Here is a 72,089-nt window from a genome sequence, read left to right as displayed (position 1 = left end):
TCGAGTGTGGCTGTTGTATTGCCAGTGTAACAGTATAGCTTCCGTCTCTCCCCCCCCCCCCCCCCGTCCTTGTCCCTACCTGGTTCGAGCCCAGGTAGGGACAAGGACGGGGGGGGGGGACGGAAGCTATACTGTTACACTGGCAATACTATAGTGCCTATAAGAACATCCAATAGTCAAAGGTATATGAAATACAAATGGTATAGAGAGAAATAGTCCTATAAATACTATATTAACTACAACCTAAAACCTCTTACCTTGGAATATTGAAGTCTCATGTTAAAAGGAACCACCAACTTTCATATGTTCTCATGTTCTGAGCAAGGAACTTAAACGTTAGCTTTTTTACATGGCACATATTTTACATGGCACACATTTTTACATGGCACATATTACTTTCTTCTCCAACACTTTGTTTTTGCATTATTTAAACCAAATTGAACGTTTCATTATTTATTTGAGGCTAAATTGATTTTATTGATGTTTTATATTAAGTTAAAATAAGTGTTAATTCAGTATTGTTGTAATTGTCATTATTACAAATAAAAAATAAATACAAAAATCGTTTGGCCCTCCAATAATCGGTATCGGCATTGAAAAATCATAATCAGTCGACCTCTAATACAAACATTCCATTCCAGCAAACAATTGATATATAGTGTTTTGCAAGAGAAAAAGCTAACATTTGATCATTTTTTTTCTGCCTCTAAAATCAAAAAAACATCTGAGAACACTAATATCTAACACGCACATGAAAGTACTCATAATCATTCTGATGAAAAAACACAAATGTGAAAATTTTGTGGATGTACAGTAGTGTTTTAGAAAAAAAAACCTCTTCAGATACACTCCTTTGGAACCTTTTTGGTTCTAGGTAAAAACCATTTTGGGTTCCATGAAGAACCTCTGTGGAAAGGGTTCTATATAGAACCCTCTGTGGAAAGGCTTTAGAGTCACTTCCCTCTATAATCATTCGGACCAAAAGTTAAACCCAGTTTGAGGCTAGCGTCTCATTTTGGGAGTCTGAAATGGGTGTAGGAGAATTGGTCATAATCTCATCATACACACACGGTCATTTAACATACACACAACCACACACAAAGATTCACTCACGCGTGCTCACGCGCATGCACGCACACCAAAAACACAGAGACATAAAAGCTTCTATAACAGAGCCTTCTTATCTCAGTGCAGCACACCTCTTTACCGGTGATACGGGCAGTAATTGAATTGTGCATGAGGCCATTTGCATGAATAGGGGAAGAATTCAAAAAGCATCACGGACAGTTAAACAGACTGTCTCCTGGCTCCTTGGCTTGCTTTGACTCTGACTCTATGCTCACCAGCCTCTCTGCTGTTCAGTGTCTGGTGTGTTAGTCATATGCAGATTATACAATATAATCCTCCTGGATTCACCTTGGTTCATACAGAGAAAAGAGCATAATGTAACATTACGCACAGGGATCTGTTAGGATCCCAGGACGACACCACTTCATCACACTCTACCCTGCCGGGATGGATCCACCGAGGAAAGTCGTTTTTTTTTGTGGTGTAAATGTAAAGTTCCATACGGGACCGTTGTGAATGATTCTAGATGGGAACATTTTCCCCCAGTACATCAAATTGTCACATTAAAAGAGCTTTTTATGTAATCATGCATTTCGTAATGCTGGCTTTCAGCCCTTTTAACGGTCCATTCCGGAGACCCATGGATAGATCAGTGATTTGAAATAATGCTTAGATACAGCATGACTCAAGACATCTTGTGAACCAATCAGATACATTCATTTTTTCCCTCCCACGTGACTAGCCCCAGGGTAATCTCTATGAACCCAAACAAAGCTGTCCGTCTAATACTAAACCATCCAGCCTGGCTTGCACACTTTATATACACATCGTATTCTCTCATACTATCCTGGCGTGTGTGTGTGTCATGATATATTGACAGGGCAGAGACCTTTCCTGCCAAGCTCACTCCTCCGGTGGCGATCGAAGTGAATGTTTTTACTACACCCAACTGTATAATATGTCACCCAATAAATGTTCAATCAGAACCAATCGTGCTGGCATGTAAAGGTTAAGGGACTCTGGCTGTGGCCACAACAGACAGTCTGCATGGCTTTGCTGGCTTCACCTCAGTATGATTCCATTGTTACAAGGACATTACATGACCACATAGCCAGAGTTGGATCTGTGATGTGGTGTATAGACCATGGACCCATTCCCCTTCCCTTCGCACAAACACATCCACCGTCTCTCCCTCCCTTGGAAACAGCTGTTGTTGGAGTTGAACCAGAACACCAGCTTACTGGGTCTTCTTAGTTTGAGCACAATGAGAGTGAGGAGGGGAGGGAAGGGGGAAGGAGGGAAGGGGGAGGGAGCCCATACCAGCAGCAGTTCACCCTGCACCGAGGATGCTGGCTATTACAATACATGACCCTGGCCTTTCTTATACCTACCTTGAGAAGGCCAGAACAAGCTGGTCGTCAATATACCCCAGAGCGTACTGCTGGGGGGAATACGGAGGGAGGTTAGAATAGTAGGGATGATAGAAAGAGAAGAACAAGAAGATAGCACTACAAGGAGGATTAGATTAGGAACACTTTATTATCCCACCAGGGGGAAATTGGTTTAGTCATGTGCTTAAAAAGACCAAAGACATTTCATATGGAAAGTGCAATAGGCATCGTATTTACAGTGAAAGTTCAACACATATGTGCACTCCTATTAACCAATCAAGAGTCTTTTGGTAAATGTATCCATTAAACAGCTGTATTATAGAGTCCCTGTATCTATACTTCCTGGGCGTCTTTTAAAGAAGGGTTTTCCCTCTAAGTCAGGCTGCGGATGCTTTTGACAGAATTGTGGATGAAGTGGGTGGATATGTGATGGAAGACAGGGGGCTGTCATCAACCTTTCCCTGCCTGTTGTCAGAGCGACAACTCCTCATGGGCCGAGGCTGCTGGTGGAAATGAAGAGGGAGAATAAGGTTAGAGAGGATAGAGAAAGAAGAAAAGGGAAGATATGAGGGGGAGGATATTTGATGGAAGAGCGAGTGCCGGTGTCAACCTTTCACTGTCGGTTGTCATAGCGACACTCACTAGGCCTACTCATGGACCAACGCTGCTGCTTGGAAAACAGTGTGAGAATAGGGTTAGCGAGGATCGAAAGAGAAGACGAAGGGGCTATTAGGAGGAGGGGGATATGTGATGGAGAGAGAATGCTGGTGTCAATCTTTCAGTGTTGCCACATCGACACATGGCCAGGGCCAGCTGTCCCTGGTGGCCTGATGTGGTAAAAGGGGAAGTCTTCCATAATTACCTCAAGATTAGAGAGCACATGACCACAGTAAAATCCCCAAATAACCTCTACAAATCCTAAAATTCTGCAAGCTTTCGGAAACACCACCAAAATACTAAGAGGGGAGGGAGTCAAAACAATTTGATCTACATACCTCCACAGTTATGTACAGAATCTAGAGCTATGTCCATAATGGCACGCTTTTTCCTATATAGTGCACTGTGAGCCCTGTGGTCCCTGGTGAAAAGTAGTGCACTATATATGGAATAGGGTACCATTTCAGACGCAGCCTAGGAATTTCCCCTCAGGCCTTATACACAGGCGTCAACTGAGTCAGGAAGAGTACAGCCCTTTTAAAGAAGAAGTCTGAACCACCCAACGCCTGAAAAGAGGAAATCTTTCTGATTCATCTGTGTGGGTTGGGGGTGCATTCAGTTCACCATCCAATTCACTCTCAGGCAGTCACTGTGTCTGCAATGCAACACACCACTTGTGAAAGCAAATCCCAATACCTTCACCGTCCTCCTCCTCCTCATCATCTGTCTCACTGATACTGACTAACACAGTGGGCTGGGGGGTCTGCAGTCCACACCTCCTCCATCTGGGCTTTTTTAAATACTTCCGTATTGTCTCGTATGCTTTCGGTAAAGCTACTGTTTCCTTCTCCGTACCAATGAGTGAAAATGACGAGCCAGATGTGCAGCAAATACCTGCAGTTGTTGCTCATATGTAGTCACAATTAGGGACCTGGGTTTTTCCTAGTCAGGTCACATGCTCAGGAAAAACTCTGGGCCCACAGTAATAACATGTAATAATCTGAACTCTGTTCTCTCTGAGTGCAATGTGAGACTGTGGCTGTGTCCCAAATGGCACCCCATTCCCTACATAGTGCACTATGTAGGGCACGGCATAGGCATTACGGTGCCATTTGGGATGCACATTTTGAGACCAAGGCCATTTCTAAGCTGCAATATGTATACAGTGTGACGGGGACAGGGACCTGACAAAAATCCTGCTAGGATAAGAGCTACCATGACGCCATCATGACACTTCCCCTCCCACGTGATGCGTATCAATTTGCCACAGATCAGATACATACCAGGCTAGAGTCTGGAGGCTGGCACAGCAGTACCTCTGCTCACCTTAGGCAGCCTGCCAGCCACCATAAAACTCATTGTCATCATTCACTGTTAGCCTTTTATACAGATACAGTTCACTTCATTACACTCTTAGGAAAAAAGGGTTCCAAATTGATCTTTGGCTGTCCACCACAGGAAAAGCCTTTTTGGTTCCAGTTAGAACCTTTTTTGGTTCCAGGTAGAACTCTTGTGTTCCATGTAGAACCCTCTGTGTAAAGGGTTCTATATGGAACAAAAAGGATTTATCCTATGCGGACAGGTGAATAACCCTTTTAGGTTCTAGATATTTAAAAAAAAAAGTGTTATCTAGAACCTAAGAGACACAAACACACACCCTTTCCCAAGAAATGTGATCATCTGATTATAATCTGAATAGAATTGCATTCAGTTATCAGTTTCTCTATCAGTCAGATTGGTGTCTGCTAGACTGAAGTGCAAGTACAAAGTGATTGCTGCAAGGAATGTAGGGGTCGTGGGTGTAAGGTTATTAATATGTTATAACATGACTAATACTGTGTATTACCAAGTCTGCAAAGTGCATAGTTCATTGTGTAGCCAACTATTGCATAAGCAGCATACACCGAAAATATCCTAATTTCAAGGTTTTCTGTCAGATCACCTTATTTTCACAACTTTGTGTCTGTAACTTATCAAGCCTCTCCTTCCTAGAGTCAACAAGAGCTTGGCATGCCCTGTGGGTGGACGGCCACTGGCCAGGCTGGTGTCACTGAGGGCGTGTGTGAATAGGTAGGGTGGGTGGGTGGGTCTGTCTGTCTGTCTGTGTCTGTCTGTCTGTCAGAGAGAGAGAGAGAGATTCTAATAAAACAATACACGGTCCAGCTGGTGCTCTGTCCCTGTGGTACATGATTTGTATCCATATAATCTATTTTATATCATATTTATAAAATAGTATGGAATTGAAGGCTAATGAGCTCCATTTAACTGATGTAGTATACCAATCCGGAGACCTTTAAATGATCTGATATGCCCTAAATAAGGAACACTGTTTTAATAAGCTTTTTAAAGTGCAATGTGTAGCATGCAGAGTTTCCTTAATCCAAGCTTGGTAGAGATGGACAGAGTAATCCTCCAAGGCTATAGGAGGTCAGGGGTCAGCTACAGGTTCCTATAGCCGAGAAAAGCATATGTCAGCAGCCTAGCCCCAGTGTGTGTGTGTGTGTGTGTGTGTGTGTGTGTGTATATATATATATATATATATAAAATCTCTCTCTCCCCCCACTGGAGAAAGGTTAGTTCCAAATGAGCAGCTAGTTCCAACATTCCAGGGGTGTCGCTTCACATCTAGGAGTCAGCTGCCTGGTAGAGGAGGGTGAAGGGTGACCTCCAGGCACCATTGACATTTTAACACGGCAGCATGGAGGGAGCATTCTGCATGGCTCTACTACACTGTAGCTTACAGGCAGCTCGGTGGCAGCGACTACAGGGAAAAAAACGATCAAGATGACATGGCTAAATGCTCAACTATTTAAGGTTTAAGACTTGCTGCCACTCCAAACTGTCCAAAACTATGAAATAACATACAGTTGAAGTCGGAAGTTTACACACACCTTAGCCAAATACATTTAAACTCAGTTTTTCACAATTCCTTACATTTAATCCTAGTAACAATTTCCTGTCTTAGGTCAGTTAGGATCACCACTTTATTTTAAGAATGTGAAATGTCAGAATAATAGTACAGATCCTGACAGAGCAGGTGTACCTGAGTCAGGTTTGTAGGCCTCCTTGCTCGCACGCACTTTTTGAGATCTGCCCACAATTTTCTATAGGATTGAGGTCAGGGCTTTGTGATGGCCACTCCAATACCTTAAGCCATTTTGCCACAACTTTGGAAGTATGCTTGGGGTCAATGTCCATTTGGAAGACCCATTTGCAACCAAGCATTAACTTCCTGACTGATGTCTTGAGATGTCGCTTCAATATAACCACAATTTTCCTATCCCTTGATGCCATCTATTTCGTGAAGTGCCCCAGTCCCTCCCTCACAACATGATGCTGCCACCTTCGTGCTTCACGGTTGGGATGGTGTTCTTCAGATTGCAAGCATCCCCCTTTTTCCTCCAAACATAATGATGGTCATTATGACCAAACAGTTCTATTTTTGTTTCATCAGACCAGATGACATTTCTCCAAAAAGTATGATCTTCGTCCCCATGTGCAGTTGCAAATCGTAGTCTGGCTTTTTTCATGCCGGTTTTGGAGCAGTGGCTTCTTCCTTGCTGAGCCTCCTTTCAGGTTATGTCAATATAGGACTTGTTTTACTGTGGATATAGATACTTTTGTACCTGTTTCCTCCAGCATATTCACAAGGTCCTTTGCTGTTGTTCTGAGATTGATTTGCACTTTTCGCACCAAGGTATGTTCATCTCTAGGAGACAGAACGCTTCTCCTTCCTGAGCTGTATGACTGCTGCGTGGTCCCATGGTGTTCATACTTGCATACTATTGTTTTTACAGATGAATGTGGTACCTTCAGGCATTTGGAAATTGCTCCCAAGGATGAACCAGACTTGTGGAGGTCTCCAATTATTTTTCGGAGGTCTTGGCTGATTTCTTTTGACTTTCCCATGATGTAAAGCAAAGAGGCACTGAGTTTGAAGGTAGGCCTTGAAATACATCCACAGGTACACCTCCAATTGACTCAAATGATGTCAATTAGCTTATCAGAAGCTTCTAAAGCCATGACATAATTTTCTGTAATTTTCCAAGCTGTTTAAAGGCACAGTCAACTTAGTGTATGTAAACTGACTCACTGGAATTGTGATACAGTGAATTATAAGTGAAATAATCTGTCTGTAAATAATTGTTAGAAAAATGACTTATGTCATGCAAAGTAGATGTCCTAGCCAACTTGCCAAAACTATAGTTGGTTGACAAGAAATTTGTGGAGTGGTTGAAAAACTAGTTTTATTAATGACTACAATTTAAGTGTATGTAAACTTCCGACTAACTGTGTATGGAATCACGTAGTAACCTAATAAATATATTTTATATTGGAGATTCTTCAAAGTAGCCACCCTTTGCACACTTATGGCATTTTCTCAACTAGCTTCATGAGGTAGTCACCTGGAACGCATTTCAAGTGTACCTGTCTTTGTTCCACCTGTCACCAGAGGGCATTAGAGACCATCCTTGAGACATTAATGACACTCAGATGTGTCCATTTTACTCATTATGATTTCCCTGTTAAAATATGTGTGTTTTCTGTTGTCCTTTGCAGAAGATTGAATTGTTTACCGTGTGGGTTCGTTTCCTGAGAGAGTTTTCGAGAGTTAGTGTTTGTTGTTTTCTCAAGTGTACTGTGATCCTGTGGCTATTGAATCTCAGTAAAGTATTATGTTTATACTGAACCACTGATTCCCCAACTGCTCTCTTCTCTGCACCTGGGTCCCAACCTCACCACGTCACAGCAAGCTTCTGCCAAAACATGGAACCAGCAGAGATCACCCAGATCAAGAAGGTTGTAACCCACCAAGAAGCACTGCTGGGGCGGAGCCAATGAGGAGCCAATGTTCACGTCTCATCGCCAAGTGCTACAGGCGTCGTCGTAGTTCCTCCAGGGAACCTGCACTGGGAAACCAAGATCCCAGCCCCCGAGCGGTATGACGGCCACCCAGGAGGATGTAAGGGGTTCCTCAATCCAGCTACAGTCCTCCATCTTCCACACCGATTGAGCCATGATCGCTTACATTCTCTCTACTCTCGGGCAAGGCCCTGGCATGGGCAACGGAGGTGTGGGAACAGCAGCCACCATCCTGCAGCTCCATATTAGCCTTCATTGCCGAGCTGAGACGAGTCTTCGACCACCCAGTCAGTGGACGAGAAGTAGCCAGCCGACTGTTCAACATCCGCCAAAGCGGCCAGACCAGTGGCTGACTTCGCCATTGAGTTCCGCACATTCGTGGGTGGAATATGGAGGCCCTGGTCACGCTTTCCACCAGGGTTTGTCTAACTCCATCAAGGATGAACTGGCCTCTTAGAAACTGGAAGAGGACATCGAGTCCCTGATAACGCTAGCAATCAGGATCGACAACAACCTCTGAGAACTCGTGAGAAGGTGCCTTTTTGACACTACCCCAGTATCCCGGTTTCCTGAGCAACCCCAATCCCCTCGAACACAGCATTGAGGACTCATGCAGCTGGGACACACACGTCTGAGCCCACAGGTGTGTGACAGGTGCATGATCGAAGGGTGCTACCTCTACTGCGTATGTCTCTGCCATCTCCGTGCTACATGCCCAGAGCTGACGAGAAATGTTATGACTCGCCAGGACAAGGGGAGACCCTGATGAGCTGTGAAGTTACTTCCCAGCTACCCAGTCACCATCTGTCACTACCTGCAACCCTCCACTGGGACAACCGTCAGCACCAGATTAAAGCCTTCGTGGACTCCGGGACAGCAGATAATTTAGTTGATCAGGACTTCGCCAGAGAATTACAAATCTCCTGTGTGAAGTGTCCCATCCCTCTGCAGATTCAAGCCCTCAATGGATGGACCATTGGCTCCGGTCAGGTGGAATATCAGACCAAGCCCATTTTACTGCAGGTTGGGGTGAACCACTCAAAGACTCTTATTTTTCTTTTGATCACTGCTCCCGAGAACCCCCATATCCTAGGGTACCCCTGGCTAGCGCTACATAACCCACTATTCTCCTGGTCCATGGGACACCTACTAGACTAGGGTAAGGACTGCCAGACTAAATGTCTAAGACCCCCACCAAGAGCCTTGCCGTGTTCTCCTGCATCCATTGAGACCAAGACTTCTCCACTCTCCCTCCCGAATACTTCAACTTCCGGGAGGCCTTCAGTAAGAGGCAAGCCGCCTCTGTCTTGATCTCCCTGCTGTGCTCTCTAACCTTCCTCAAAACAGATCCATGATTTCTACTACCTCCCATGTGGGCTGGTGGCGATAAGCTCCCATTTAATGACATGGCAAGGCCCTTTCAAGGACACTTCCCCAGTTCTACATGAAACCTCCCCACTGAGATCAATATATATTCCCAAGGAGCAACCCTGTGGTTAGAATAAGGAAACATTGTGGAAATGGAGAACTGGTAGAAAAACATGGGCAGAAAAATATTAATGGTATATTGTGCAATGAGAATGGAGCTGGGGAACGCGTCACTGGTCACACTGATACATGTAGTCCTCCTGAGAATGTGAATTTGACACATTTAGCACTATTGAATTTGTCAGGGGTTGTGAAACGTCAGTTCAATTTCAGTCAATACTGTTCCACTGCTCCAAACAGAGCCTTATCCAACTCCTCCTCGCTGGCAGTGGTTTTCCTATCAAACACCCCTCTGTCTAGGACTCTAGGCCTTACTTCCTGGTATATTTTGACAGTTGGATCAGAGGAATTCAAAACAAGACAATTGCCTTCTCACTGAGTGAACAGTCAGCCACGCCTCCCCAAGCACCACTCCCCATCAGCCTCCCCGCCGCCACCAGGCTCTTGTTTTCATAATGCAGTGTGAAGGTTAAGTCCAGCTTTGCTTGTTTAACGTACACACAAGGATGGTACAGAGAAAAACAAAAGGCTTTTAACCCTTTCTAGGTGTGGAGGGCTGGGGCCCTGGTCTGAGGGGGCTGCAAGGGAACCAGGAGGCCCGTTGGGGCCAGCCAGCTGTGCTTGTGTTGGGTCAGTGTGCTGACCCTCTCTGCAGGCTGGACTCTAGGAGGACAGTGACTTCTGTGAGGGCCCGGGGCCCTGGGACATGACCCTGGCAGTGTGGACGGACCTTTATCTAGCAGGAACTCAGCACGCCTGGCATGTGCTAGGACTCTCCACTATTTACCTTTGCCATCCTCTCTGCTCCCAGCCCTCATCTATTGTATACAGAACTCAATGATCTGACCCCCCACAAACACCCACACACTCACTCACACACACACATACACTCTACCACCGCCCCGCACACACACACACAGCAGGTGTCTGTGACAGCTAAAGCATGCTCTTCGGTAACATGAGGAGCACAACACAACATTGGAACAATGTATAAGCCCTACTTAAGTAAAAGTGAGGGTCCGTAGGGGGTCCGTAGTTTAATCGTTAACACACGGAAAGTGGGCAGCATAAGACACGCAGTACACTGAGTGTACAAAACATTAGGAACACCTTTCTAATATCGAGTTGCACGGCACCCCCTTTTACCCTCAGAATAGCCTCAGTTCGTCGGGGCGTGGACTACAAGGTGCCAAAAGCTTTCCACAGGGATGCTGGCCCATGTCAAGTTGACTGGATGTCCTTCGGGTGGTGGACCATTCTTGGCACATAGGAAACTGCAGTTCTCGACACACTTCTGGTAGTAGGTGCGAATGGCACACAAACTCAATCCATGTCTCAATTGTCTCAAGACTTAAAAACCCTTCTTTAACATACACTGATTGAAGTGGATTTAACAAGTGACATCAATAAAGGGATCATAGCTTTCACCTGGATTCACCTGGTCAGTCTGTCATGGAAAGAGCAGGTGTTCCCTTATGTTTTGTACACTCAGTGCATATAGTATATTAAACTCCACAGAAATAGTCTGCACACAGGCAGGCAGCAGTTAAACACACCGACATGCTGACAGACAGACCTGCAGCAACCAAACAGGGGGAACACCATGGCACATTGTCGTCATGTGATCCATCCCAACCTGATATAGCTGTGTGTGTGACTCACAAAGGGGAATGTGTACCAGTGCACTCTGTGGTATGGTGGAAATATAACACTTAAAGGTGAACCTCAACCCCCTTTTAATCAGCATCATTCCTGGCTCTAGAATATATCGCCCTGACCATCTCCCTTTACTCAGAGAGAGAGAGAGAGAGAGAGAGAGAGAGAGAGAATGAGAGTGCGAAAGAGAGAGAGTGAGTGAGCGAGCGAGCGAGTGGGGGAGAGAGATAGATCAGAAGAGAAAGAGTGAGACAAAGAGAGAGAGGGAGAGGGACAGTCAGACACAGACACAGAGAAAGAAAGAGAAAGAGAAAGAGAAAGAGAGAGAGAGAGAGAGAGAGAGAGAGAGAGAGAGAGAGAGAGAGAGAGAGAGAGAGAGAGAGAGAGAGAGAGAGAGAGAGAGAGAGAGAGAGAGAGAGAGAGAGAGAAGGGGGTCCAGCTATAGAGTCTAGCGGTTGGTGCAAGGTTATAGATAAGAATAGACTTGGGCTCTGAATGATTTATTAGCCCTGTGCGCTCCAGCATATTAGTCCAGAAGAAGACACGCACACACACACACACACAACTCCTGCTCAGCACGCATGTCACATTTTTACAACACACACATGAAACACATACGTAAAAAAAAGAGAGAGAGAGCGATTCACACCACAGACAGCTGAACTAACTTGAGCTCTGCCAGAGTCCCTGAGACCTGAGAACAGCATGTGATGTTGTTACACATAACAGCAGTTAGAAGTTCCACAGTTACACTAGCAGCATCTGTTCATACCGAATGATAGAGTAGGGGGCTAAAAATGATGTTCAGAAGCATAACCATCAAGGTGGAACAGTGCAGGTGACACAACCCTTACCCCTCCCTTCTCTCCCTCCTTCCCTCCATTGTTTTGACAGCACAGACAAACAGTTCTAGGAATCCTGGGTAGAACACAGTGGCCTTTTCTCAATTTGATTTGCTCAACTTCTGTGCTAGTATAACATGAGACTCAGGTGAAAGACGATTACATGGATGGATCCCGAGATAGTGCTAAGAACTAATTCAGTTAGTTGTGCAATGCATTTTATAGACAAAAAGATAAGTTGCATATTGTTTTTAAAAGGTGTGGATGCTTTTCTCCTCTGAAAAAACAAAGGCTGATTCCAAGGGGGTGTGGCAGATTTCATAACCCTTCAGCGAATGACTCAGGTACGATATACATGACTCTCCTTGATGAAAGTTGGCTATCAAGGATGGGAGGACAATATTCTGTTTGCCTACTAATGAATTGACATCTACCAAATGAGAAAAGGCCAATGTCACCGCATCAGCTTACAATAATGAAGTCGCAGCCAGCCAGGCAGAAAATGTTGTGACCCCACCCAAATCTGGTACCTCTGGCATTTGATCTTGAGTCTTATTGGGTACAGGGTGTGCACCTGTCAGTCCGAGTGGCCACTGTGCAGCAATGTCCAATCCTAGCAGCAATGTCCAATCCAGATCCATAATCCTGACACACATGTGCTCAGCTCAGATCAAACAGCATTAGCAACCTTCTTGCCACCTTATTATTGACAGTACATATACTGGCAGTTCAAAGCTTCAAAGCTAGCTACAGTAATAACTTAGCAGGGGAAAGTAGGGTACAGAGACTGTACATTCACTTTCAGTCCTAACAACAAGCACGTGCACATATTTATACAGAACAAAAATATAAACGCAACATGTAAAGTGTTGGTCCCATGTTTCATGAGCTGAAATAAAAGATCACAGAAATGTTCCATATGCACAAAAAGCTTATTTCTCTCAAATGTTGTGCACAAATGTGTTTACATCCCTGTTAGTGAGCATTTCTCCTTTGCCAAGATAATCCATCCACCTGACAGGTGTGGCATATCAAAAAGCTGATTAAACAGCATGATCATTACACAGGTGCACCTTGTGCTGGGGACAATAAAAGGCCACTCTAAAATGTGCAGTTTTGTTACACAACATAAATCCACAGATGTATCAGGTTGAGGGAGAGTGCAATTGGCATGCTGACGGCAGGAAACTCCACCAGAGCTGTTGCCAAAGAATTGAATGTTCATTTCTCTACCATAAGCCGCATCCAACATTATTTTTGAGAATTTGGCAGTACGTCCAACTGTCCTCACAACCGCAGAACATGTGTAACCAAGCCAGCCCAGGACCTTTACTTCCGGCTTCCTCACCTGCGGGATTGTCTGAGACCAGCCAACCGGAGTATTTCTGTCTGTAATGAAGCCCTAATGTGGGGAATAAACTCATTCTGATTGGCTGGGCCTAGCTCCCCAGTGGGTGGGCCTATGTCCTCCCAGGCCCACCCATGGCTGTGCCCCTTCCCACTCATGTGAAATCCATAGATTAGTGCTTAATTCATTAATTTCAATTGACTGATTTCCTTATATGAACTGCAATTGTAAAAATCATTCAAATCATTGTTATGTTAAGTTTCTGTTTGTGTTCAGTAATAGTTGCATTGCCTGGAACTGACAGACAATCATCCACATGTACATAGTAAGAGAAGTATCCAGTACATACTGTACCTACAGTGCACACAGGCTCAGGCACATACTCAAACACCCCCTCTGCCTCTCTCTCCTCTCCTCCTATTTCAGTCATGGCCTGCAGACACAAGCACGCACGCGGACACACAAGTCAAATTACTTTACTTTGTCCCTCCATGATTTCCAGGCTGGCTTAAACTGCGTGTGTGTGTGTGTTACTAATAACTCAGACATGGCAGACATCTGAAGCATTTAGTTGCCCTGAAGAGTGCTCACACATCTATCCCTAGGCTGCTCACCTTTTTTCGCTCCCTGCTCTCTCTTCCTCTACTCTCTCTTTATCTAGCTATCTGCCCCCCCCCCCCCCCCCCTCCCACCCCACACACACACCTCTTTCCCTCCCTCTTTCTTTATATCTCTGTTTTCTAAAACAAGTTCTTGGAGTGTTTAGAGTGGGCGGCAGGCAGGGCTGAGCTGTACAGACTGAGTCACAGAACCGCTCCAGCCCCAAATCTGTATGACTAATGGGGCTGCTGAGGAGCATTCCTCCTTTTTAAAAGGACCGCTTTGAAAAATGCATCCAGCACCAACTTTCCACCTACCTCCCATAGCCCAAAATCTACTGTAGCGCTCCTCATAAGAGCAAACGGATGTATTATTGAACAGATGGGCTCCCAGCTCGGGGGACTGGGGTCGTCACATCAATAGCTCTGCTAGAAAACAGCCCTTTGGTCAAAATACAGGAGCACTAAGAATTCTCCAAGCTTTGAGAGACAAGGCTCCCCAAATTCAGTTTGTATGCTAACTTGAGCTTTAGCTAGAGGACTAAACTCCAGTGCTTAAGCATGGGATAGAGTTAGTAAAGCACCATTGAGTGGCTAAAAGTCAATTGCTCTCCTTGTCTGACCTTGATCCATAGGCGTCAGTCTTACCTCAAGGATATAATTTTGGACAAATTCTGTCGTAAGGATTACATACGCCTCCGAACATGTTAAGAGTTTGCCTTTCACTAGAGCGCAGCCATAAGCAAATAAAAAGCTTACAGTGACAACCGTTGGCAGGAAGGGCGTGCAAGAGTCAAAACAGGTCACAGCGAGCGTGAGAGTCAACGCAAAGCAGTACCGGGCTTAAAAATTAACTTTCATCTTTCCGGGGTACTCATTTCCAAGGAAACGGTCTCCTCTCTGAAATCCTACAGCGGTGATAACGTCAGGCCTGCTGTGTGCAGTTGGGGCTTACGGCAATTTAAATCGCACTGGCCCTCTGGAACGGGCCAAATGTTTTATAGCATGAGACATGAGAGGCTGTCTGGTTTCATGACAGAATTATGCAGGTCATCAACTGGACAGGACAAGCATACAGGCATACGAGCCAGCCGGGCAGGCAGGAAGGATGAACATCTGCATGCTTGCTTATCAGATTAGTGTTCACCACTGGTTGAAACACATAATAACGGTGGTGGGTATGAGAGGTTAGTTGATCATTGTTTTGTAGCATGCAGTATGTTTTGGTTTAGTAAATGCCATGGTGTGACCTTTCAACCCCTACCAAGTCATTCATCGGTGTAGGTGTGATGAGTAAGCAAGACAAGTCTTTGTGTCCCTTGCTTATGTGAAACTGGTTCCTTTTCCCTTCCATTGTGAGGAGGGAGGTGGCCACGGTGCGTAACATTAGGTTGTAGGGGAGCCGTGTGTCTCTGTGGAATAGGTTGTGGCTCATTTCTCTGTGGAGGGGACCTGTGATCGGCCTAGCAGGCAGTGAGTGGGGGCGTAGTGCGGCCAGCCATCCATCCATCTACCGGGATTAAGAGCTCAGAGCCAGTTTCTGCTCTCACACAGAACAGAGTAAGGGCACAGAGTAGGGACCCTAGAGAGGAGATGTCACCTCAATCAGAAGTGCTCAGAAGATTCACTCGCCACCACTGTACCCGGAGCCAGCAACACTGCAGCAAAAACACAACCGCAGTTGAATTAGACATTATTACTTTAGGTCAGCGTTAGCTCAAGTCATTAGTCCCTGATCACGTCCCGTAGCATTGAAGCACACATGGGAATATCCTTTATACCGGTGTGTGTAATTCAAGATTGATCCAATAGAAATCTGGGACAGCCACTAGGCTAGGCATAGTTTGAGCTGGGAGGACACCATCTACTATTTGTTTACATTTGTGGCCAATCCTGCTTTGGGCTGGGTTATATAGACAATACAATACAATGTAATACAGTACAGTACAATGTAACACAGTACAATGTACAATGTAATACAGTGCAGTTTAGTAGTACAATATAATAGGGTACAGTTTAGTAGTACAATGTAATACAGTACAGTTTAGTAGTACAATGTAATACAGTACAGTTTAGAAGTACAGTGTAATACAGTACAGTTTAGTAGTACAATATAATACAGTACAGTTTAGTAGTACAATGTAATACAGTACAGTTTAGTAGTACAATATAATACAGTACAGTTTAGTAGTACAATATAATACAGTACAGTTTGCTGTGCTAAAGGAGGGTTTCGCCTTCTTTAGATAACTGGTTTGTTTTTATTCATTCCCAGACTAATATGAGCCCTTGACCAGTGCCATATACTATGTTGCCCAGCCCAGACAGAGAGAGACGGAGAGAGAGAGAGAACAAGCCTTACTACAGTGGGCTCATGTTTATGAAGGAGACAAGCAGCCTAAATTTAGTTTGAAAGCCCGACACCCCACCCCTCCTTCCTGCCTCCCAACAGCACAGACGGAGCCTGTGGCTCTCCCTACAAGATGAATGACGTCCACAGAGTTCATCAAGGACCAACTTCATGATATAACGTCATGAATAAACACTGCATTTGGATTTTTGGCGGGGTTATCACCCAAAAAAAGTTGAGCCCTTAACGTACATTCGGAGTGATTGGACAAACTTATCAAAGCATTTCTACAGCGTCTCAGAAAGTGCTACTTTTACATTGTTCTGTCCATGAGAGTATAGGAGGACAGGGTGGATGGTAGAGAACGGAGGGGGGACAAAGTCCCTGCAGCTAGTCGGCCTTGATTGCTGGCGATCATGATGTAATCAAATCAGGCTTAATGGAGGATTTGTTGTGTGTGTGTGTGGGACTCTCCTCCCTTCCCTTCACTCTCATTGACTGACAGGACAGCCTACCTGACTGACTGTATAGACTAGAGCCTGATCTGTGTGTACAGGGGGGGTAATCAAGCAGTAATCTGCACAAACCCCCAGTCCAGAGTGGTCGGTCGGTCCACAGGGAAGACAGCCAGGTCAACTTTAAACTGTCATTGAGATTACTTACACACAGCTCTCAGTCCATCAGAATTGGGTTGTGATTGTTGCTGCTGCGTCACTATCTTGACTTGGACATCTGGTTGATAGCTTGCAATCTTCATTTTTTGTTTCTCTCCATCCTTTGGAAAATGACAGCAATAAAAGAGGGCGGGATATGAGTGTCGTTTGATGTTTCAATCAGTTACAGAGCAATCGTGAATGGCACTCTCTGATACACACACAATGAATTTGCAGTGGACGAGGATAGGGACATGAAATCCTGTTCGTTTTTGTAATTTCATAACTGTTCATAACTTTAATGTTATGAGACAGTAGGCTATCTAAAATGAACCAGCCAGAGGTTACATCGTAGGCTGTGTGTACTGTTGCCATTATAGTAAGACATCTATTGATGCAATCCTGAGAAAATCGGTAAAGTCTGGTCAAGATGTGGGGGCTATATCATATGGAGACTGATGGGCTGCATGACACAAAATTGTTTATTGATAATCTCTCCAGGAAGAGAGGGCGAGGGGGGGGGGACAAGCTGACACTCCCCCTAGTGGCCGCAGATGGCAGAGATCTGTTTGGAATCCAGTCGGAAGATTGTGACAGTAACACTAACCTTAATTCACAGCAGGCCATCAGGCCAGGGAGTGAAACAGAAGATGATGCACTGTACAGCATCAGTGTTGTCTCCTCAGATTCAACTCTGCACCTCCTCCTTGGTTGGTCTGCAGTGAGGAAGGGAGGGAGGGAGGGAGGGACACCAGAAAATGTTTGGGTTCCACCAAATCATGGAAAGGCATGGAAAGAGTGTCAGAAAGACAGTCAGGATTTCCAGATATTTATTGAATACGGTATGCTGAGCAGTAGTGCTCTTGTTAACCGCCTAAAGTCGATTGATGCACCTGTGCGTCAATATAAGAAACATAATAAAAAAATCCCCATCAAAACCCATCAGTTTAAGCTAGAGATATGTCGCAGTTCTGCATCTGCGGTGAAAGGTGGCAGAGAGGTGTTTGTCAGACCATTGAGACGCCCCGAAAAATCGGATCTTCTCACAAAAATGTCTGTAGAGTCTGAACCTGAACCTACCAACTACCAACTAATGTGAACCCACTGTGGAAATTCTCACGAACTCGATGGTTCTCTATTTTGCTCGATGACCCCCATAAGTGTCACGGGACTCATTTGAAGGTCATAAAAAATAAATATAAGTATGAAGATAGTTTTGTGCCTACCCAATTTTTTGTGTTATTCAATATGTTTCTGTGGGCTATGGTAGTAAAGGCCAAATTCTATATTTTATCAAATCATTTTTGTGTATATTTTTATATAACTAAAGGGGTCCTTCCATTTTAAATCAAACAGCTAAATGATCCATAGTATTACCATTTTAAAACAATTCCATCTTAAAACAATTGTTTTCATGCTCTTTCACAACTGTAAATTGTTAACATCATTATTGTAGGGTTTACGTCATACTTGCTGCAAACTGCAGTCATGGACATTATAAAAACCATTGCATCATAGCAAAGACTTACAAAGGCATTCATTGTTATCAGGATTGACTATCAAACCATGTTGTTTTGGGTGCCAATGATCCACCATGTTGACTGTTTAGTGACAACATTGTTTACTCCAATCAGCCAGCATGATTCACTGAGGGCAGTGTTTACATGTAAAGCATATTACAGAGGACTCATAACATAACCCTCTGTGATCTCTCTCTCTGTTCGGTGTGCGTGTACACGCGCGTGTGTGTGAGTACAGATAGGAGAGAGAACAGGCCGGCAGCATCCAGAGAACCTGTCCCACCAAATGCCTCTAAATACCAGGATTAGGGCCTGAAATCCCTTCATCTGCACAGGGATTACGGTGCAAGTGAAACAGGTGTTTATGACATATCATTCAGCAAGTCAATAAACAAGCATCACAACTCACCAGAGTATCACTTGTAGTGATAGCTGGGCTAGAGCTAGGGTGAATGGGGACACAAATGGGCAGTGCTGGCTGGGACATGTGTGGCTGTAAGAAAGGAAATCCTAAAAAGTCAAAGTCAGTGCCTTGTGCGTGCCTGACGATTCCTGACCTCTGGTGTGACCCCCTCCCTTGGCCCCTGAGTGCTCTGCGTCCTGCCCTAGCTCCTCTGACTTATGTTGTTTTTATCACAGTAGCATTTCTTGCATGTCAGTGCTATTATAGACATGACCTTGAGCTTCAAGGCAACCTTGATTGAGTGGTTGGCTGGGGCTGGAAGGCAGAGAGAGGGGCAGCTGCCTCGGCAGTCACACTGGATATAGGGGGATAAAAAAGGAGGGAGAGAGGGGGGGGCGAGAAGGTGGGAGCAAAAGGAGGAGACAGATGGAGAAATAGCGCGAAAGATGGGGTGGGGGTAGAGAGAGAGAGAGAGAGGGAGAGAGAGAGAGGTACATGAACAGGGAAAGGCACAGGGCTTTTAAGATACAGGCAGTTACTAATGTAGCAGAGGAATGCATGACATGATCACATGGATACACCATGACATGTTCTACGCTAAAGAGCATTAATTCACCATATTGCATTTGTGCACTCTACTATTGGTGAACTAAGTGCATTTAAAAATCTGTTTTACCTGCTACAGCCCTCAAAACATAATCTACGGCATTTTGCGTGTCGTCTGTTTTCCTAATTGGCGTCGGCATAGCAGGCTTTGGGCTGTGGCAGTCAGTCACCTCGGTCTCTTTCGTCTGCTTTGCTCTCTGTTAATCTCAACCCACCGTCTTCAAACCACTCCAGTCTCTGCTCTGGACTTCCTCACATGCGGATTCACAAGCCTAAATTTGCCAACATTTCAATCTGTGCTGGTCAAGCTGGTCTAGATCAGGTATTCCCAAACTGGGGTGCTCGCAATGACGTCTGGGGGTACGACCAAATAAAATTGTGATTCACATTTTAAAACAGTTTACATTTTCCAACGGGGCTATACATTTCGGTGAGGTTTTTTTCCTCGCCTGAGTAGCCTTGTTTCACTGCCAAAAATAAAATTAAACCATCTAGTGTTCAGCGAAATAACAACACAATGTCAAATACAGGTAGCCTAGTCAAATAATTACCAGCAGTACTACACCTACACCTGTCGACGACACAAGTTGTTCTGCTTCCACAAGCACATCAGATGCTAGCATCAGTAATTATACATTTGTTGTTAGCACAGCTAGCATGGACACTGACAGTTGTGAATCTGATGCAGCCTAAGAGCTACTGCCCCCTTACCCAGGAAAGCACCGAACAACAGACGTTGGACCATCGAATAGGTGCAAATATGATGAGAACTACATTGATTTGAAGTTCACTTATACCTGGAGTAGTGCATTTCCTCAGCCACAGTGCAAAAGTACTATCTCACAACTCACAAATCTTCCCTCTTGCGCAGACATTTAGAAACAAAGCATGCCAAATTGAAAAATAAGCCACAGGAGTTTGAGCGAGAATTAAGACGACTTTCGAGTAGTAAGACATGTATAAAAGCAACAGATACCATTAATAAGAAGGGGTTAGAAGCGTCTTATATGGTGAGCTACCGAGTGGCTAGGACAGGCAAGCCCCATACTATTGTGGAGGACTTAATTCTTCCTGCTGCCGCGGATATGGCTGGGACAATGCTGGGGGAAAAGGCCCAAAAAACTATACAGACAATGCTTTTATCAAACAACTGTTTCACGATGCGTCAATGACATAGCAGGAGATGTTTTGAAACAATGACTGTTTCCCATATCTGGGTGATGTCTTTTCTCCCCTGAATGATCTGAATCTAGGATTACAGGGACTCTACGCAACTATTTTCAATGTGCGGGACAAAATTGAGGCTATGATTAAGAAGTTGTACCTCTTCTCTGTCTGCATTAACAAGGACAACAGACAGGTCTTTCCATCATTGTAGGATTTTTTTGTGGGCAAATTAACTCGAGTTACGGACAATGTCAAATGTGATATAGTGAAGCACCTGAGTGAGTTGTGTGCGCAATTACGCATTTACTTTCCCGAAACAGATGACACAAACAACTGGATTCCTTATCCCTTTCATGCCCTGCCTCCAGTCCACTCACAGATATCTAAACAAGAGAGCCTCATCGAAATTGCAACAAGCGGTTCTGTGAAAATTGAATTTAATCAGAAGCCACTGCCAGACTTCTGAATTGGGCTGCACTCAGAGTATCCTGCCTTGGCAAATCACACTGTTAAGACACTGATGCCCTTTGCAACCACTTACCTATGTGAGAGTGGATTAGCGACCCTCACTAGCATGAAAACTAAATACAGGCACAGCCTGTGTGTGGAAAATGATTTAAGACTGAGACTCTCTCCAATACAACCCAACATTGCAGAGTTATGTGCATCCTTTCAAGCACACCCTTCTTGAGTTATTCACAATTTTCAATGAACAAATAATGTTTTATATGTAAGATGGTTAAATTATTAATTATTACTTGTGCCCTGGTCAAGAGCTCTTTGAGCTCTTTGTCACTTTCCATGGGCCGGGTTGTAACAAAAACTCACACTCATTCTTGTGGTAGGCTTGATTACCAACAACGAAGAGACAGCCTACAGGGAGGAGGTGAGGGCCCTCGGAGTGTGGTGTCAGGAAAATAACCTCTCAATCAATGTCAGCAAAACAAAAGAGATGATTGTGGACTTCAGGAAACAGCAAAGGGAGCACCCCCCTATCCACATCGACGGGAGAGCAGTGGAGAAGGTGGAAAGTTTTAAGTTCCTCTGTAAGAAACAGAAATGGTCCATGCACACAGACAGTGTGGTGAAGAAGGCGCAACAGCGCCTCTTCAACCTCAGGAGGCTGAAAAAATGTGGCTGTCACTGTGGCTGTCCATATATATTATAGTTATATATTCTCATCCAGTTCCTTTACTAGATTGTGTGTATTAGGTTTTGTTGTGGAATTTTAAGATATGACCTGTTAGATACTGCTGCACTGTCGGATCTAGAAGCAGAAGCATTTTGCTACACTCACAATAACATCTGCTAACCATGTGTATGTGACCAATACAATTGTATTTTATTTGTTTAAAAAATGTATCATAGTGTGTGTCTGGCAGGCTTACAATGATGGAGGTTGAATGGTCTTGATACCACTGGTCTAGATGTTGGATACCACTGGTCTAGATACCACTGGTCTAGGGGTACCACTGGTCTAGATGTTGATGCTGGTGACTGGTATGTTGGTGATGCATGTGACCATCACATGCTGGCATACTGGTGATGCTGGTATGCTGGTGACCAGCTCATGCTGGTATGCTGGTGATGAGCTTATGCTGGTGATGCTGTTATGCTGGTGACCAAGCTGGTCTATGCTGGTCCAGCATGGTCTAGCAGTCAAACTGGACTGCAAAACCTCGCCGATCATTATCATATTTCCCAGTATGCTCTATTGCAGTTATATTTTCTCATTGTTTGTTTCAATATCCGTGTTTTGCATTTACAATGATTGATTAATTAATTACTCAATGAATGTATCTTATGTGCACACAGATAAATAAAATAAATGTTTCTAAACTAATTCAATCTGTTAGTTGGACTTAACTGAAATGGTTGTTCCAGTTTATACGATTTAGGTAGTCTCGTTTATCATCTTTCTCTGGCAGTCATTCTGGACGCAGATCGTGGGTGAATAAAACTCCCAGTTGTTGGATATCCCCACACTGGCTGGATTCCAATAGGAATTAAACATAACTTTACAAGCCAGCATAATATGACTTAATGCTGGTTTTGCTGGTGACCAGCATACAGATGTAGGATCTTAATTGGATCCCCATGTTGCAGACCTTTCCTAGCCTGATGTCTCATGCTACATTCTTCTGCTGCTCTGTCGTTCGCTACATAAATTAGTCAGACTGCCATCATTGAAATCGTTGGTGGTGATGAGGGGCGTTGTACAAAACAAAGTCATCAGTGATTGGATCGTCTCCAACCAACCAGAGTATCAAAGCTCTGGCCTAACCCATCGGTTTCTAGACCAATCAGATGGCCCCGGTTGTGTTCACGTTCGGTGAAGGGTCGGGGAGGTACTCAGATTCGAACTCATCGCGGATGAGAAACTAACGTCCTTGGGCGTGGCGCAGCATTTGGCCGGAGCAAGGAGTCTGGGTAGCCAGGCAAGAACTTTCCTGCAATGCAGGACATTTAAAACTTTTAGTGTATTTGAGGTTTGAAAAAGGCTTCTGAAATTTGTAATTTCCACTTTGAACTTTTCCTTTACGAAAAATGTAACAAGCCCTACAAAAATGTCAGTTAATTATAATCCACATAATAATTCACATTTCCTGTTGATGCAGGGTTATTTTCCTGCAGTAGCAAACTGGCTCAAATTAAGATCCTACATCTTTATGCTGGTACGCTGGTGACCAGTGGCCAAAACACAACGAAGGCTGGTCACGAGCAAAAAATACAGCGAAGGCAGGCCACCAGCAAAAACCCAGCGAAGGCAGGCCACCAGCAAAAACCCAGCGAAGGCAGGCCACCAGCAAAAACCCAGCGAAGGCAGGCCACCAGCAAAAACCCAGCGAAGGCAGGTCACCAGCAAAAACTCAGCGAAGGCAGGGCCCTGTGGGACTGGATTTCCAGTGTGTGTGTTGTTGTTAATGTGTTTCAGATGCCGCTCAGTCTAGATCTCCTCATCACTCCTCACCTCCAGCTCATGTCTCCAGCCAATTAGACTGTCCCCATGCACCCCACCCTCTTCACATGCACTGATCATGATTGGTCAGATGCTCCTAGCTAGCCCAGCACTGGCCAGTCGGGTCCGTTGCATCCTCTCTCAAGCATATAAGAGCACGAGCTGGGCCTAAACTGTGCTTTTCCAGTCCGAGATCACGGGTGGGCATGGGATACCTAAACAGTATTGCATGTAGTTTCTCAATCCTGTTATTATGTTACTACTGATATTGTCTGCAAGGATTCAATGTCACTGTTTACTAATTCCTATTTTATTTACATTTAGTCTTTGCCATTATTCTTAATGCGCTATTGCCATCCTAGTCATCAATATGGTGTTACTATGTAATACATGGTTATTAGGTCGTTATTAGATACCGTCCTAGTATTGCGGTGTAATAGCCGACTGTTTATTGCAGCAGTGAATTATCATACAGTCCTTCCTATTGTGCTGCTGAAGTTCTATGCCATTACATGGTTATAACTCATTTATATCATCCATTCCATACTTTGTTCTTTTCAGTGCACTCTGCATTACAGAACCATCCCCATGTTCATCTTCCTCAGTGTGTTTAAATAACAGTTCCTGTGTGTGTTAACTCTTGGGCTGCTTCATTCCCCTCTAACCGGGGTGGGTGTCAGTGGGTCACAAACCAGTCAAATACGTAGAGCCGGGTCGCCCTCTGTCAACCAGTGAAGGCACCAGCAAAACACAGTGGAGGCTGGTGACCACTGACCAAGGTGACCAGCCTTTGCTGGTTTATGATGGGTTTTTTTTCAGCAGGGAAACACAAGGCAGGAAGTTCATTAACACCAAGCAGCCAAATCATTCCGCTCTGTAGTCTTTACTCTAGCTAAACACACACACACACACACACACACACAATTACTCCTCAATGATTAAGCCATGCTTATTAATCTAAACCAGCAGTCTTCCAGAGGGCTCTGTGGAAGCGGGGTGGTGTGTGAAGGTGGCTGAGCTGTTAATTGAATCGCAGGGAGGGATCCATGCAGGGGCTGGAGCTGGGTGGATACATGAGAAAAGGGTCTCCACACAACCTATGTGTATGTAGGATTATGTTGCGATGTGAAGACATGAGGTCTTATCAGCTTCTCATTGGCCAGGCCGGTGGGACGAGCAGGTGAGGACAAGGGCTATTTTCTTCACACTCAGATGCAAAGATTGGAATGGAATTGCCACAGCAGACAGATAGTGATGGTTTCTGAAACCCCGGACTGCAGCGTAGCAATAACAACCTTCAGCTGGCTGGGAGAGATGGGAAAATCAAGCTCGTAAAGATGACACCGTATACAGCGGCTTGCGAATGGATTCACCCCCTTGGCATTTTTCCTATTTTGTTGTCTTACAACCTGGAATTAAAATAGGTTTTTGGGGGGCTTATATCATTTGATTTACATAACATGCCTACCACTTTGAAGATAAATATTTTTTATTGTGAAACAAACAAAAAACTGAAAACTTGAGCGCGCATAACTATTCTCGACCCCCAAAGTCAAAACTGTGTAGAGCCACCTTTTGTAGCAATTACAGCTGCAAGTCTCTTGGGGTATGTCTCTAAGCTTGGCACATCTAGCCACTGGGATTTTTTCCCATTCTTCAAGGCAAAAATGCTCCAGGTCCTTCAAGTTGGATGGGTTCCGCTGGAGTACAGCAATCTTTAATTCATTCCACAGATTCTCAATTGGATTGAGGGCTGGGCTTTGACTAGGCCATTCCAATACATTTACATGTTTCCCCTTAAACCATTCGAGTGTTGCTTTAGCAGTATGCTTAGGGTCATTGTCCTGCTGGTTAACCTCTGTCCCAGTCTCAAATCTCTGGAAGACAAACAGGTTTCCCTCAAGAATTTCCCTGTATTTAGCGTCATCCATCATTCCTTCAATTCTGACCAGTTTCCCAGTCCCTGCCGATGAATAACATCCCCACAGCATGATGCTGCCACCACCATGCTTCACTGTGAGGATGGTGTTCTCGGGGAGATGAGGTGTTGGGTTTGTGCCAGACATAGCATTTCCCTTGATGGACAAAAAGCTACATTTTAGTCTCATCTGACCAGAGTACCTTCTTCCATATGTTTGGGGAGTCTCCCACATGCATTTTGGCGAACACCAAATGTGTTTGTTTATTTTTTTCTTTAAGCTATGGCTTTTTTCTGACCACTCTTCCGTAAAGCCCAGCTCTGTGGAGTGTACGGCTTAAAGTGGTCCTATGAACAGATACTCCAATCTCTACTGTGGAGCTTTGCAGCTCCTTCAGGGTTATCTTTGTGGTCTCTTTGTTGCCTCTCTGATTAATGACCTCCTTGCCTGGTCTGTGAGTTTTGGTGGGCGGCCCTATCTTGGCAGGTTTGTTGTGGTGCGATATTCTTTCCATTTTTTAATAATGGATTTAATGGTGCTCCGTGGGATGTTCAAAGTTTCAGATATTTTTTTTTTACCCAACCCTGAACTGTACTTCTCCACAACTTTGTCCCTGATCTGTATGGAGAGCTTCTTGGTCTTCATAGTGTCACTTGCTTGGTCGTGCCTCTTGCTTAGTGGTGTTGCAGACTCTGGGGCCTTTCATAACAGGCGTATATATACTGAGGTCATGGGGCAGATCACGTGACACTTAAATAAAGTCCACCTGTGTGCAATCTAACTAATTATGTGACTTCTGAAGGTAATTGGTTGCACCAGATCTTATTTCGGGGCTTCATAGCAAAGCGGGTGAATCCATATGCATCCACCACTTTTCAGTTTTACATTTACATTTTTTTATGTATTTTTTAAACAAGTTACTTTTTCATTTCACTTCACCAATTTGGACTATTTTGTGTATGCCCATTAGATTTTTATTTGGATTTCATGTATTTAAATTACAGGTTGTAATGCAACAGAATAGGAAAAACGTCAAGGGGGTGGTTGGATGATTTTTGCAAGGCAATGTAGAGTCCACCAAACCAAACTTTCTTCCAAAGCTCCCAACAAATCACCATTACCTCAAAATTAATTTAGTCAATAAGCCACACTACCAAACTTCATATCTACAATGGTTTGACTTTGAAGTCCGCCTCCAAATCCTATTCAGACACGCTAATGTGTCCATAGAAATTGTGTACAGTGCCACAGTTATTCACACAAGCTGCATCTAAAAGGTTGCTAACCAATTAAAAGGGAGAATTAAAGGGTTATTGCACGTGTTGTGACATGACGGTGATGAGATTGAGGAGAAGTAGCTAGCTAGTGCAACAGTGAGTAGAGGGCAGCGCCCTATGTGAACACTAATGACAGATTCTTTATTGAATGGCCATAACGGTGCTCTCTCCCCAAAGACATATTCCCACATTCCTTTTACGGCCACAGAGGCGGAGAGAAGATCCGTAAATGACAGCTTTAAGGAACTGTTGGATTGGGGTGAATCGAGCAGAGGAAGGTCAAAGATTTACCTGCCACGTGAGGCGTGAGCGAAGGGGCGTCTTCTACTGCATTATTGACACGGTATCAGACCCAGGGCTGGAGCGAGAGCGAGAGAGAGAGGGAGAGAGAGAGCGAGAGAGAGGAGAGAACATGAGCCAGCTTCACGTGGCCTTGATCACAGGTGCCAAATACAGAGGCTGTTTCCACAGTGTGGACATGCTATAGGTCTATTGGTAGGGCCATGTGTTTAGGAGAATCATGTCACACGACCTTGTTTTTAACATTTATTTGAAAGCTTTTTCATCAAACTGTCCACTTTTCTTTTTATGTCAGATGGTCCTGCACCATCCTCAGACAATTGCTTTCATTTTTGGTGTAATTCTCATTTCTGGAAAAGGCTTAAAATAAAAAGGTTCAAATCTAGGTCATGTGACATGATAGTCCAAAACACAGGGCCCTCCCTACTCCCTGGTATTCAGAGCACGTCCGATTGGCTGAGCTCAGACTTTCCAGCTGTATGTTCGAAGAATCCAAATGTGTCATACAAGAAAATCCATTCCTTGCATCTTTTCTTCCCTGTATGTCCCCCCCATACAGAGCAATGCACAGGTTTCTCGTCATTCCCACCTCAAGAAAAATGTTACCGTACACTGGCAGAATAACGCAAGTGACTAAAAACAGGGCAAGACACAGAATCACACATCTCACAGGGGGGTGTTGGGGTGTTTAATATAATGTTTAATGTTAAACATATTTGCAAAATATGTACAACATGTACAACTGCAAAACTAAACAGATAGTTCCTACACAGGCAACATAGCACTCCATTTGGCGGTAGCTGCAGTCCATACTGTACAACAACAGCAACAAGAGAACATGAGATGACAGTTTAAAGAGCGAGACGAAAATATTAGTACCACATCTATTTTAAAAAAATGATAATAAAATAAAATATTCAATAGCTTGACACAGCAGCGGCTAAACTTAGAAATTCAGTCCAGCTGAAAGAAATGTGCACTCCACGTGTTATAATATGTGACACCCTATAAGCTAAGTGTCATGTAAGTGTTATAAAGTGCCTTATCGGGTTGCCAGAAGGGGGCATGGCACATAGTCGGATGGTGGGAATCTATCTCCTCTTTCACGTCGAACATAAACACCTCCTTCCCTCCCTCCTTCCCCCTCGGCATGGCTCTGCGTTTCACGCCCACTAAAACTATAGCAAGCTCTAAGTCCTGTGCCCTCGTGATGGCGGTTGACATCCCTGACATTCGAGGCAAGCACTGTTTACAAGAGAGAGGGCGGGGCTTACATATGGACCGCACGGTTGCCTGTTTCAAAACACAGTCAGGGTCGTCACATAATTGGGCTGGGAGAGGTGGTGCCTGGTGCTCTCTGCTGAAAAACAAAACTGACCTTGAGCGGCCGCCAGCCCCACCATACGAGCCAGTAGCCAGCCCCACCATACGAGCCAGTAGCCAGCCCCACCATACGAGCCAGTAGCCAGCCCCACCATACGAGCCAGTAGCCAGCCCCACCATACGAGCCAGTAGCCCGCTCCACCATACGAGCCAGTAGCCCGCCCCACCATACGAGCCAGTAGCCCGCCCCACCATACGAGCCAGCCAGCCCACCATACGAGCCAGTAGCCAGCCCACCATGCGAGCCAGTAGCCAGCCCCACCATACGAGCCAGTAGCCCGCCCCACCATACGAGCCAGTAGCCAGCCCACCATGCGAGCCAGTAGCCAGCCCCACCATACGAGCCAGTAGCCAGCCCACCATGCGAGCCAGTAGCCAGCCCACCATGCGAGCCAGTAGCCAGCCCCACCATACGAGCCAGTAGCCCGCCCCACCATACGAGCCAGTAGCCAGCCCCACCATACGAGCCAGTAGCCCGCCCCACCATACGAGCCAGTAGCCAGCCCCACCATACGAGCCAGTAGCCAGCCCATGGCTGTACGTCAAAGGGTTCAAACAGAAACAAAAGAAAAAAACGGAGCGTCTCGATGCCACATTTCGAGCATAGTGAACGAGAGAAAAAGACGACGCAACGTCATCATTTCAGGAAAAGTAAGAAGGGAGGGGGATTGTCCCGAGACTGTAGGTTCCAGTGGAGTGTCTACGAACTCTGGGTTAGAACAGTCTATGATCAACGCAGTCCCCCTCCAGTTAGAATCCTCACAGAGGCCCCAACGCAGCCTCTCGCTCTACCCCAATCACCCCTTACCCCCACCCATGCTCCTTCCTCAGTCTGAATGGGCCCCAGGACCCAAAAGGACCGTCCAGTCTATTTTGTACTAAGGGGCCAATGTGATTTACACCAAGGGAAAGGGCACTGCCCGACACAGCACAGATGAGATCAACATGTAAACAATCCTAGAATACTCTTTGGTTACAAATAATAAAGTATCCAGTTATAGAACATCAAAGCAATTCATTTATGAAGGCCACATAAGTAAGTAGCCCTGTTCGAGACAGGCTCCTGTCCTATTGGCCGCTCTGTCTCCTGTTTCTGGAGCGTGAGGCAGCTTGAGGTACAAATGCACTCCCTGGACAGGACGCTAGTCTATTGCAGGCCACACAACTTCCTTCAAATGGAAAGGGTATATAGAATTCAGTTTCAAGTCAGTGTGGTGGGAGAATTATGAATGGAACATGAATTGTATCTCTTATGTCAGTGTACAGTGCATTCGGAAAGTATTCAGACTCCTTGACTTGTTCCACATTTTGTTACATTACAGCCTTATTCTAAAATTATTTATATCGTTTTTTCCCCCCCCTCATCAATCTACACGCAAAAATGCAATCCATTTTAGAATAAGGCTGTAACGTAATAAAATGTGGAACAAAGTCAAGGGTTCGGAATACTTTCCGAATGCACTGTATATCGGTCTTCTGTCTCTCTGTATGTCTTATTCAAAGAAGGGCTGGAAGCATGAAGGAGAAAGCAGAAAAACAGCCGATGTCCTGGAATTAGAAACAGCCAAGTCAATCCTCCTGACGACAAGGAGATCTGTTAAGCTTGACTGCCGTGGCTCACTCACACGCTCTCACTGACACACATGGCGATTGGGCCATGTCAGTGGCTCCATCCTTAGCTCCCCAAGGGGAGCCTCAGGAGAATTTTGCTGCATGGCTGCAGAGTGTCACATGCCTCCCTGCCTTGCCGTACCCTGCACCGTCCACGCCTCAGTCTCACCACTATCTTCTAAACCCCCAGTCATTAGCTACAAGCCAAGGGAAAATGTCCCATTCTAGTCCTGCAGCAGAGGGGATGAACCATTGTTAAAACTAAATTGGTTTTGCCAGAGACAGGGCCTAAAAGAAGCCAAGCTAAGGCATCAGGGGCGGTGCCAGACGGTTACCAAATACAGCCCTGGCTTAAAACAACCAGGACAAGCCCACTGCTGCTATTTCTGTGGCCAAGCCCAGTGCGGCTTTGACGGATCAGCCCCCGTTACACACTGCGCTTCAACACTTCCTCACAAGTCAGGGGAGGTGGCGGAGGGAGAGACTCTCAGGAAGAAAAATACCCCCCCGGCACCCAGATGCAGATGCTCTTTCCCTTGACTGCCACAGTGACCCCCTAAAAATTTACAATAATTTCAGCCCAGCACGTAAATCTGAGGCTGCAGCCAGATGAGCAGACTGTAACACTGTGGAGCAGCTGATCCACACTCTGACTGGAGGCTGACAGAAACATGGACGTCTCGTCTCAGCCCAGCCCTGCCTGCAAAGCACTGGATTACCCTCCTAGTCAGGAGCCTAATTCTCAAAGACAGAGACAACAACCAACCTAATTGTTGTCTGTATACTCCCCTATGGATTTTAAGCCAAGAGCGGCCCTGGAGCCATGCAGGGAGGTAGTATAACAGTCGCCGTTATGTGATTTACCACCCAGAGGAAGGAAGGAAGGGAAAAACTTGTTTCCACAGTAGCCAGCAGGGGGAGGCCAAGGGTCCAACAGGGGATCCTATAATGACAGTAGTCTATTTATAGAACCATTGAATGAGAGAAAGTGTATTTTTAGAGCTGCGTAGGGTTCTGCCATGCTAGGGATAGCGGTAGCTGCAGGGAGTCACTGCATCAAATCCATGTTGACAACCCGTCCTTAGCATCAAGGTGACAACCACAAATGCGGAATACGCCACACACACACACACACACACACACACATGTTTAGATGTCATATGGAGGACAGCACGCGCCACACAGTAGCATTGTTTGGTTAAGTGCAAACCTAAAAGCCCGTACGTCCGTTTACACTTGATTACCCTCCATTCTGGTGCTCTCTTAGTGAATGCTATGTTATAATAGCTTTCTAAAAAATGGGTCACCGTCTATGTGGCTTTTCCTTAAAATGCATCTAAAATTCAGAAACTGCACCATCTTAGAGCCGCATACAAATCCTGTCCTGAGCCAACATGGTAAAATGGAGGTGAATATCTGAAAAGCTGTATACCCAGCTTGAATTCTGTATTATCCAGGCCACACAGACTATTCTGCAGCAATCAGCATAACAATGACACTGCTGCACCAACAGAGCAGAGCTGTGCTCCCTTTCAAACTGTTTTTGGCTATACTGAGTCATTTCATCTTCCATAGCTCATTTCATCAGAACACATAAAAGCCTGATGTGCGGTTCTGCCTGCTAGGGGTAAATAAATATAATATATATATATTTTTTTTAAACACGGCATAGGATTATCCCTGACAGTAGACTTACTGAGCAAACACATTCTCGTTAGATAATATTATGAAGCAGATCGTGACAGTCAAATTAATTATACACGACAACACTGTTAAGATATGAACATGTTTAGATTGTGCAACATCCACCAGAAGCTTAACATCAATACTGACTGAGGTAATGATAAAGATAATGACGCTAAAGCCTACAAAAGCCATCTGTTAGGTGAGAGTTGGTGAGGTATGCCCCCTTGTGGCCAGCTCAGAGAAGACACAGAGTTCTGCCTCCGTCTAGACCAGACAGCCCAGATACAGCAGCAGCAGCAGGTAACGTCTCGCCTTCTCACTCTGCTCTGACATTTGGACCAATGAGAAGGCGCCGCTAGCACGACAAGTACTATGCTATTAAAGCCATAACAACCCGAATGATACAATTGCTTTAATAACAGATGTTTGCTGCCGTTTGATATCTGGAATCAAACTAGCTACGCTTCATCCATTTGAACAGGACTTCTCTGATCCACTCTCCCCCTTTTCTTATTTGATCAATCTAGCATTAATGTTTTAGTATGCCGACCTCATTTCTTCTTAGAAATCATACAACTATTTTGCCTGAGCATAAATTGCATTGCTGTCAATGTCAGTGGCGGATTCAGTGTTGGCGGTGCAAGTGGTACATCACATAAACGGAGTCAGGGGCGTGTACATATATATGTCCATCAGTTTAACTGCCAGCGCCAGTTGAGCGAAAGATCCGCTCAGTGGAGAAGCTTTGTCAGGTAGGTCAAATATTCACAAGAACCAATTCCCTTGCCACAGACTGCCTGCTCTCCTTCATCCTCATGCTGTGCTGAGGCATTGCTACCTGACTGCCAGTCAGTCATTTTCTGTAGGAGAAAGCAGCATTTCACCCCTGGTTCCTGGTGATGGAAGCAGCCTCCCACTTACATGCTTCTAATAAGTGCTGCAGTCGAGGGCTTGGAGCACTCTACATGCAAATGCCTGGTGCACCACTTCACACACACACACCTGTCATCTAATCCATCACACACACACACACACACACACACACACATCTCTTTCTCGCCCTCCTGTAGATGTAGGCTTCAGTGAGAGTGCTTCTCCTGCTGAGCAGAGGTGCGTGGGCAGCGATGGTTGAGTGGCGTCTAGCACGGACTGGCTGGTTGCCCGGGGCAACCCTAGTGGTAGGGGGTGGTGGGCGACGTAGATGTAGGCACCACTGCCAGGTAGTTGGAGGGAACATACCCCCTCTGTTCCCGCACCTCCACCAGGCTCCAGTCGCGGCTACCCCTCTTGTCGTGGGGTTCCAGCACTCTGATTGGTTCCCCCACCCTCAGAGAGACCTCGTGACTGCTCCTTGCCGTGAAGTCATAGCCTGCAAACACCTGCAACGATACCGCGGTGGACAGACAGAGAGTAAACAAGGCTTTATTATCGAGCATGGTGTTCTAACAGAGATTGATGTCCTAGCAGCCTAGCAGGGCTAATTGCTGTTTTTAGCCTGGTGGTCTGGCCAACGCCATTAGTAAACACAGCTCTTCTCTGGACAACAGGACTTTAGAAAGTTGGGCCATCAGCAGGGCATGTAAGTGCAGTTTAGGGCGCCGCTGTGAGGCCTGTGAATGTAGTGGACTTATAATCACCTTCAGGCTCCTCTGCTCACAAAGGCACAGAAATGACAGACTCAAAATGGACCACCCAAGTTGAAGAATTCAAGCCTTAGGGGGATTGTCACCTGCCTATGATTAGTGATCACACTTCCAGCGGTACATGATGATGGCTGGCTATAAGGGTATGATAAATGCCTCCCAAAGGTCATGAGGAGAATCACTCACTTTTACAACTTGTGACATTTCTTTCTTTTTAATAATGCATTTGAGCCAGTTGTGTTGTGACAAGGTAGGGGTGGTATACAGAAGACAGCCCTATCTGGGAAAAGACCAAGTCCATATTATGGCAAGAACAGCTCAAATAAGCAAAGAAAAACAACAGTCCATCATTACTTCTTTAAGACATGAAGGTCAGTCAATGCAGAACATTTCAAGAACTTTGAAAGTTTCTTCAAGTTCAGTCGCAAAAAAAAGTGCTATGATGAAACTGGCTCTCATGAGGATCGCCACAGGAAAGGAACACCCTGAGTTACCTCTGCTGCAGAGGACAAGTTCATTAGAGTTACCAGCCCCAAATAAATGCTTCACAGAGTTCAAGTAACCATGTATAAACCAATGTATACTGATGTTTGAAGAGCTAAAACAAATCAATGAATAAAACACTCAGAATAGAGTTTGGGGGAACTCTGCTGACAAGGGTAAGCAGCCAATTTGGAGTTTTCCACTAAAAACCCTCACACGCATCTGATAGGGTTTGATTGATGGGAAGCTGTCCCCCCCCCCCCCCCCCAATTGCATACACCCATCATCCAATTCCCTGACACACAAAGCAGAGCAGGTAGTCAGATGTGCTTTAACAACCTGCCACTCAGAAACCACCCACCCCTCACGCTGCTCTGGCCCTCGTGTCACTCACCCGTGTGAAGTTGCCCCTAGATGCTAATCTTGGCTCAGATTAGCATTTTTTCCCCCCACTAATGGTTAAGGGATAGTTCACCTAAGTTACACAATTACATTGGTTTCCTTAGCCTGTAAGAAGTCTCTGGACAAGGTAATGACATCAATCCATGCTTTGTTTCTTTTGTAATGTTTCCACATGCTAACACTATTTTAGCATTTGTTTGTGCCACAAATGCCATTCTAATCATGGGAGTAAATGTTTCACATATCATGTCCAAATCATCCGAAAGTATCTCACGTTGAATGTGAAGCTCAACAAAATCACTTCAAATCAAAACTTTGTCACATGCCCCGAAAACAAATGCAGACTTTACCGTGAAATGCTTACTTACAAGCCCTTAACTCTTCTTGAACTGCACAGTTGGTTAAGAAAATATGTACCAAGTAGACTAAAATCAAAAGTAACAATAAAAAGTAACACAATAAGAATAACGAGGCTATATACAGGGGGCACCGGTACAAAGTCAGTGTGAAGGGGTACAGGTTAGTTGAGGTAATTTGTACATGTAGGTGGAGGTGAAGTGACTATGCATAGATAATAAACAGCGAGTAGCAGCAGTGTACAAAAGGGAGGGTCAATGTAAATTGTCTGGTCGCGATTGTATTAATTGTTCAACAGTCTTATGGCTTGGGGGGTGGGGTAGAAGCTGTTGAGGAGCCTTTTAGTCCTAGACTTGGCGCTCTGGGACCGCTTGCCGTGCGGTAGCAGAGAAAACAGTCTATATCTTGGGTGACTGGAGTTTGACAATTGTATGGGCTTTCCTCTGACACCGCCTATTATACTAGTCCTGGATGGCAGGAAGCATGGCATGATGTACACACGATGTACACACTACCCTCTGTACACACTACCCTCTGTAGCACCTTACGGTCAGATGCTGAGCAGTTGCCATACCAGACAGTGTTGCAACCAGTCAGGATGATATCGATGGTGCAGCTGTAAAACCTTTTGAGGATCTGGGAACCCATTCCAAATCTTTTCAGTCTTCTGAGGGTGGAAAAATTTTGTCGTGCCCTCTTCATGATTGTTTGTTGGTGATGGACACCAAGGAACTTGAAACTCGACCCGCTCCACTACAGCCCCATCGATGTCAATGGGGGCCTGCTCAGCCCGCCTTTTCCTGTGGTCAACGATCAGCTCCTTTGTCTTGCCCACATTGAGGGAGAGGTTGTTGTCCTGGCACCACACTGCCAGTTCTCTGGGGAGGGGACTAAGTACTCACCCCTGAGGGGCACCAGTGCTAAGGATCAGCGTGGCAGAAGTGTTGTTGCCTACTCTTACAACCTGGGGGCGGCCTGACAGGAAGTCCAGGATCCAGTTGCAGAGGGAGATATTTAGTCCCAGAGTCCTTAGCTTAGTGATGAGCTTCGTGGGCACTATGGTGTTGAACACCGAGCTGTAGTCAATGAACAGCATTCTCACATAGGTGTTCCTTTTGTCCAGGTGAGAAGGGGCAGTGTGGAGTGTAATTGAGATTGCATCATCTGTGGATCCGTTGGGGCGAATTGGAGTGGGTCAAGGGTGTCTGGCAGGATGCTGTTGATGTGAGCCATGACCAGCCTTTCAAAGCACTTCATGGCTACAGACTTGAGTGCTACGGGTCGGTAGTCATTTAGGCAGGTTACCTTAGTGTTCTTGGGCACAGGGACTATGGTGGTCTGCTTGAAACATGTAGGTATTACAGACTCAGTCAGGGAGAGGTTGAAAATGTCAGTGAAGACACTTATTAAAAAATAAAATAACACCTTTATTTAACCAGGTAGGCCAGTTGAGAACAAGTTCTCATTTACAACTGCGACCTGGCCAAGATAAAGCAAAGACGTGCGACAAAAGAACACAGAGATACACATAGGATAAACAAAAGTACAGTCAATAACACAATAGAAAAATCTATATACGGTGTGTGCAAATGGAGTAAGGAGGTAAGGCAATAAATAGGCCATAGATGCAAAGTAATTACAATTTAACAATTAACACTGGAGTGATAGATGTGCAGATAAGGATGTGCAAGTAGAAATACTGGTGTGCAAAAGAGCAAAAAAAGTCAAAAACAATATGGGGATGAGGTAGGTAGGGTGGGATATTTACAGCTGCAGCGATCGGTAAGCTGTTCAGATAGCTGATGCTTAAAGTTAGTGAGGGAGATATAACTGGAACGATTTTTACAATTCGTTCCAGTCATTGGCAGCAGACAACTGTAAGCAATGGCCGCCAAAGTGGGTGTTAGCTTTGGGGAGTACCAGCAAGATATACCTGCTGGAGCGCGTGCTACAGCTGGGTGTAGTTATGGTGACCAGTGAGCTGAGATAAGGCGGAGCTTTACCTAGCTAAGACTTATAGATGACCTGGAGCCAGTGGGTCTGGCGACGAATATGTAGCGAGGGCCAGCCGACGAGAGCATACAGGTTGCAGTGGTGGGTGGTATATGGGGATGGCACTGTGATAGACAGCATCCAATTTGCTGAGTAGAGTGTTCGAGGCTGTTTTGTAAATGACATCGCCAAAGTCAAGGATCGGTAGGATAGTCAGTTTTACGAGGGTATGTTAGACAGCATGAGGGAAGGATGCTTTGTTGCGAATTAGGAAGCCGATTATAGATTTACATTTTGGATTAGAGATGCTTAATATGAGTCTGGAACCGTCCATAGTAGTGATACTATTCGGGTGGGCGGGTAGCGATCGGTTGAAGAGCATGCATCTAGTTTTACTAGTGTATAAGAGCTTTTGGAGGTCACGGAAGGAGTGTTGTATGGCATTGAAGCTCGTTTGGAGGTTTGTTAACGGTGTCCAAAGAAGGGCCAGATGTATACAGAATGGTGCTGTCTGCGTGGAGGTGTATCAAGGAATCACCCTCAGCAAGAGTGACATCCTTGATATATACAGAGAAAAAAAGTTGGCCTGAGAATTGAACCCTGTGGTACCCCCATAGAGACTGCCAGAGGTCCGGACAACAGGCCCTCCGATATGACACACTGAACTCTATCTGAGAAGTAGTTGGTGAACCAGGTGAGTCAATCATTTGAGAAAACAAGGCTGTTGACTGCCGATAAGAATACGGTGATTGACAGAGTCGAAAGCCTTGGCCAGGTCGATGAAGACGGCTGCACAGTACTGTCTTTTAGCGATGGAGGTTATGATATCGTTTAGTACCTTGAGCATGGCTGAGGTGCACCTGTGACCAGCTCGGAAACTGGATTGCGCAGCGGAGAAGGTACGGTGGGATTCGAAATGGTCAGTGATCTCTTTGTTTAACTTGGCTTTTGAAGACTAGAAAGAGAGGGCAGGATGGATATAGGTCTAACAGTTTGGGTCTAGAGTGTCTCCCCCTTTGAAGAAGAGGATGACCGTGGCAGCTTTCCAATCTTTATGAATCTCGGACGATACGAAAGAGAGGTTGAACAGACTAGTAATAGGGGTTGCAGCAATGGCGGCGGATAATTTTACAAAGAGAGGGTCCAGATTGTCTAGCCCAGCTGATTTGTACGGTCCAGGTTTTGCAGCTCTTTCAGAACATCTGCTATCTGGATTTGGGTGAAGGAGAATCTGGGAGGCTTGGGCAAGTAGCTGTTGGAGGTGGGGACCTGTTGGCCGGGGTAGCCAGGAGGAAAGCATGGCCAGCCGTTAGAGAAATGCTTACTGAAATTCTCAATTATTGTGGATTTAAATCGGTGGTGACAGTGTTTCCTAGCCTCAGTGCAATGGGCAGCTGGGAGGAGGTGCTCTTATTCTCAATGGACTTTAGTGTCCCAGAACTTTTTGAAGTTAGAGCTACAGGATGCAAATTTCTGTTTGAAAAAGCTAGCCTTTGCTTTCTTAACTGACTGTGTATATTGGTTCCTGACTTCCCTGAAAAGTTGCATATCCCGGGGACTATTCGATGCTAGTGCAGTACGCCACAGGATGTTTTTGTGCTGGTCGAGGGCAGTCAGGTCTGGAGTGAACCAAGGGCTATATCTGTTCTTAGTTCTACATTTTGTGAAAGGGGCATGCTTATTTAAGATGGTGAGGAAATTACTTAAAGAACAACCAGGCATCCTCAACTGACGGGATGAGGTCAATATCCTTCCAGGATACCCGGGCCAGGTCGATTAGAAAGGCCTGCTCGCAGAAGTGTTTTAGGGAGCATTTGACAGTGATTAGGGGTGGTCATTTGACCACGGACCCATAACTGATGCAGGCAATGACGCAATGATAGCTGAGATCCTGATTGAAAACAGCAGAGGTGTATATGGAGGGCAAGTTGGTCAGGATAATATCTATGAGGGTGCCCATATTTACAGATTTAGGGTTGTACTTGGTGGGTTCACTTGACAGTTGGTCCGCGTATGCTTCGAGTACACATCCGGGTAATCCGTCTGGCCCAGCAGCTTTGTGAATGTTGACCTGTTTAAAGGTTTTGTTCACATCGGCTACCGAGAGTGTTATCACACAGTCATCCAGAACAGCTGGTGCTCTCGTGTATGCTTCAGTGTTGCTTGCCTTGAAGCGAGCATAAAAAAGGCATTTAGCTCATCTGGTAGGCTCGCATCACTGGGCAGCTCACGTCTGGGTTTCCCTTTGTAGTCCGTAATAGTTTTCAAGCCCTGCCACATCCGATGAGTGTCAGAGCCGGTGTAGTAGGATTCAATCTTAATCCTGTATTTACGCTTTGCTTGTTTGATGATTCGTCTGAGGGCAAAGCGGGATTTCTTATAAACGTCCGGCATTAGTCTCCCGCTCCTTGAAAGCGGCAGCTCTAGCCATTAGCTAGATGCGGATGTTGCCTGTAATCCATGGCTTCTGGTTGGAATATGTATGTACAGTCACTGTGGGGACGATGTCGTCGATGCACTTATTGATGAAGCCGATGACTGAGGTGGTGTACTCCTCAATGCCATTGGATGAATCTCAGAACATATTCCAGTCTGTGCTAGCGAAACAGTCCTGTAGTGTAGCATCCACGTCATCTGACCTCTTCCATATTGAGCGAGTCACTGGTACTTCCTGCTTTAGTTTTTGCTTGTAAGCAGGAATCAGGAGGATAGAATTATGGTCAGATTTAGTAAATTAAGGGCAGGGGAGAGCTTTGTATGCATTTCTGTGTGTGGAGTAAAGGTGGTCTAGGATTTTTATTTCTCTCTGGTTGCACATGTGACATGCTGGTAAAAATGAGGTGAAACGGATTTAAGTTTGCCTGCATTAAAAGCTCGCATCCTGCCACTAGGAGCGCTGCTTCTGGGTGAGCATTTTCTTCTTTGCTTATGGCCTTATACAGTTGGTTGAGAGCAGTCTGAGTGCCAGCTTCGTTCTGTGGTGGTAAATAGACGGCTGCGAATAATATAGATGAGAAATCTTGGTAGATAGTGTGGTCTACAGCTTATCATATGGTCTACAGCTTATCATAAGGTACTCTACCTCAGGCTAGCAATACCTCGAGACTTCTTTAATATTAGACATCACGCACCAGCTGTTATTGACAAATAAACACACATACCCCCCACCCCTCGTCTAACCACAGGTAGCGTCTCTGTTCTACCAGTACATGGAAAATCCCGCTAGCTCTATATTGTCCGTATCGTCGTTCAGCCACGTCTCGGTGAAACACTTAGATGTTTTGAACATGCTAATATCGGTCCAACTTGAATGGGATTTGTGCCACAAATGCTAAAACGTTAGCATGTGGAAACAGTGCCAGGGGGGGAAAAACAAAGCATGGATTGCTGTCATCTAGTCTATAGACTGCTTACAGGGTAAGGAAACCAATAAGTCATTTTGTAATTTGGGTGAACTATCCCTTTAAGATTAGGATTGGGGAGGGGGACACTGATCCTAGATCTGTACCTAGGGGAAACTTTACCAGGGAGTGTCACTTACCTGGAAGCAGGGCATGGTCATCGACAGAGTCCTCACGGGCTGGGGTGTATCAGGGGAGAAGGAGTGTCGCCTGACGTCAGGGGTGTAGGAGTGTCGCCTGACACCCCCAGCACAATCCATGGTAGTGACTGTCAGATGAGGGGACGGGGGAGGGTCCATGGTTACCTGGTGGTAACGCACCAGTTTGGAGGAGGGGACGTATCCTCTTGGACCTGAACACAGATTGTGTAATGGATGATCATAAAACATGAGTTTATCAATTTTATACTGTAATAAGATACGTTATAAACCACATATTATCCAATAACTGATCTAATCTATTTGATAGATAGAATTAAACACTTACTGTGAGTACACAGCCAGCAGTAACAGTAAACAACCATTAGATGTCTCCACTAACTGGTGGTGGCGGAACCAGAATTCTAGTTTGGTATTCACTGCTACATTGAAAGACAACTCAATACATTGACTAACTAAAGGACTGACTTTCCTTTAGAATGTGAAGCAGTGTGTTCTTTTAAAAGATCATCCCCTCAAGTGAAAAGGTGAGATATCCTGGAGGTCTTACCCCCTGCGTCGACCAGCCAGCGGCGTCTGTCCCCCCGTGTGTCCATCTCACTGATGATGGCCACCAGCTCTCCTCTGTTCAGGCTCAGGTCCAGGTCTCTAGTCCCCACCACATGACCCGTCAGCTGGTAGATCTTGCCTGAGCCGTGCTTGTCTGTCAGGGCCTTCAGACACTTCTGAGACCCAGGGCTGAGAGGCTGGGAGGACACAAATGAACAGAACAGGGGCGTGCTCATTACGCACCAAACAGAAGGGAACTGACTGAAACAGGGAAACTACCTGGATTTATCCAATAATAAAATGCTACGTTTTCACTTTCCGTTGCAAAAAGTTGAAACGGTGTGCCCTAATGAACCAATACTGTTCGATCAGGAACATAGTTATGCAGCAATCAGGCACATAATCAAGCAACATACAGTAGTTCAACTAATTAGCAGCATCAAAATAAAAGTGTATTGGTCGTGTACACAGTTTAGAAGATGTTATGAAGGTGAAGGTGAAATGCTTACGTTACCATCTCCTAACGACGCAGTACAATGTCAAACAAATACACAAATAATCACACACAAAGAAATCAAGAAATGTCGTAACAAATCCAATAGCACTGTAATCCTAATGCAATCTATATACACCCGATGAAGACATACTAACAATATATACAGCAGTAGATGTAGTGTACAAAACATTAGGAACACCTTCCTAATATTCAGTTGCACCCCCTTTTGCCCTCAGAACAGCCTCAATTCGTCAGGGAATGGACTCTACAAGGTCTCGAAAGTGTTCCACACGGATGCTGGCCCATTTTGTCTCCAATCCTTCCCACAGTTGTGTTAAGTTGGCTGGGATGTCTTTTGGGTGGTGGGACCATTCTTGATACACATGGTAAACTGTTGAGCGCGAAAAGCACAGCAGCATTGCAGTTCTTGACTCACTCAAACTGGTGCGCCCTGGCACCTACTACCATACCCCATTCAAAGGCACTTAAATATATTTTCTTGCCCCATTCACCTTCTGAAAGGCACACACACAATCCATGGCTCAATTGTCTCGAGGCCTAAAAATCCTTCTTTAACCTGTCTCTTTCCCTTCATCTACACTGATTGAAGTGGATTTGACAAGGGGCATCAATTAGGGATTATAGCTTTCACCTGGTCAGTATGTCAGGGGTAGGCAAACTTGATGTTTTTGATTTAACCAACCTGGATGACCAGGTGTGTGGAATTTAGGCAATCATTGAATTGATCAATTAGCTGGTCAGGTGTTGTGACTAGTTGGAACAAAATCGTGCAGTACCTGTAGCACTCCAGGAACACGTTTGCCAACCCTCTGGTCTGTTTTGTACACCCAGTGTGTATTAAGAGTGAGCACTCATTAACCCTGGTGTTTGTTCACCTGCTTAGCTTCCCCCGGGGTGACTTGTAAGGTTTATGGCTTTACTATCTCACCTAAGAGCAGCTAATGAAGTGATCCCATGTCTTTCTCTGGCTGTAGAAATGGTGCCTGTAAGTGAGAGCCATCGCCAGCCACAAATGAGCTACCTATCCTCACTACTGCAGTCATGTATGCCTGTAGATCTGACAGGCTGAGTCTCATTACTATCATATAGGATCCATCGCAAATGGCACCCTATTTCCGATGTAGTGCACTACTTTTGACCAGGGCCCATCTGTTCTGAGGGCTGCTCACACTGCAAACGTAAAGACATAAAACACAGATTTTAATATGGGCTGTGTGAGAGGTCTAGATTAGTCTGAGACATGAAACCAGACCCTTTCTCTCCCCTCTTCTCTTGGCTTCTTCACATTCTCATCACTTAAAGTAATGCGTAGTGGTGATGATATGAGCCACGCGTTAGCTGGAGTGAAGGTATTACTGCATTATGACTAAGCAAAATGAATGGCGCTTTCTGTTCTAACTGGGTAGGAAAGGTAATGGAATTTCCAGTTTGCTATTTATGCATGTTGAACAGAAAGTTTGTGTTTTGTGAGCGTGACATGTCCTAGTGTGTTAGTTTTGACAAATGGCTTATGCTTAGTTACAGTACTGTCCCCTCAGGCAGCACACCTTCCTCAGAACCTTCAACAGGTAAACAGGTCATCTCGGTTAACTCGGAACTAAAATACTGCACAATTTGGTTAGTCGCCCGTCTGTCCACAAGAGATTACTCAAAAGGTAACACCACAACTCTAAGGCTAATATAAATAACCATCCTGATCCAATTCAGGTTATTCCAAACACATGATGGGTTCAGATAATAAGAACATTTACAGTGAATGGGTCTAGTATGAATCGTCCTGCTGCGTGAGGCTGTGGATGTATACACGCACTGTCCCTGGCGATGTTCCCCGGCAACAAGTCACATCACAGCCAACCAAACAACAGATTATAGTGCAGCTTCTGTTGGGACTGACCTGGACAATGGGAGCATTGAGTTGGTCCTCCACATTCCGACACAGAGTCTCCAGCATCCTCGCACCCTCCAGCACCGAACACTCTGCCCACTCCCAGAATGCATTAGGCTCCAGGGAACTGTGAGGGAGCTGCAAAGAGAGGTCAGACAAAACAAGTTTAGAAAGATAGTCAAGTTCAACTTCAGCTGCATCTCTGGCCTTGGGTATAGTTCTCACTAATCAATCACTGAAAGTGACAAGAAAACTGCAACACAACATGCTTATCTTGGCAAAGGAGAAATGCTCACTAGCAGGGACGTAAACTCATTTGTGCACAACATTTGAGAGAAATACGCTTCCTGTGCGTATAGAACATTTCTGGGATCTTTTATTTCAGCTCATGAAACATGGGACCAACACTTCACATGTTGCTTTTATATTTTTGTTCAGTGTATAAACAACAGACAGCAGATTCACTGGCTGAAATGGTTAATTGCAATGGTCAGCATTGGTCGTCCACAGCTACCCTTTACTAAAGTGTATCTTGCTACCCCCTCTAAACCCTTCTACAGTGACTGTGGTGTACCTACTACCCCACCTGCTGGGCAAAGCCCTGGAAGAGCTGCTCCATGTCTGCAGCCAGGTCCTTGTGCAGGCAGCTGAAGGCCCCCAGCATGCCCCAGAGCAGGGTGAGGGCCAGGCCATTGAACTGGGGCAGCTCGTTGAGGAGCAACGTGTTGATGGTCTTATAGGTGTTTGCCACCGCCTGCTCATCGTAGCTCAGACTGGGCTTCTCTTCGATCAGCTCGTAGTCAAGCAGCTTGTCCAGGCGCTTACGGATCAGGTTACGAGGCCCCACCAGCAGTTCTCGAAGGGCACAGAGGGGCTTGTGGACCAACGTCCTCATCCTCTTCTCCTGGATGTTGAGTGGGGGATGGGGAGAGGAAGAGGGAAATATTAGGAAATAGGGGAGGGCGATGGACAGAGGCATGAGGTCCGGGCAGTGCAATCTGAAGCCTGAAGGACATGTGGGAAAGTGAAACACGACCATGGGCGCAATTCAATAAAAATGGTCTGTCCTCCCAGCCAACTTATATTCCGATGCCCATTGTTGTAGCATGCATAACAAAGTGGTACTTTAGCTTGACTCACAAATGTAGGAAGTATCCATTGTCTCAATGCTGCTGTGATTTCCTTGTAGCATATAGCAGGCTTCTCGCCGTCCATGTCAAGGTCAAACTCCTCCGGTCGACAGCTAAGGAATCTCTGTAATAGAACGGTGGAAGAAAAGATGCCACACAAACTATATCTAGACATGGGAAACGCAAACAGAAAACTGAGGTAGTCGTCAGAAATGCATGGTTTATGACAGGCAGTGGCTGTTTGACAGTGGGGAGACTCTGCATTCAAATAGGTGCGGCAATGTGAAGGAGGCTGAAAACTTAAAACAGATTTTCTTACAACATCTTTACATTTTCAAATGCTCACCACTGAAACATGAGCCAAGGAGTTGTAGTTGACAGCTGGCGAGGAGGATTACCGATCCAACCGTGCTCATTATTTAGTGAGAAGAGGATGTCAAGCTAGAAGTGAATCTAAAGGGATCGGGCACTAATTGTATGTTGAGTGGAAAGCCAGGTGTAAACAACGTGATTCCAATGCTGTCATGGTGATGGTCTCCACGGCAAAGGGATGGGGTCTACAAAAGCTCACCTGCAGATGGCTGAGATACGTCTCCACATTTTCATGTAGCACGGCGATACCATTTTCAAGGAGATAGAAAAAGCCCTCCAAGGCATCAAACTCCTCATCAACCAACTGGAATTGAAACCCGAGGGAAGTTATTAAACAGCAAATTCAATTCATTTTTACAGAGATTTAAGAATGTTCTACCATCCATTGCTAAAAAGAGACCCCCAGAGCTTCAGTTTGTGACTTGATGAATAATATGTCTAAAAATGTCCGCAAGGGAACACTCATAACCATGTGACATGCCACCAGCATAGCACGTGTCATTGTATTCAACTACTCTCTACATACTTTATGTAATAAATGCTCCCCGGAGGTGTGAATCAAGGTTCGAATACAGCGAGACCTTTTAAGAAGTAAACACTGGTCATGTCATATGTTATCTCACAGCTTTTCCCATTCCCTATGTTTAATTATTAACCTAAAAGGTGCTGAAGAAGGGCGTGTAGCTTCATTTTATATGGCTGAGTGAACCTAACATCAGGAACAGGTACGGAAAGTGCCTTACCTTTGGTGCAATCCCCGTCTCATGCTTGATGAACTGACTCAGTCTGGCAGTCTTCTTTGCGATGCTGTGGCTATTCAGACGATTTATCTTATCCCTTATCGTCAAGGTTTCCGTCTTCTTGTATTTGTCGGCTGTGATGAGAAGACAAGAAATTCTAATATGGGTGTTCAGGAAAAAAAGGTAATGCCCACAATCTATCAATATCCTTGGTCTGAATAGTAAAACCAATCATAGGATTTGATTACAAGAACGTGATAGCCAGCATGTGTCCTCACCAACTTCTCGGAAGCGTTTGTACTCATTGATCCTGCAGTTGACGGCTACGGCGGCGTGGGCAGTCTGCTCCAGGAGAGAGTAGGCCGGGTGCCCAGGGTCTGTATGTTTCATGATGGTCTGGAGGAGAAGAGGGTAGCGAGCGATCCTTTGGACTGGCATCACCAGGAAGAAGCTCAGAGAGGTAGCATTCACCTCTGGCCTGTACACAACATAGTCTAAACGTGTCTTTTCTAGATTTGTAATGTGAGAAAGCTGCATTTTGACATCCGTAAAACATTTTTTTTTAAATGGGGTGTGATATTAAGGGCAATTTCAGTATTGTATTTCAATTGGACAATAGAGACAATGTATGGTACGAACAGGAATACAGAAAGTGAGACAAAGGTACATACATTCACCTCTGGCCTGTATCAACACATATACTGTGACAATACTGAAGGATGGACATTGTATTTCATTGTGAACAAAAGTTAGCCTGGACCCAGACGGGTTTGTGCTGTATGCCCTATTGGGTGTTTGGCATGAAAACGACCATAGATTTGGGGCCAGGATAGGAACAGAAATGCAGAGAGAGAGAGATAAACGTACGCTGAGGACTTGATGACTTTCACCATCTCAGTCCACAGGGGTTCTTTCTGTTTGTAGCTGTTCTCTAACGCTGTGACGGTGTTGTAGTTGGACAGGTACTCCTTGTAAGCCGACTCTATGTCTGTTGATAGACTGAGGAAGGCGTCACCTGAAGGGAATATGAATCAAGTATTTATGACGTGACATTAATGTACATTTATGCCTCCCATGCGGGTCCTTCATCCGTCCCCATGGAGCGTTGCTAAGGTGATTTGTCACATGCTCCGAATAGAACAGGTGTAGAATTTCCCGTGAAATGCTTACTTACGAGCCTTTTCCCGATAACGCAGAGATTTAACAAGTGATAATAAGGGAGCATAGCTTTCACCTGGATTCACCTGATCAGTCTGTGATAGAAGTGTTTTCTACACTCAGTGTATATTTGTCTCTCTAACCATTCTTGCAGGTTAGAGCTCTGCAGAAGATATGAATGTTTGAACACCTAGCCGTCCAGCTGCTGAGCGAGGTCAACTAAATAATGGAAAAAAGGAACTCTGACACGCCGGCACTCTTGTTTACTCCACATTGAAATATAGAAAGGGCAAACAAGGTCGCAACAGAGAGAGGGAGTTTGTTTTTCCCATTATTTTGCTGACCTCTCCAAGCAGCGTGACTGCAAGGTGTACTGTATGAAGTGTTTGGTTTGCAACACCACAGAGAGGAAATGTGCTAATAGGCTTTTAATACACGCAGGTATGTAGTACACATAATGAGAAGCAGCTGGTACCAATAGTCCTGTGAAACAGAGGTGGTTGACGTGAGCCTATTCTTGAATAGCCCCATAGAATTAGTAGGTGGGGTGGTGCAGGTGTGAATATGTTACTAAGTACCTGTGAGTAAGAATCACTAGGTGTGATAGTGTATGTTTGAGGTGTGAAGGTAGACCGCCATGGTAACAGTCCTGCAGTACTGCTCCTGTATGGCTCAGTTGGTAGAGCATGGCGCTTGCAATGCCAGAAATGTGGGTTCGATTCCCACGGCCACCCATTAGTAAATGATTTTGATAAAATAATCTGCTAAATGGAATATATTGTTATTATTACTGTATTGTTGCTACTTACACAGGGTCTCCAGGAAGAGAGGATCATGGGGCGTGACCTGCTTCTGGTCCAGGAGGCTGAGGAGGCGTCCCGACACATCAATCACCTCCTCTATGTACAGGAACATGCTGTCCAGGTTAGGCAGCTGAGGCTGTGGTGGGGAGGATGGTACACCATTTATCATAACGACTTTACTTTTCCACAAAGGGAATCATTCACCCACCACTACTCTACCTCCTCCTCCTATCCACCTTTCTATCCCTTCTCCTCCCTGTCTCTCACCCTCTGCATCCTCCTCCCTCTTTCCGTCCGTCCACCAACAGTAGCCCTCCTCGTCATTACCACTGGCTGATGCATAGACAGGCTTGCCTTCCAGCCCATAAAATGTGATTTCATCCTGTTTTTACGAGACTCATTTTAAGCACAACCTTTTATTCAAATACATTTGATGATATGGCAATTTAAATACCTTCAGAGACTGGAAAGGAAATATTGCCTGGTGCTTCAAGATAACCATTCCTTAGAGATTTGTCTATTGACTTTAGACCCACTAGGGTCCATAGTTTTCCCCGGTCAAGTCACATGGTCAGGAAACTCGTAGCCCTGTGCAGTGGTGCAGTAGAAGTACCTGTAGTTTCTGCAGGTTGCTCCTGATGGTGCAGGTGCAGACCTGGAGGAGTCTCAGGTAGTTCCTCTCTGTGTAGATCAGCTCCTCTGTGGCCAGGAGCTGCCTCTGAGCCTCTCTCTCAGCCCTCTCCTTGGCTGCAACCTCCTCAGCCGCAGCCTTCTCTGATGCATCCTCTGCTGGCGCCTCCACAAACACAGTCATCTTTGATAACAGCGAGAGACATATAGGGTCCCCCTCTGTGTCCACTGCCTCACACTCATCCGCTGTTCCCTCGCTCACCTCCGACCTCTTCTCTTTGGCCTCAGCTCTGGGACTTAGAGAAGGAGTATGGTTTCGTGGAGCTGGGGGAGCCAGGGTTGGGGTAGCTGGCTCAGCCCTCACTGGGCTTTCCATGCTGAGGCTGTCTGTCAGAGAAATAGAGGGTTAGCTCCATGTGGGGCCTGAGGTCTATATCCCACCCAGTAGTAGCAGCCAGTGGCAGGGCTATTATAGTGGGTCTGAATGGCTTATACTCTGCATTGTTTCCTGCCCTTTGAGCTGGAACACCATGTGTTCACACAACATGGTCCTGCTTTTACAAAGCTGTTGCTGCTAAAGCAATTTCCATTTTGAGCAGATTTCAATCAATGTAATCAGGTTTACAGTGCCTTGAGAAAGTATTCAAACCTCTTGACTTATTCCACATTGTTGTGTTAAAGCCTGAATTCAAAATGTATTAAATTGTTGTTGTTTTTATCACCCATCTACACACAATACCACATAATGAGAAAGTCAAAACATGTTTAGAAGTGTTTGAAAATGTATTAAAAAAAAGAAATATCAAATTTAGGTACTCAACCCAGAGTCAATACTTTGAAGAATCACCTTTAGCAGCGATTACTGCTGTGAGTCGTTCTGTGTAAGTCTCTAAGAGCTTTCCACACCTGGATTGTGCAACATTTGCCCATTATTCTTTTCAAAATGTTCAAGCTCTGTCAAATTGGTCGCTGATCATTGCTAGACAACCCTTTCCAAGGTCGTGCCAAAGATTTTCAAGTAGATTTAAGTCAAAACTGTAACTCGGTCAGTAATATTCACTGTCTTATTGGTAAGCAACTCCAGCGTAGACTTGGCCTTGTGTTTTAGGTTATTGTCCTACTGAAAGGTGAATTCATCTCCCAGTGTCTGGTGGAAAGCAGACTGAACCAGGTTCTCCTCTAAGAATGTGCCTGTGCTTAGCTCCATTCCATACATTTTTTTATCCCAAAGATCTCCCCAGTCCTTAATAAAGGTAAATGTCACCAATTTTCAACTTAATCATCTCCAGCACCACCAACGTAAACATGTGAAAATGGCACGTTTCAAAGTTTTGTAGTGTTTCCAATGACATCGGTGTGCATAGGCATGGCCTTTTAATTGGTGGATGTCACTGTAAACAGCTTTCTTACACTCTTTTTTACAAAAAAAAATATAGACGTGACATTTTCACATAATATGTTGATGTTGGAGCGGTGATGGAGATTACATTTCCTTTACCGATTACAATCATACCCATAACATGATCCAGCCACCACTATGCTTGAAAAATATGGAGAGCAGTACTCAGTAATGTGTTGTATTGGATTTGTCCCAAACATAACACTTTGTATTTTGAACAAAAAGTGAATTGCTTAGCCATATTTTTTTTTTTTTAGCAGTATTGCCTTTTTGCAGTAGTATTGCCTTTTTGCAGTAGTATTGCCTTTTTGCAGTAGTGCCTTTGCCTTTTTGCAGTAGTATTGCCTTTTTGCAGTAGTATTGCCTTTTTGCAGTAGTATTGCCTTTTTGCAGTAGTATTGCCTTTTTGCAGTAGTATTGCCTTTTTGCAGTAGTATTGCCTTTGCCTTTTTGCAGTAGTGCCTTTTTGCAGTAGTGTCTTTGCCTTTTTGCAGTAGTATTGCTTTTTTGCAGTAGTATTGCTTTTTTGCAGTAGTGCCTTTTTGCAAACAGGATGCATGTTTTGGATACTTTTTTATTCTGTACGGGCTTCCTTTTCACTCAGTCAATTAGGTTAGTATTGTGGAGTAACTACAATGTTGTTGATCCATTCTCAGTTCTCTAATCACAGCCATTAAACTCTAACCGGAAAGTAACCACTCTGGGATTTCACCATGAGCCCAATGGTTACTTTCCTCTCCAGCAACTGAGTTAGGAAGGACGCCTGTATTTTTGAAGTGACTGGTTGTATTAATACACCATCCAAAGTGTAATTAACTTTATCATGCTCAAAGGGATATTCAATGTCTGTTTTTTTAACCCATCTACTGTACCAATAGGTGCCCTTCTTTGCGAGGCATTGGAAAAACCTACCTGGTCTGTGGTTGAATCGGTGTTTGAAATTCACTGCTCGACTGAGGTACCTTACAGATAATTGTATGTGTGGGGTAGAGAGGAGGTAGTCATCCAAAAATCATGTTAAACACTATTATTGCCCACAGAGTGAGTCCATGCAACTTAAGCACATTTTTATTATTATTATTTAGGCTTGCCATAAATGGTGTATTGTGTGTAAACCAGTGACAAAAAAAATCTCAATTTAATCTATATAAACTCAGGCTGTAACACAAAATGTGGATGAAGTCAAGGGGTGTGAATACTTTCTGAAGGCACTATAGGCACCGTCTTTGACTCATTCATGTTATGGGAATACTGACTAGAAATGTGTGGAGTGACAGTCAATGGTTGCGATTCAGCAGCGAAATTACTTGAAAAAAATGTTGACTTAACTTTTTTGTTCAGTGGTGAACCACAGCTATCAAAACAAAGTGATCTACCTAATGAGTCATAATGTTAATTAATAAAAGTGGTTAGAAATACAGACATTACATACACACACACCACCATTACAAAACAGGTCTCTGGATTACTAGTTTAATAATCCAACATCAACAACAACAATCTCACCTCAGGCTGAAAATATCAGGTTCTCAGTGACAGTGCCAAGCAGAAAACAACCATTAAAGCATATTACCTTGAGAAGAGGCCTGGGATCAGACCCAGCAGGGCTGGCGGGCCAAAGGATTGTGCTGCGGTTGTTGCCGTCGAGTGCCTGGCAAACACACCAACATAGAGACTGGTGTAACTTTCTCCACTGACTCACTCACTAACAGAGCTGTGGCATGGGTGTGAGTGGAGGCTTGTGGGGGAATGGGGGATGGGAGGGTCAGCGGCATGGGATGTTTGTTGGGGTAAAGTGGGAGGCAGATAGGGAGGTTGTAGGCTTTTAGCAGTGTGGAAAGGCCTGAGCACACACACAGCACATATCCTCTCTGTGCTGAATAAGCTGATTGACTGCAGCAGCCGGTGAAAAGGGAGGGACGCCTGCTCAGGAGGAAGCTCATTGGCTGGCACCCATTCAAGAAGAAAGGATGGCCCGCCAGTAGAGAGACAGCACCATGCAGATTGATGTTTTCTCACAGGAAACAAAAGCTCATAGGGAATTCAATGCCAATTGCCACCCAAGTAATGGTAAAGATTTTCCACTTGTAAGAATTTAGAAATGTGTGAGTACAAGACAAAATCATATGGAGTTTACAGTAAATGTTTATCTTGAGGGTGATGCAATTTGTCAGTTATTTACAGAGAAACAATTCAACTAACAAACATTTCAGGCCCAACAAGGAACTCACAAGCACTGAAAGAAAATGGATCCGAGTTGATAACATTGGAACTGGGCCAAGGAATGCTGCGTAAATTGATGAATTAACAGTTCAGTCATCATTGTGATGACTTGTAGTTGTTAAACAAGTACAGGTGATAACTCATTGCTAATTTTACAACAGGAAACAGCAATAATGTGTTAAAACTTAAATATATTCCATTGACCAGGGAGGAAACTTGGATTCCAGGGATAGCAGGATACTGAATGGCTGATGGGTCGGTCCTAATGATCAGAGGATAAAAATATGTTTCAGACTAAATATCCTCCACTCATCACATCATGATTATCTTCCTTTTTTACTTTGTTTAGGTCATGGCCCATTTCAATGTACAGTATAGCAGATTGTAGAAGAATTACAGTAGGCCTACTACTTCTACAGCAGTAGATTGTAGTACTAGTATACAGTTGAAGTCGGAAGTTTACATACACCTTAGCCAAATACATTTAAACTCAGTTTGACACAATTCCTGACATTTAATCCTAGTAAACATTCCCTGTCTAGGTCAGTTAGGATCACCACTTTGTTTTAAGAATGTGACATGTCAGAATAACAGTAGAGAGAATGATTTATTTCAGCTTTTATTTCTTTCATCACATTCCCAGTGGGTCAGAAGTTTACATACACTCAATTAGTATTTGGTGGCATTGCCTTTAAATTGTTTAACTTGGGTCAAACGTTTCTGGTAGCCTTCCACAAGCTTCCCACAATAAGTTGGGTGAATTTTGGACCATTCCTCCTGACAGAGCTGGTGTAACTGAGTTAGGTTTGTAGGCCTCCTTGCTCGCACACGCTTTTTCAGTTCTGCCCACAGGATTTAGTCTATAGGATTGAGGTCAGGGCTTTGTGATGGCCACTCCAATACCTTGACTTTGTTGTCTTTAAGCCATTTTGCCACAACTTTGGAAGTATGCTTGGGGTCATTGTCCATTTGGAAGACCCATTTGCGACCAAGCTTAGACTTCCTGACTGATGTCTTGAGATGTTGCTTCAAAATATCCAAATAATTTTCCATCCTCATAATGCCATCTATTTTGTGAAGTGCACCAGTCTCTCCTGCAGCAAAGCACCCCCACAACATGATGCTGCCACCCCCGTGCTTCACGGTTGGGATGGTGTTCTTCGGCATGCAAGCCTCTCCCTTTTTCCTCCAAACATAACGATGGTCATTATGGCCAAACAGTTCTATTTTTGTTTCATCAGACCAGACATTTCTCCAAAAAGTACAAGCTTCGTCCCCATGTGCAGATGCAAACCGTAGTCTGGCTTTTTTTAATGGCGGTTTTGGAGCAATGGCTTCTTCCGTGCTGAGCGGCCTTTCAGGTTATGTTGATATAGGACTCGTTTTACTGTGGATATAGATACTTTTGTACCTGTTTCCTCCAGCATCATCACAAGATAATTTGCTGTTGTTCTGGGATTGATTTTCATTTTCCGCACCAAAGTACGTTCATCTCTAGGAGACAGAAAGCTGATGTCTTGGCTGATTCCTTTTGATTTTCCCATGAAGTCGAGCAAAGAGGCACTGAATTTGAAGGTAGGCCTTGAAATACATCCACAGGTACACCTCCAATTGACTCAAATGATGTCAATTAGCATATCAGAAGCTTCTAAAGCCATGACATCATCTTCTGGAATTTTCCAAGTCGTTTAAAGGCACAGTCAACTCAGTGGGTCAACTTCTGACCCACTGGAATTGTGATACAATTAATTATAAGTGAAATAATCTGTCTGTAAACAATAGTTGGAAAAATTGCTTGTGTCATGCACAAAGTAGATGTCCTAACTGACTTGCCAAAACTATAGTTTGTTTTCAAGAAATTTGTGGAGTGGTTGAAAAACAATTTAATGATTCCAACCTAATTGTATGTAAACTTCCGACTTCAACTGTAAGTAGTAAATTAAGGAGGATCAAGTTATGAAATAGGTGGAATTAGAGTATAATAGCTAAAGAGAGGTGTATTCTCCATGTCTCCAGATTATATCTTCAAACTAAGGGCAACCGTGGTATGGCGGAACACAGCCACTCCATTGAATTGTTAGTGGTTGCTTTGCAATGCTTGCAGTTAGCCACTGACTCCTTCCTGACATAAATATTGTTGACATTTTTCCAACTTGTGTAATCTTTATGTCCAATGGCCGATGAGCACTTTATCTATAATTTCTCTTCATTATTTCTCTTCATATGACAAGGATTAAAACGATTTTCCAGTAGATTGTCGACTTGATTCATGATGATGACTGCTAGCTAAGACTTTGAAAGTGAGATGATGACAAAATGTGGGGCTCAAATCAGGTGGGGTTCTGCCCTGAATGACGGGTCGCCACTGAAACTGATATACAGACAAGCCAGTGGAGGCTGCTGAAGGCAGGACGGCTCTTAATAATAGCTGGAGTGGAGTGTAATGGCTGGAATCATTCCATTGACTCCATTTCAGCCATTATTATGAGCCAACCTTCCCTCAGGCCAGTGTACTGAAGGTCGGGTTGATAACACTTGCCTGTGGATATTTTGTATCAGATTACCTCAGAAATAGGGACAAAAATCGTCAGGTATAAATAAAGTTGAAATGAAGTTTGTTCAACATTCTGATTTGTAATGGGACTGTTCGGGAATGCTGAGCCTTACATGCTGACCAAACCGCTCGCGCATGTGCGATCAGGACATGCAGGTTGAAATATCAAAACAAACTCTGAACCATTTATATTAATTTGGGGATAGGTCGAAAAGCATTAAACATGTATGGCAATTTAACTAGCTAGCTTGCTGTTGCTAACTAATTTGTCCTGGGATATAAATATTGTGTTGATATTTTACCTGAAATGCACAAGGTCCTCTACTCCGACAATTAATCCACAGATAAAACAATAAACCGAATTCATTTCTCGTCATCTCTTCTTCCTTCAGGCTTTTTCTTCTTCATTGGACTTCATATGGTGGTTGGCAACCAACTTTACGGTGCATTACCCGACTGGAGTGTGGATGTCAGTTCATCTTTCAATCACCCACGTGGGTATATGCTCCTAAAAACCAATGAGGAGATTTGAGCGTCACAAATAGAACCAAGTTCTATTTTAGCATCTGGCCACGTAGACGCTTGCGAGCGTGTAAATATTTCACTCTGATAAGAGGCAACCCCCACCTGTGCCAATTAGCCATCTAGCATGCTCCGAACACCTATGTTTAAGCTAACTGTGGAGAAAATGTAGTTAGTCAACTGGAGACACAGTGTATAGATCTGTCCAAAACTGCAGCATTAAGTGTATATTTATTATGTTAAAGATTATTTCTTGCTGATATGAAAGATATCATTGTTTCAAAAACAATGAGACGTTTCCAAACGTTAAAACAGTGTTGGAATAGTAGTTTGTGGGCGACTAATGGCTAAAAACCAGACAGTACATAAGGAGAAGGGTTTTCGATAAGTAGCTATTCGAGCACAAGATGTAGGACTCCCACAGTTCACAGCACAACTCCAACTACAAGATCAGCACTCACAGAGAAATCAACGGGTGTGTTCTTAAATTCACTCTACAGTGTCAGATTGTGCTCAAAGCATTGTAGTCTTTCTTCCTCCCAAAGCAGTTAATCCCAAACCACACCCCGTTATTCAGAGGGACGTTCTACTACGCAACCATTGGCTAGCTAGCGTTGTCTCACTCACAGGCGATCAGTGACCGTGACCTTCCAAGGTAAGGATGGAAAATGTAATATAACAATTAGAAACCTACCTTAATGCAGGCCTATTATTATCATCACGTTTGGTAACATTTGCCCATGTATTTATTTTCAGAGTTTCAATGAGTTGTCAAAATTTCTCAGAACTCTGCTGAATTCCCTCAATTGAAAGTTGCTTATTATTCATAATTTCTCAAATATGAATTAGCTAATTATTCAGTCGAATACGCTATGCTACAGCCATTGAATCGATCTTTGAGCATTAAGGGACGTTAATGGCTAGCTCGGTCCACGACATTGTGTTATTATAATTTTTCAATCTTGAAATTCAAGGGAAAATGTTATTAATCAGTGACTGAAATTTCGCGCTACGTGATATCCACTTCCGGACTTGGAGAGCGCCCCGTTATTCACGGGGCGTGGTTTTGGCTTAACTGCGTTGGGAAAAAAGAAAGACGCGTTCGGTCTGAACTCTCTGGCCAAGGAGTAGGGTTGATGCGAGCATTCTGATCGGTGGTCACGCACCCAAGATAACTGGCTAACGTTGGTTAGCTACTTCCAGACACAAATGAGAGAACACCTCACTCTGACCATGTTATTTGACCTACTAGCAGAGCTGGTTAGCCTGTTTTCATGTTATCTAGAGCGTTGGTGACTAACTGTGCTGCTGGCAACAATTGATTTACGCTTTTTGACGATGTTTACTGACGCTGGCGATAGTCAATGGGCGTGGAGCATTCTTAAATGCATCAGTTGTTATGCGCTCTGGCACACAGACGAGTGTTCTGAAAACGAGTAGATAGCCAGTTAATTTACCAGCGCACCCAAAATTGTCTTTACCCTAGGGGATTAAATAATCCTCTATAATATTGTGGAACTACTGTGCGATAAAGAGATCACATCGCTTTTAGAATCTGTAACATGGCGACACTGTCACAAAACCCACGCTCACCTTAACACTTATTGTTCGTCTTTGAACCCTCATTCACCGGAGTGGTATACTACGAAGCAAGCTAGATCTACTCAGGCGTTTCTAAAGCTAGTTAGCTTCACATTGCAGATCAGTCTCCATCTGTACTACGACCGTAGCTATTGCTCGTCTGCCTGTTGCTAACTCTAGCAGGTTTATAACTGCGCATATGTTGCAGGTGGCTAGTCGAATGCCGAACTCTTCAATTAATACAATGCTAAACCATGCAGCCTGGTCTCATAGACTAAACGTAGCATAGTAAACTGAATCCGGGAACTCATAATAGTGTATTATACAACAGGTGGGTTGTATATAAAACCGCATTCCCATTCGCTGTCTGTTCCACAAGTTACTACCGGCTAAATATATGACATTAAAATACCTATTTACTCTGTTCCATTTCACTGCGGCAATCCACTGTCTCATCAGCCCAGCCAAGCAATATATAAAATTAATCTCCACTATAAAAAGCACAATATCTCACATTTCTTTTAGACTAACATTTAGTTTTCAACAGCGGAAAGACTGTATAAACCTTGCTGTCTGTCTCTCTGACATTTGCAACATTGTTTTAATATTCACATTTGATATCCAGCTGTCCCATAGTAATGAACATGTCTGGATGAGATAGACAGGCAGGCAGCGATTCTCACCCAGTCGAAATCATGAATCAACTGGCATTATTTTTATGGCTAGCGTTAGCCACCTAGGGAACGTTAGCATTACCCACCTAGCTAATGTTAGTGTAGCCAACTTGCTAATGTTAGCCACAATATATTGGAATTCGTAACATATATGTTTTGCAAATTCAAAACATATTGTACGAATTGCAATTACAAACATATTACATAAATTGCAATTCTTAACATGTCAAATGAATTGTAATACGTAACATAGTGATGAAATGGATGATGGATATTGTTGTGACATGAATACCATTAAGGCACCGAAGATTATTTTATACAATCAATTAACTACGTTTAAATGTTGACGTGATTAAATTAACCACGTAATAATGAACTTATTATCAATCTTGGGGCACCACCGAAAAAGTTTGTTTAATGAGTTACCGTTTCTCGAATTAACTCGAGAATATCAGAATATACCGTTATCCTATTAGTCATCCATGAATTATCGTTACCTCATATCAGTCTCATTATGAAAGTTATTGACTTCAAATCTGCACGAACCCTAGTCTGCATGATGATTCAGCAATACACAAATTGGCTTATTTATTTATTTACTAACTAAATAATCACACAGAATTACATAAACACACACACAGGATAGATTATATGTTGATTACTAACATAATACAATGAAAAGTCCCTAGTGGACTAACCCGATATGATGGCATGTTACACAATGAAAGGGGTGGGGAAAGAAAGAGCGGAAGAAGGAGAGACAAAGGAATTCAACTATCGTACATACAGTTGAATAATATGTTCATCGTAAGTATGGATATTTAACACCCTAACAACCGCTTATTCGGATTTAGTAATGCAATGTACATATTTACGTTGACCTTTTTCTGGTCTGGTAGAGTCTAACCATTTTACACGTGTAACCACAGCTCCACACTTTCTGGTCTTGTAGTTTTAAACCATTTGTGACGTCCGGCTTACCGTCCGTATAAGAGTCTAATGTAAATTTTGTTAGGAGTCCTTTTATAAGCACTCTGGAAAAAGGGGCGTTCCAACCTTTTGGCATAATGTCTGTGCTAACGTGGGCGTGGTTACTTTACATGAAAACAATTATCTAATTTAGAAGACTAAAATCACATTTCATCTTCTCACAAATAGTTTCATATTTAATCATATAAGTTTTACAACCTTTAGACGTAACTCTGACATATACATTGTGAAAGCTCTTAAAGTTACAATGTTTCCGTTACAATGTCTTCAATGATACCACAAAACAATAACTGATCTGACATGTTCCCTCCCGACAATTTCCCACATTCTCTATGTTAGAAATATTGTTTTAATGTCCAATCTTTTGATGTTAAAGTATTTAGGCCAGTCTCTCTACACACAAAGGATTTTTAACTCAATACTACAGAGCAGAGGGGAGGGTTTATGCCAGGTATTTACGATCTGGTTGTTAAGTCATAAAACTCTGGTGGGAGAGGTGGGGGTCCGGCTATCTGTCAGCCCTGTGTCAAGCTGATCTGGCGCCTATAATCCTCACCCAAGAGAGAGAGTCATGACAATATCCACAAATGAACACATACCATACTATGTTACGTCTACCCCTTGATCCATGGACAAGCAGTGCCACATTTTTATTTGTGCTGAAATCAAAATTAAACAAAAGTTACCTTGCAAATTCAGCAGGCTATCATGTGAAAGACTTTTAGTGCTGTATTTATTTTATTACTTTGGTGCTCTTTGATGTGCACAGGCACTTTTTTCCCCCACTCCTATCGATAATATAATTATATTGACAATATAATTGTAGTAAGTCATACAAAAGTTTTACTGTGCGTGAAGTTTTGTAATGCAAAATGCATTCTCTACAAAATGGCGCTGGAAGAAATGGCAGCAGTTTTACGGGCGCCCCAACCAATTGTGCTATTTTGTGGGGATTTTTGCGTTTTTTGTAATTATTTTGTACATAATGTTTCTGCAACCATATCTTACGGTAAAAAAGAGCTTCTGGATATCAGGACAGAGATCACTCATCTCGGATTACACAAAGATTTTTTCCTACAACAAGGACGACGCACAAGACATTCTCCAAACACCCCACAGGGCCGACATCCCCGTTATTTGCAAGAGGAAGCGATGCAGGTACAGAAGACAAAGAGCCAGATGCCTGGTCAGGAAGCGGAGAAGGCGACTGGGAAAGCTGCCGTTACCGTCAATAATACTCGCCAACGTGCAATCATTGGACAATAAATGAGACGGGGTACAATGACGAATATCCTACCAACGGAACATCAAAAACTGTATTATCCTATGTTTCACAGAATCTTGGCTGAATGACGACATGGATATTCAGTTTGCTGGATATACGCTGCACCGGCAAGATAGAACAGCACACTCCGGTAAAACAAGGGGAGGCGGTCTGTGCATATTTGTAAACAACAGTTGGTGCACGAAATCTAAGGAAGTCTCTAGATTTTGCTCGCCTGAAGTAGAGTATATTGTGATAAATTGCAGGTCACACTACTTGCCTAGAGAGTTTTCAGCTATACTTTTCGTGGCTGTTTATTTACCACCACAGACAGATGCTGGCACTAAGACCGCACTCAGTCAGCTGTATAAGGAAATAAGCAAACAGGAAACCCCTCACCCAGAGGCGGCGCTCCTAGTAGCCAGAGACTTTAATGCAGGGAAACTTAAATCAGTTCTACAAAATTTCTATCAACATGTTAAATGTGCAACCAGAGGGAAAAAATTCTAGATCACCTGTACTCCACACACAGAAACACGTACACTCCATTTGGTAAATCTGACCATCACTCTATCCTCCTGATTCCTGCTTACAAGCAAAAATTAAAGCAGGAAGCACTAGTGACTCAGTCTATAAAAATGTGGTCAGATGAAGCAGATGCTAAACTACAGGACTGTTTTGCTATCACAGACTGGAACATGTTCCGGGATTCTTCCGATTGCATTGATAAGTACACCATATCAGTCACCGGCTTTATCAATAAGTGCATCGAGGACGTCGTCCTCACAGTGACTGTACGTACATACCCCAACCAGAAGCCATGGATTACAGGCAACATTCACTCTGAGCTAAAGGGTAGAGCTGTCGCTTTCAAGGTGCGGGACTTTAACCCGGAAGCTTACAAGAAATCCTGCTATGCCCTGCGACGAAAAATCAAACAGGCAAAGCGTCAATACAGGGCTAAGATTGAATCATACTATACAGGCTCCAACATCTTATGTGGCAGGGCTTGCAAACTGTTACAGACTACAAAGGGAAGCGCAGCCACGGGCTGCCCAGTGACACGAGCCTACCTTCTATGCTCGCTTCGAGGCAAGCAACACTGAGGCATGCATGAGAGCATCAGCTGTTCCGGACGACTGTGTGATCACGCTCTCCATAGCTGACGTGAGTAAGACCTTTAAACAGGTCAACATACACAAGGCTGCGGGGCCAGATGGATTACCAGGACGTGTGCTGACCAACTGGCCGATGTCTTCACTGACATTTTCAACACGTCCCTGGTTGAGTCTGTAATACCAACATGTTTCAAGCAGACCACCATAGTCCCTGTGCCCAAGAACACAAAGGCAACCTGCCTAAATGACTACAGACCCGTAGCACTCAAGTCCGTAGCCACTTGCTTTGAAAGGTTGGTAATGGCTCACATCAACACCATTATCCCAGAAACCCTAGACCCAATCCAACTTGCATACCGCCCAAACAGATCCACAGATGATGCAATCTCTATTGCACTCCACACTGCCCTTTCCCACCTGGACAAAAGAAACACTTATGTGAGAATGCTGTTCATTGACCACAGCTCGGCGTTCAACACCATAGTACCCTCAAAGCTCATCACTAAGCTAAGTATCCTGGGACTAAACACCTCACTCTGCAACTGGATCCTTGACTTCCTGATGGGCCGCCCCCAGGTGGTGAGGGTAGGTAGCAACACATCTGCCGCTCTGAGCCTCAACACTGGAGCTCCACAGGGATGCGTGCTCAGTCCCCTTCTGTACTCCCTGTTCACCCAAGACTGCATGGCCAGGCACAACTCCAACACCATCATTAAGTTTGCAGTTGACACAACAGTGGTAGGCCCGATCACCAACAACGACAAGACAGCCTATAGGGATGAGGTCAGAGACCTGGCCGGGTGGTGCCAGAATAACAACCTATCCCTCAACGTAACCATTTCTTTACTTACCTATTGTTCACCTAGCACCTCTTTTGGACTATTGGTTAGAGCCTGTAAGCAAGCATTTCACTGTATTCGGCGCACATGACAAATAAACTTTGATTTTACTAAATGTGTAATGTGTTAGGTATTTTAACATTGCTCTTTTTTTAACAAACAAACACATTTGATTCATTAATAAAATCTTTAATAAATTGTCTCCCTCAAATTAAGTGGACAATAATGCAATATGTGAGAGGGAGAGAATCTAATTACATTGATCCTCAACTTGCTCAGAAACTTTATTCAGGATAAATGTATACTGAACAAAAATATAAACGCAACATGCAACAATTTCCAAGATTTTACTGAGTTACAGTTCATATAACAAAATCAGTCAATTTAAATAAATTCATTAGGCCTTTAATCTATAGATTTCACATGACTGGGAATACAGATATGGATCTGTTGGTCACAGATAACTTAAAAAAAGAAGTAGGGGCGTGGATCAGAAAACCACTCAGTATCTGGTGTGACCACCACTTGCCCCATGCAGTGCGACACATCTCCTTCACATTGAGTTGATCAGGCTGTGGAGTGTGGCCTCTGGAATGTTGTCACACTCCTCTTCAATGGCTGTGCGAAGTTACTGGATATTGTCCGGAACTGGAACACGCTGTCCTACATGTTGATCCAGAGCGTCCCACAAATCAAATCCAATTTTATTTGTCACATACACATGGTTAGCAGATGTTAATGCGAGTGTAGCGAAATGCTTGTGCTTCTAGTTCCGACCATGCAGTAATATCTAACAAGTAATCTAACAATTTCACAACAACTACCTTATACACACACAAGTGTAAAGGAATGAATAAGAATATGTACATAAAAATATATATGGATGAGCGATGGCTGAACGGCACAGGCAAGATGCATAGATGGTATAGAGTACAGTATATAAATATGAGATGAGTCGTGTAGGGTTTGTAAACATTCTATAAAGTGGCATAGTTTAAAGTGACTATTACATCCAAATTGTAATTATTAAAGTGGCTACAGATTGAGTCAGTATGTTGGCAGCAGTCACTCAATGTTAGTGATGGCTGTTTAACAGTCTGATGGACCTGAGATAGAAGCTGTTTTTCAGTCTCCCGATCCCGGCTTTGATGCACCTGTACTGACCTCGCCTTCTGGATGATAGCGGGGTGAACAGGCAGTGGCTCGCATGGCTGCTGTCCTTGATGATCCTTTTGGCTTTCCTGCGACATCGGGTGGTGTAGGTGTCTTGGAGAGCAGGTAGTTTGCCCCCTGTGATGCGTTGTGCAGACCTCACTACCCTCTGGAGAGCCTTACGGTTGTGGGCGGAGCAGTTGCCGTACCAGGCGGTGATACAGCCCGACAGGATGCTCTAGATTGTGCATCTGTAAAAGTTTGTGTGTTTTTGGTGACAAGCAGCATTTCTTCAGCCTCCTGAGGTTGAAGAGGCGCTGTTGCGCATTCTTCACCACGCTGTCTGTGTGGGTGGACCATTTCAGTTTGTTCGTGATGTGTATGCCGAGGAACTTATAACTTTCCACCTTCTCCACTACTGTCCCGTCAATGTGGATAGGGGGGTGCTCCCTCTGCTGTTTCCTGAAGTCCACAATCATCTCCTTAGTTTTGTTGACGTTGAGTGTGAGGTTATTTTCCTGACACCACACTCCGAGGGCCCTCACCTCCTCCCTGTAGGCCATCTCGTCGTTGTTGGTAATCAAGCCTAGCACTGTAGTGTCGTCTGCAAAAATGATGATTGAGTCGGAGGCATGCATGGCCACGCAGTCATGGGTGAACAGGCAGTACAGGAGAGGGCTGAGAACGTACCCTTGTGGGGCCCAAGTGTTGAGGATCAGCGGAGATGATCACCACCTGGGGGCGGTCCGTCAGGAAGTCCAGGACCCAGTTGCACATTGCGGGGTCAAGACCAAGGGTCTCGAGCTTAATGACGAGTTTGGAGAGTACTATGGTTTAAATGCTAAGCTGTAGTCGATGAACAGCAGTCTTACATAGGTATTTCTCTTGTCCTCTTGGGTTAGGGCAATGTGCAGTGTGATTGCGTCGTATGTGGACCTATTGGGGCGGTAAGCAAATTGGAGTGGATCTAGGGTGTCAGGTAGGGTGGAGGTGATATGATCCTTAACTAGTCTCTCAAAGCACTTCATGATGACAGAGGTGATTTCATTTAGTTCAGTTACCTTAGCTTTCTTGGGAACTGGAACAATGGTGGCCCTCTTGAAGCATGTGGGAACAGCAGACTGGGATAATGATTGATTGACTATGTGCGTAAACACACCAGCCAGCTGGTCTGCGCATGCTCTGAGGACGCGGCTAGGGATGCCTTCTGGGCAGGCAGCCCTGCGAGGGTTAACACATTTAAATGCTTTACTCACATTGGCTGCGGTGAAGGAGAGCCTGCAGGTTTTGGTAGTGGGCCGTGTCGTTGGCTCTGTATTGTCTTCAAAGCGAGCAAAGAAGTTGTTTAGTTTGTCTGGGAGCAGGACATTGTGGTCTGCGACGGGACTGGTTTTCTTTTTGTAGTCCGTGATTGACTGTAGACCCTGCCACATACTGTACCTCTCGTGTCTGAGCCGTTGAATTGTGACTCTACTTTGTCTCTATACTCTGACGCTTAGCTTGTTTGATTGCCTTGCGGAGGGAATAGCTACACTGTTTGTATTCGGTCATGTTTCTGGTCGACTTGCCCTGATTAAAAGCAGTGGTTCGGGCTTTCAGTTTTGCCGTAATGCTGCCATCAATCCACGGTTTCTGGTTGGAGAAGGTTTTAATAGTTGCTGTGGGTACACATGCTCAATGGGTGACATGTCTGTTGAGTATGCAGGCCATGGAAGAACTGGGCCATTTTCTGAATTTTGTACAGATCCTTGCGAAATGGGGACGTGCATTATAATGCTGAAACATGAGGTGATGGCGGTGGATGAATGGGACGACAATGAGACTCAGAATCTCGACCAGGTACTTCTGTGGATTCATATTGCCATCGATGAAACGCAATTGTGTTCGTTGTCCGGAACTTGTGCCTGTCCATACCATAACCCCACCGCCACCATGAGGCATTCTGTTAACAATGTTGACATCCGAAATCCACTCACCCACACAACGCCATACACATGGTCTGCAGTTGTGAGGCCGGTTGGACGTACTGCCAAATTCTCTAAAATGATGTCGGAGGCAGCTTAGGGTAGAGAAATGAACATTTAATTATCTGGCAACAGCTTTGGTGGACATTCCTGCAATCAGCATGCCAATTGCACGCTCCCTCAACACTTGAGACATCTGTGGCATTGTGTTGTGTGAAACACAACTTCACATTTTAGAGTTGCCTTTTATTGTCCCCAGCACAAGGGGGACAATCAGCTTCTTGATGTGCCACACCTGTCAGGTGGATGGATTATCTTGGCAAAGGAGAAATGATCACTAAGAGGGATGTAGACTAATTTGTGCACAACATTTGAGAGAAGCTTTTTGTGCATATGGAACATTTCTGGGATCTTTTATTTCAGCTCATGAAACATGGGACCAACACTTTACATGTTGGGTTTATATTTTTGTTCAGTGTAGTTATGCCACATTCAGGTGCTAGTTAGAACTATTAAACTCTTGATACCTTGTTGTAGTTATACACATGCCACGTTCAACGAATCAGCATGTCGGAAATTTGAATCTCCTAGTTCTGACTAGCATGTGAATGTGTCAATTAGCCCGTAGTTTGCATGTCACATGCTTTCCAGTGGAAACAGATAGCTCATTTTATGACACATGTTTTTGTTTGTTTTGGTGTTTTTCCAGCTGTTCCTGCACACATCATTTTTTCTTGAGGCAATGCGAAGTTTGGTAGCCGAAGTCTACGCCCCTTCGTTGGTGATTGGTCAACAGTACTCCTCCTAGTAAGTGTGGGAACTTTTGTCGGGTTCATGTGCTAGTTGGAACTCGGAAACTTCCGACTTGCAAACTGGTTGAACGTAGTCTGTTGTCATTCAACTAGAGATGACTAGTTTTCAGGCAAATGTTTTCACTTGAGAAATACTGCACCAAACATCTTAGTTAGATGTAAAATTGCGAGACTAAGACCTCCTCGGCAAAAACATCTAAATTAATTATGATTTCTAGATTTATCTTAGATTAATTCAGACTATTTTGTATACTGTGTATACTGACTGTTGTTGCTACAGCTTCGCAAGAGGACAAACAGTAATATTGATGTTTTTTCTCCTTTTTCAAGCAGTCTTTTAGGAGAGTATGCGAGGCACAGATGTTTGCTTCACCTAGCCGAGTTCTACTAGGAGCAAACCGAGCCTAGTAGGCAGGCACCTTTAGGTTAGATCTGAAGGATTCAATGCCATAGAAATGTTCAGTACCTGGCTAAAAGGTGAGCCACTTTCATGGTACCAGTTATCCCAAGTTGAACTCAGAATTGACCAACGTTACCTCACTAACTCCTCAAACTATATTCGTAGTATAGGGCTCAGGTAGCCTAGTGTAAATAACTTTTAAACTTGACTTAACCTATGTGTCCAATTACAGTGGGACGCTGGCAGTAGCCTAAACTATGGGGACATCTAGTGGTATCTTTTTCCCTGAAAAAAAGAAGTGGCCATTTGGCCCCCAAAAAATCCAACGAGGAACATCTCTGATACTGTCCTTGGAGTCCCTGGCTCCTACCAACTCGCTCTGACAGGTGAGATCAATGGCGACAACAAACAATTCGGATTTCAATGATTTATAATGAATATGATGTGTTTGGAAAGTGAAAAAACGTGTCTGAGTATTTCTTATAAAGTTTAGTTGAGGTTCATTAATCAATGAATGCTCCGGTAGTCTTTTCCCACCTACAAACAGATCGCCTAGGCCTACCACAAAAATGACCATGAAACAAAGTGCATTCATGGATTTCTACATCCATCACTGGGGCTCGAGCTCCCTGCCATCCAGGACCTCTATACCGGGCGGTGTCAGAGGAAGGCCCTAAAAATTGTCAAAGACTCCAGCCACCCAAGTCATGGACGGTTCTCTCAGCTACCACACGGCAAGTCCAGAACTAACAGGACCCTGAACAGCTTCAACCCCCAAGCTACAGTGCCTTCAGAAAATATTCACACCCCTTGATTTTTTCCACATTTTGTTGTGTTTCAGCCTCAATTTAAAATGGATTAAATTAAGATTTTTGTTGTCACTGGCCTACACACAATACCGAATATTTTTTCCCCTGACATTTTTACCAATTAATAAAGAACGAAAAGTTGAAATGTCTTGAGTCAATAAGTATTCAACCCCTTTGTTATGGCAAGCCTAAATAAGTTCAGGAGTAAAAATTGTCTTAACAAGTCACATAAATTGCATGGATTCGTTCTGTGTATGAATACTTATGTAAATTAGATATTTCTATATTTTATTTTCAATAAGTTGGCAAGAGTTTCTAAAATAATATTTTTACTTTGTCATTATGGGGTATTGTGTTTAGATTGGTGAGATTAAAAAAATAATATTTAATTCATTTTTAATTTCGGCTGTAACACAACAAAATGTGGAATAAGTCAAGGGGTATATATACTTTCTGAAGGCTGATGACTGCTAAATAGTTAGTTAAATAGTTAACCAATTGAGTACCACAGTATGAGTGAAAATACTCATAATACCTAGTGGTAATAATTTTTTCACCATTCATTTTTGCGTCAGGGATTTTCAAACTACTTCATATAAGGTCTGTGTTTCGTGTATGCTTGATAACCAAGCAAATCTCTCTTGGAATAGGTAAATATATCAATATATTCACCTGTAATTACCCCCTAAAAACGAAATGCTAATGTGGCTAACATACAGAACTACACATCTTGTCGCAATCTTTAACATCATCCCTTAAGGCACATTTGTCAATGTGAACTCATGGACAAGTAGCAAGTAACCTAGCAAGTAGATATTATAACCTTTTTAGTTTCTCATGTAAATAATTGATAGTGTTTCTCATGTGTACTCTTGTTTAGCATTTTTCAGATTTCAGATTACCTAGCTAGCTACCTTAGCATGAAATTACCCTCTGGCCTTTGTAGCGAACTAGCTAACCTTAGGTCTCGCTGTCGATCAGAAGCAAGGATGGTTCTGTGCTACGTACCGGATTGTAACCACTACTCCGATAAGCACAAGTGTATTTGATCCTTTTCCGACCTCTGTAAGCGAGAGGCGTCGCTAGAGCCGTGTGATAAGGTAAGCCCTGTTTGCTAGCTGCTAACGAGCAATTTTGGTTAAGTTAAAGATCTGTGGTTAGTTAGATGCCTTTAAAAATTTGCTAGATAGACTGTAGTTACATGTACAACACACATTAAACTTCCTTACAAGAAAAAATAAAACCAGCATAGGCTAGCATAATGACTGTTAACATTTTCATTGACAAGGCTTTAGTGAGCTGCCAGCTACTTTTTCACATGGTGACATGCCAGATAGCGTTAGCCCACCAGGGAAGGGATATTTAGCTAGCTAGTTAACGTTAACTTACCGTTCGTGTAGTCAGACTTGCTAGCTAACGTTAGACCAGCCCCATGGCAAGGATAGTCACCACTTAGAAAAGTCTACACGGGCGGTGAGCTAAAGTTAACTAGCTAGCTAGCTAAATAATGCCTGGTGGGATACCTAGTTAGGGACCTTGGTTGGCTAGATAGCTACATTAGCTAAAGTTAGCTAGCTAACTCACAAGACTTGTGGGCTCAATGTTTCCCATACAAAACACAAATGTTTTTGTTCCACTAGTACACATATGTCAGAGTCAAGGCCCGCGGGCCACATCCGGCCCGCAAGAAGGTTTTTTACGGCCCCTGGGATGATCTTGATTTATTATTAGAACCGGCCCGCAGCAAGCCGGCAGCCCGCAGATCTTTTACACGCACCAATACTACATTTCCCACAATGCAAAGGTGACGCACCGAGCAGTAGGCTGCTTCATTTCAATATTTATTGGCACAGCAGTCGTCAGCATCACAGTAAAATTAACTTTCAGATACCCATCAAAAATGGCAAAACGGAAGGTGGATACTGAGAACCGGGGGTTTCAAACAAGGTGGGAGTCGGAGTATATGTTCACGAAGGTAGCTGGAAAACCTGTGTGTCTTCTGTGTGGAGAAAGTGTGGCGGTACTGAAAGAGTATAATCTGAGACGACATTATGAAACGAAACACGCGGACAAAAACAAGAATATGGACATGGAACAAAGGCTACAAAAGGCAGAGGAATTAAAACGAGGCCTCAAATCTCGACAGGCTCTGTTCAAAAAAGCCAAATCACAAGGCCAGGCTGCTGTCAAGGCCAGTTTTATTTTGGCAGAAGAGATCGCTAAATCAGCCCGGCCATTTACGGAGGGGGATTTCATCAAAAACTGCATGATTAAAGTTTGTGACGAAGTTTGCCCAGAAAAAAGGCAACTCTTTTTAAATGTGAGTCTGAGCAGAAACACCATTGCCGAGAGAGTAGACCAGTTGTCCATCAATCTAAAAGAGCAGCTTGTGAAAAAGGGAAAAGATTTTATTGCATATTCCTTGGCTGTGGATGAGAGCACCGACATTTCTGACATTGCCCAGTTGTCAATTTTCATCCGCGGAGTGGACTCCAACCTAAGCGTGACAGAGGAGTTTTTGGCTTTACGTCCTATGCATGGCACAACTACGGGGCATGATTTGTATGAAGAGGTGTCAAGATGTGTAAATGAGATGGAGCTGCCTTGGGAAAAACTCGTGGGTTTGACAACCGACGGAGCACCTGCGATGTGTGGACACAGGAGCGGACTGGTGGCGAAGATACGGGAAAAGATGCAAGAGGAAAACGCGACAGGTGAGCTGACAGCTTATCATTGTATCATACACCAGGAAGCGTTGTGCGGTAAAGCCTTGAAAATGGAGCATGTAATGAGCATCATCACGCGCACAGTTAACTTTATCAGAGCCAAAGGTTTGAATCACCGCCAGTTCAAGGCATTTCTGACGGAGTTAGAAACGGAGCATGGTGATTTGCCTTATCACACAGAGGTGCGATGGCTAAGCCAGGGAAAGGTGCTTCAAAGATGTTTCGAGCTTCGTGAGGAGATTTGTCTGTTCTTGGACAGCAAAGGGAAAGACACAACACAACTCCGAGACGAAATGTTTCTGTGTGAAATGGCTTTTCTGTGTGACATTACGAGTCATCTGAATGCAATAAACTTGCAGCTGCAGGGTCGGGATCGTGTCATCTCTGATATGTACAGTACAGTGAAGGCATTTAAAACCAAACTGACTCTGTGGGAGACGCAGATGCGGAAAGAAAATTTGAGCCACTTTCCCAGCTGCCAGACCATGAAAGAGAAGCTCTCTACCAGTGCGTTCCCGAGCACACAGTTGGCTGATAAAATAGGTATGCTTGCCGCTGACTTTCGATGCCGATTTGCTGACTTTGAAGCACAAAAAAGCAGGTTGGAACTGCTCGGTAACCCATTTGCTGTTGACGTGGAAAGCTCACCACCAAACCTCCAAATGGAGTTGATTGACCTCCAATGCAATGATGCACTGAGGGCAAAATATGCGGCAGTGGGTGCTGCGGAGTTCGCCCGTTTCCTCCCCGGCACAATGCCCCAGCTGCGCATCCAGGCTGCTCAAACGTTGTCTATGTTTGGCAGCACATACCTGTGTGAACAACTGTTTTCTTTGATGAACCTGAACAAAACATCACACAGAAGTCGACTTACTGCTGAACACCTCCACTCAATTCTGAGGATTTCTTCAGCTCAGAGCCTTACCCCGAACATTGATGAACTTGTGGAAAAGATGGGACACCACCAAGTATCACCCTCAACCTCAAACAAGTGAACATTACTGTGCAATCACATATTTAGAGTTTTTACTCAGTTCAAGTTTAAAAGTTAAAATGTAATATTTGTTTTCACTGCATGTTACTTCTCCTTAAACAAAGTGTTGTTTTTGATTAATAGATTTTTGCACTTTATTTTTTTGTATTTCAATCCAATTATATTTTAAAAATATTTCAGTTGAGTGGATGATAGAAAATTGCTATTATTGTTTTTTCTTTGAAGTAAATTTAGCCCACTTTTGCTAAAATAGAAAATATAGTCTACTGATGGTGCCTTGAATACCGGTTTCTTTCATTTAATGTTCATGTTATGGGGATATTTATATAAAGGAAATTTGTCTTTTGTGTCTGTTGAAAATTAAAGATTACTGACAGAGCCATAAGAAAATATTGCTTTATTTATCTGATCATATTGTAATATATTTGTTAGGTTTTCAGTAGGTTCAATTAGGTTCACTAGACTATATGCGTCATTTAAAAATTTTTCAATGAACATTCGAACAGTCCGGCCCTCGTCTTGTAGCTGATTTTTTTATTTGGCCCTCCGTCCATTTGACTTTGACACCCCTGCACTAGTACATCTGTTGTACAGGACTAGTCAAACTACCTGTGAAGTCAGTTATAAATGTCAGCAGGGATGGAAATTAAGTTAGTCCAAGTCTAGCACTTTTCAGATTGGGCTAGCAGAAAATGTGCCAAACTTGCCTGACACAGCAGGGAAGTGTTGTCTTTACAAACATCGCATGCCACAGATTTTGGACCTGAATGTAGAAATCGTGGTCTGCTGGACAGTGCCCAAAATCCTTATGTTACACCGCTGCATGTCAGTCCCTTTCAGACGATCACTGTTGGTCCTCCTCAGTGACCTCACGGCTGAGGGTTTTAACTTTCCTCTTGATAATTAGAGTCAGAAGTACAGTTGTATAGTTTATCGCAATACTTTACCTCTTTGGGCAAATAGTGCCCTGTTCTGATCATCTACATAGTTCAGCATTCCAGATAATTCCTCCATCCCAGCAGAAATGTCCCATCCACATAGCAGGATTTTAGATGTGCAGAGTCAATGTTACACTTACTATAGTCAAGTATGTGGGTTATGGTATTTAAATATAGATATTACCATTTTAGTAATCAACCTAGGTAGCTAGTAAAATGTACTTATCTTTTTGTCGCGGACTAAAAACCCAGTGACAACACAAGGGTCGGCAGATGTCATTTTCTGTTGGGAAAGAGAAATGGCTCTGTATTTACCAGATAGGGTAGCTCATCCACCATGACAGAAGAAAATTATCCAGATACATCCACCATGGCAGAAGAGGAGGATCCACACACATCCACCATGACAGAAGAAAATGATCCAGACACATCCACAATGGCAGTGGAGGAAGATCCACACACATCCACCATGGCAGAAGAGGAGGATCCACACACATCCACCATGGCAGAAGAAAATGATCCAGACACATCCACCATGGCAGAAGAGGAAGATCCACACACATCCACCATGGCAGAAGAGGAAGATCCACACACATCCACCATGGCAGAAGAGGGGGATCCAGACACATCCACCATGGAAGAAGAGGGGGATCCAGACACATCCACCATGGCAGAAGAGGGGGATCCAGACACATCCACCATGGCAGAAGAGGGGGATCCAGATACATCCACCATGGCAGAACAGGGGGATCCAGATACATCCACCATGGCAGAAGAGGGGGATCCAGACACATCCACCATGGCAGAAGAGGGGGATCCAGATACATCCACCATGGCAGAACAGGGGGATCCAGATACATCCACCATGACAGAAGAGGGGGATCCAGACACATCCACCATGGCAGAAGAGGGGGATCCAGATACATCCACCATGACAGAAGAGGGGGATCCAGATACATCCACCATGACAGTAGAGGGGGATCCAGACACATCCACCATGACAGAAGAGGGGGATCCAGACACATCCACCATGGCAGAAGAGGGGGATCCAGACACATCCACCATGGCAGAAGAGGGGGATCCAGACACATCCACCATGACAGAAGAGGGGGATCCAGACACATCCACCATGACAGAAGAGGGGGATCCAGACACATCCACCAT

General features: G+C 44.2%; 1 protein-coding gene across 4 annotated transcripts; it reads right to left on the bottom strand.

The window, feature by feature from the left end:
- Positions 1–27,745: 27,745 nt before the first annotated feature.
- On the bottom strand, positions 27,746–56,468 carry LOC110488578 (rho guanine nucleotide exchange factor 37). Of its 4 annotated transcripts, XM_021560846.2 has the most exons (15): positions 56,258–56,468; positions 54,445–54,650; positions 50,939–51,016; positions 47,950–48,353; positions 47,343–47,472; positions 46,243–46,390; positions 45,654–45,853; positions 45,379–45,509; positions 44,835–44,939; positions 44,274–44,387; positions 43,720–44,037; positions 43,143–43,271; positions 40,733–40,928; positions 40,165–40,376; positions 27,746–33,125 (listed from the first exon to the last, which is right to left on the bottom strand). In XM_021560846.2, the coding sequence occupies exons 4-15, from the start codon at positions 48,340–48,342 to the stop codon at positions 32,919–32,921; spliced, it is 2,283 nt and encodes a 760-aa protein (XP_021416521.1). In that variant the 5' UTR covers positions 48,343–48,353; positions 50,939–51,016; positions 54,445–54,650; positions 56,258–56,468; the 3' UTR covers positions 27,746–32,918. The 4 variants fall into 4 exon arrangements, with proteins under 4 accessions (XP_021416521.1, XP_021416522.1, XP_036798607.1 ...); XM_021560847.2 differs by lacking the exon at positions 54,445–54,650; XM_036942712.1 differs by lacking the exons at positions 54,445–54,650; positions 56,258–56,468 and having other exon boundaries at positions 47,950–48,132; positions 48,229–48,353; positions 50,939–51,254.
- Positions 56,469–72,089: the final 15,621 nt, after the last annotated feature.

Source organism: Oncorhynchus mykiss, chromosome 14, assembly GCF_013265735.2.
Source record: "Oncorhynchus mykiss isolate Arlee chromosome 14, USDA_OmykA_1.1, whole genome shotgun sequence".
Lineage (NCBI taxonomy): Eukaryota > Metazoa > Chordata > Actinopteri > Salmoniformes > Salmonidae > Oncorhynchus > Oncorhynchus mykiss.
The sequence above is the reverse complement of the archived record's forward strand: the minus strand, read 5'-3'. Positions and strand labels throughout refer to the sequence as shown.

Coding starts and splice junctions, on each gene's coding strand:
- LOC110488578 (XM_021560846.2), bottom strand. CDS start 48,342: ATGGAAAGCCCAGTGAGGGCTGAGCCAGCTACCCCAACCCTGGCTCCC. Junction 47,473..47,949: donor GCAACCTGCAGAAACTACAG/GTACTTCTACTG, acceptor TCCCCACCACAG/CCTCAGCTGCCTAACCTGGA. Junction 40,377..40,732: donor CTGGCTGGTCGACGCAGGGG/GTAAGACCTCCA, acceptor ATCTGTGTTCAG/GTCCAAGAGGATACGTCCCC.